This window comes from Macaca fascicularis, chromosome 20 (assembly GCF_037993035.2).
Source record: "Macaca fascicularis isolate 582-1 chromosome 20, T2T-MFA8v1.1".
Lineage (NCBI taxonomy): Eukaryota > Metazoa > Chordata > Mammalia > Primates > Cercopithecidae > Macaca > Macaca fascicularis.
Window position 1 is genome coordinate 34,351,700 of NC_088394.1, and position 72,089 is coordinate 34,423,788.

A 72,089-nucleotide genomic window follows, 5' to 3' on the forward strand; every position below is an offset into this window, starting at 1 on the left:
GCCTTATTTCTGTGGAATCTGAGAACAGATATTTCGGATCCCTTTGAAGACTATAGGGCAAAAGGAAATATCCTTCGATAACCAAGAGATAGAAGCTTTCTGAGAAACTTCTTTGTGTTCTTTGAAATCATCTCACAGAGTTACAACTTTCCCCTCAAGAAACCTTTCGCTAAGACAGTTCTTGTGGAATTGGCAAAGTGATATTTGGAAGCCCATAGATGGCTGTGGTGAAAAAGGAAATACCCTCAGATGAAATCTGGAAAGAAGCTTTCTGAGAAACTGATCTGTGATGTGTGACTTCCACTCACAGAGTTACATCTCTAATTCGTGGATCTCTTTGCTATCCTCATTTTTGTGGAATCTAAGAACAGATATTTCGGATCCCTTTGAAGACTATAGGGCAAAAGGAAATATCCTCCGATAACAAAGAGAAAGAAGCTTTCTGAGAAACTTCTTTGTGTTCTGTGAAATCATCTCACAGAGTTACAGCTTTCCCCTCAAGAAGCCTTTCGCTAAGACAGTTCTTGTGGAATTGGCAAAGTGATATTTGGAAGCCCATAGAGGGCTCTGGTGAAAAAGGAAATATCCTCAGATGAAATCTGGAAAGAAGCTTTCTGAGAAACTGCTTAGTGTTCTGTTAATTCATCTCACAGAGTTACATCTGTATTTGGTGGATCTCTTTGCTAGCCTTATTTCTGTGGAATCTGAGAACAGATATTTCGGATCCCTTTGAAGACTATAGGGCGAAAGCAAATATCCTCCGATAGCAAAGAGTAAGAAGCTTTCTGAGAAACTTCTTTGTGTTCTGTGAAATCATCTCACAGAGGTACAGCTTTCCCCTCAAGAAGCCTTTCCCTAAGACAGTTCTTGCGGAATTTGCAAAGTGATACTTGGAAGCCCATAGAGGGCTGTGGTGAAAAAGGAAATATCCTCAGATGAAATCTGGAAAGAAGTTTTCTGAGAAACTGCTTAGTGTTCTGTTAATTCATCCCCCGAGTTATATCTGTATTCCGTGGATCTCTTTGCTAGCCTTATTTCTGTGGAATCTGAGAACAGATATTTCGGAACCCTTTGAAGACTATAGGGCCAAAGGAAATATCCTCCGATAACAAAGAGAAAGAAGCTTTCTGAGAAACTTCTTTGTGTTCTGTGAAATCATCTCACAGAGTTACAGCTTTCCCCTCAAGAAGCCTTTCGCTAAGACAGTTCTTGTGTAATTGGCAAAGTGATATTTGGAAGCCCATAGAGGGCTATGGTGAAAAAGGAAATATCCTCAGATGAAATCCGGAAAGAAGCTTTCTCAGAAACTGCTCTGTACGTGTGACTTCCACTCACAGAGTTATATCTGTATTTCGTGGATCTCTTTGCTAGCCTTATTTCTGTGGAATCTAAGAACAGATATTTCGGATCCCTTTGAAGACTATAGGGCCAAAGGAAATATCCTCCAATAACAAAGAGAAAGAAGCTTTCTGAGAAACTCCTCTGTGTTCTGTGAAATCATCTCACAGAGTTACAGCTTTCCCCTCAAGAAGCCTTTCGCTAGGACAGTTCTTGTGGAATTGGCAAAGTGATATTTGGAAGCCCATAGAGGGCTATGGAGAAAAAGGAAATATCCTCAGATGAAATCTGGAAAGAAGGTTTCTGAGAAACTGCTTAGTATTCTGTTAATTCATCTCACAGAGTTACATCTGTATTCCGTGGATCTCTTTGCTAGCCTTATTTCTGTGGAATCTGAGAACAGATATTTCGGATCCCTTTGAAGACTATAGGGCCAAAGGAAATATCCTCCGATAACAAAGAGAAAGAAGCTTTCTGAGAAACTTCTTTGTGTTCTGTGAAATCATCTCACAGCGTTACAGCTTTCCCCTCAAGAAGCCTTCCGCTAAGACAGTTCTTGTGGAATTGGCAAAGTGATATTTGGAAGCCCATAGTGGGCTTTGGTGAAAAAGGAAATATCCTCAGATGAAATCTGGAAAGAAGCTTTCTGAGAAACTGCTCTGTGATGTGTGACTTCCACTCACAGAGTTACATCTGTATTTCGTGGATCTCTTTGCTAGCCTTAATTTTGTGGAATCTGAAAACAGATATTTCGGATCCCTTTGAAGACTATAGGGCCTAAGGAAATATCCTCCGATAACAAAGAGAAAGAAGCTTTCTGAGAAACTTCTTTGTATTCTCTGAAATAATCTCTCAGAGTCACAGCTTTCCCCTCAAGAAGCCTTTCGCTAAGACAGTTCTTGCGGAATTGGCAACGTGATATTTGGAAGCCCATAGAGGGCTATGGTGAAAAAGGTAATATCCTCAGATGAAATCTGGAAAGAAGCTTTCTGAGAAACTGCTTAGTGTTCCGTTAATTCATCTCACAGAGTTACATCTGTATTTCGTGGATCTCTTTGCTAGCCTTATTTCTGTGGAATCTGAGAACAGATATTGCGGATCCTTTTGAAGACTGTAGCGCCAAAGGAAATATCCTCCGATAAAAAAGAGAAAGAAGCTTTCTGAGAAGCTTCTTTGTGTTCTGTGAAATCATCTCACAGAGTTTCAGCTTTCCCCTCAAGAAGCCTTTCGCTAAGACAGTTCTTGTGGAATTGGCAAAGTGATATTTGGAAGCCCATAGATGGCTGTGGTGAAAAAGGAAATATCCTCAGATGAAATCTGGAAAGAATCTTTCTGAGAAACTGCTCTGTGATGTGTGAATTCCACTCACAGAGTTACATCTGTATTTCGTTAATCTCTTTGCTAGCCTTATTTCTGTATAATCTGTGAACAGATATTTCGGATCCCTTTGAAGACTATAGGGCCAAAGGAAATATCCTCCGATAACAAAGAGAAAGAAGCTTTCTGAGAAACTTCTTTGTATTCTGTGAAATCATCTCACAGAGTTACAGCTTTCACCTAAATAAGCCTTTCGCTAAGACAGTTCTTGTGGAATTGGAAAAGCCATATTTGGAAGCCCATAGAGGGCAATGGTGAAAAAGGAAATATCCTCAGATGAAATCTGGAAAGAAGCTTTCTCAGAAACTGCTCTGTGATGTATGACTTCCACTCACAGAGTTACATCTGTATTTCGTGGATCTCTTTGCTAGCCTTATTTCTGTGGAATCTGAGAACAGATATTTCGGATCCCTTAGAAGACTATAGGGCCAAAGGAAATATCCTCCGATAACAAAGAGAAAGAAACTTTCTGAGAAACTTCTTTGTGTTCTGTGAAATCATCTCACAGAGTTACAGCTTTCCAGTCAAGAAGCCTTTCGCTAAGACAGTTCTTGTGGAATTGGCAAAGTGATATTAGGAAGCCCATAGAGGGCTATGGTGAAAAGGGAAATATCCTCAGATGAAATCTGGAAAGAAGCTTTCTGAGAAACTGCTTAGTATTCTGTTAATTCATCTCACAGAGTTACATCTGTATTTCGTGGATCTCTCTGCTAGCCTTATTTCTGTGGAAACTGAGAGCAGATATTTCGGATCCCTTTGAAGACTACAGGGCCAAAGGAAATATCCTCCGATAACAAAGAGAAAGAAGCTTTCTGTGAAACTTCTTTGTGTTCTGTGAAATCATCTCACAGCGTTACAGCTTTCCCCTCAAGAAGCCGTTCGCTATGACAGTTCTTGTGGAATTGGCAAAGTGATATTTGGAAGCCCATAGAGGGCTACGGTGAAAAAGGAAATATCCTCAGATGAAATCTGGAAAGAAGCTTTCTGAGAAACTGCTCTGTGATGTGTGACTTCCACTCACAGAGTTACATCTGTATTTCGTGGATCTCTTTGCTAGCTTTATTTCTCTGGAATCTGAGAACAGATAGTTCGGATCCCTTTGAAGACTATAGGGCAAAAGGAAATATCCTCCGATAACAAAGAGAAAGAAGCTTTTTGAGAAACTTCTTTGTGTTCTGTGAAATCATCGCACAGAGTTACAGCTTTCTCCTCAAGAAGCCTTTCGCTAAGACAGTTCTTGTGGAATTGGCAAAGTGATATTTGGAAGCCCATCGAGGGCTTTGGTGAAAAAGGAAATATCCTCAGATGAAATCTGGAAAGAAGCTTTCTGAGAAACTGCTCTGTGATTTGTGACTTCCACTCACAGAGTTACATCTGTATTTCGTGGATCTCTTTGAAAGCCTTATTTTTGTGGAATCTGAGAACAGATATTTCGGATCCCTTTGAAGACTATAGGGCGAAAGCAAATATCCTCCGATAGCAAAGAGAAAGAAGCTTTCTGAGAAACTTCTTTGTGTTCTGTGAAATCATCTCACAGAGTTACAGCTATCCCCTCAAGAAGCCTTTCGCTAAGACAGTTCTTGTGGAATTGGCAAAGTGATATTTGGAAGCCCAAAGAGGGCTCTGGTGAAAAAGGAAATATCCTCAGATGAAATCTGGAAAGAAGCTTTCTGAGAAACTGCTTAGTGTTCTGTTAATTCATCTCACAGAGTTACATCTGTATTTGGTGGATCTCTTTGCTAGCCTTATTTCTGTGGAATCTGAGAACAGATATTTCGGATCCCTTTGAAGACTATAGGGCGAAAGCAAATATCCTCCGATAGCAAAGAGAAAGAAGCTTTCTGAGAAACTTCTTTGTGTTCTGTGAAATCATCTCACAGAGTTACAGCTTTCCCCTCAAGAAGCCTTTCCCTAAGACAGTTCTTGCGGAATTTGCAAAGTGATACTTGGAAGCCCATAGAGGGCTGTGGTGAAAAAGGAAATATCCTCAGATGAAATCTGGAAAGAAGTTTTCTGAGAAACTGCTTAGTGTTCTGTTAATTCATCCCCCGAGTTATATCTGTATTCCGTGGATCTCTTTGCTAGCCTTATTTCTGTGGAATCTGAGAACAGATATTTCGGAACCCTTTGAAGACTATAGGGCCAAAGGAAATATCCTCCGATAACAAAGAGAAAGAAGCTTTCTGAGAAACTTCTTTGTGTTCTGTGAAATCATCTCACAGAGTTACAGCTTTCCCCTCAAGAAGCCTTTCGCTAAGACAGTTCTTGTGGAATTGGCAAAGTGATATTTGGAAGCCCATAGAGGGCTATGGTGAAAAAGGAAATATCCTCAGATGAAATCCGGAAAGAAGCTTTCTCAGAAACTGCTCTGTACGTGTGACTTCCACTCACAGAGTTACATCTGTATTTCGTGGATCTCTTTGCTAGCCTTATTTCTGTGGAATCTAAGAACAGATATTTCGGATCCCTTTGAAGACTATAGGGCCAAAGGAAATATCCTCCAATAACAAAGAGAAAGAAGCTTTCTGAGAAACTCCTCTGTGTTCTGTGAAATCATCTCACAGAGTTACAGCTTTCCCCTCAAGAAGCCTTTCGCTAAGACAGTTCTTGTGGAATTGGCAAAGTGATATTTGGAAGCCCATAGAGGGCTATGGAGAAAAAGGAAATATCCTCAGATGAAATCTGGAAAGAAGGTTTCTGAGAAACTGCTTAGTATTCTGTTAATTCATCTCACAGAGTTACATCTGTATTCCGTGGATCTCTTTGCTAGCCTTATTTCTGTGGAATCTGAGAACAGATATTTCGGATCCCTTTGAAGACTATAGGGCCAAAGGAAATATCCTCCGATAACAAAGAGAAAGAAGCTTTCTGAGAAACTTCTTTGTGTTCTGTGAAATCATCTCACAGCGTTACAGCTTTCCCCTCAAGAAGCCTTCCGCTAAGACAGTTCTTGTGGAATTGGCAAAGTGATATTTGGAAGCCCATAGTGGGCTTTGGTGAAAAAGGAAATATCCTCAGATGAAATCTGGAAAGAAGCTTTCTGAGAAACTGCTCTGTGATGTGTGACTTCCACTCACAGAGTTACATCTGTATTTCGTGGATCTCTTTGCTAGCCTTAATTTTGTGGAATCTGAAAACAGATATTTCGGATCCCTTTGAAGACTATAGGGCCAAAGGAAATATCCTCCGATAACAAAGAGAAAGAAGCTTTCTGAGAAACTTCTTTGTATTCTCTGAAATAATCTCTCAGAGTCACAGCTTTCCCCTCAAGAAGCCTTTCGCTAAGACAGTTCTTGCGGAATTGGCAACGTGATATTTGGAAGCCCATAGAGGGCTATGGTGAAAAAGGTAATATCCTCAGATGAAATCTGGAAAGAAGCTTTCTGAGAAACTGCTTAGTGTTCCGTTAATTCATCTCACAGAGTTACATCTGTATTTCGTGGATCTCTTTGCTAGCCTTATTTCTGTGGAATCTGAGAACAGATATTGCGGATCCTTTTGAAGACTGTAGCGCCAAAGGAAATATCCTCCGATAAAAAAGAGAAAGAAGCTTTCTGAGAAGCTTCTTTGTGTTCTGTGAAATCATCTCACAGAGTTTCAGCTTTCCCCTCAAGAAGCCTTTCGCTAAGACAGTTCTTGTGGAATTGGCAAAGTGATATTTGGAAGCCCATAGATGGCTGTGGTGAAAAAGGAAATATCCTCAGATGAAATCTGGAAAGAATCTTTCTGAGAAACTGCTCTGTGATGTGTGAATTCCACTCACAGAGTTACATCTGTATTTCGTTGATCTCTTTGCTAGCCTTATTTCTGTATAATCTGTGAACAGATATTTCGGATCCCTTTGAAGACTATAGGGCCAAAGGAAATATCCTCCGATAACAAAGAGAAAGAAGCTTTCTGAGAAACTTCTTTGTATTCTGTGAAATCATCTCACAGAGTTACAGCTTTCACCTAAATAAGCCTTTCGCTAAGACAGTTCTTGTGGAATTGGAAAAGCCATATTTGGAAGCCCATAGAGGGCAATGGTGAAAAAGGAAATATCCTCAGATGAAATCTGGAAAGAAGCTTTCTCAGAAACTGCTCTGTGATGTATGACTTCCACTCACAGAGTTACATCTGTATTTCGTGGATCTCTTTGCTAGCCTTATTTCTGTGGAATCTGAGAACAGATATTTCGGATCCCTTAGAAGACTATAGGGCCAAAGGAAATATCCTCCGGTAACAAAGAGAAAGAAACTTTCTGAGAAACTTCTTTGTGTTCTGTGAAATCATCTCACAGAGTTACAGCTTTCCAGTCAAGAAGCCTTTCGCTAAGACAGTTCTTGTGGAATTGGCAAAGTGATATTAGGAAGCCCATAGAGGGCTATGGTGAAAAGGGAAATATCCTCAGATGAAATCTGGAAAGAAGCTTTCTGAGAAACTGCTTAGTATTCTGTTAATTCATCTCACAGAGTTACATCTGTATTTCGTGGATCTCTCTGCTAGCCTTATTTCTGTGGAAACTGAGAGCAGATATTTCGGATCCCTTTGAAGACTACAGGGCCAAAGGAAATATCCTCCGATAACAAAGAGAAAGAAGCTTTCTGTGAAACTTCTTTGTGTTCTGTGAAATCATCTCACAGCGTTACAGCTTTCCCCTCAAGAAGCCGTTCGCTATGACAGTTCTTGTGGAATTGGCAAAGTGATATTTGGAAGCCCATAGAGGGCTACGGTGAAAAAGGAAATATCCTCAGATGAAATCTGGAAAGAAGCTTTCTGAGAAACTGCTCTGTGATGTGTGACTTCCACTCACAGAGTTACATCTGTATTTCGTGGATCTCTTTGCTAGCTTTATTTCTCTGGAATCTGAGAACAGATAGTTCGGATCCCTTTGAAGACTATAGGGCAAAAGGAAATATCCTCCGATAACAAAGAGAAAGAAGCTTTTTGAGAAACTTCTTTGTGTTCTGTGAAATCATCGCACAGAGTTACAGCTTTCTCCTCAAGAAGCCTTTCGCTAAGACAGTTCTTGTGGAATTGGCAAAGTGATATTTGGAAGCCCATCGAGGGCTTTGGTGAAAAAGGAAATATCCTCAGATGAAATCTGGAAAGAAGCTTTCTGAGAAACTGCTCTGTGATTTGTGACTTCCACTCACAGAGTTACATCTGTATTTCGTGGATCTCTTTGAAAGCCTTATTTTTGTGGAATCTGAGAATAGATATTTCGGATCCCTTTGAAGATTATAGGGCCAAAGGAAATATCCTCCGATAACAAAGAGAAAGAAGCTTTATGAGAAACTTCTTTGCGTTCTGTGAAATCATCTCACAGAGTTACAGCTTTCCCCTCAAGAAGCCTTTCGCTAAGACAGTTCTTGTGGAATTGGCAAAGTGATATTTGGAAGGCCATAGAGGGCTATGGTGAAAAAGGAAATATCCTCAGATGAAATCTGGAAAGAAGCTTTCTGAGAAACTGCTTAGTGTTCTCTTAATTCATCTCACAGAGTTACATCTGTATTTCGTGGATCTCTTTGCTAGCCTTATTTCTGTGGAATCTGAGAGCAGATATTTCGGATCCCTTTGAAGAATATAGGGCCAAAGGAAATATTCTCCGATAACAAAGAGAAAGAAGCTTTCTGAGAAACTTCTTTGTGTTCTGTGAAATCATCTCAGAGAGTTACAGCTTTCCCCTCAAGAAGCCTTAGGTAAGACAGTTCTTGTGGAATTGGCAAAGTGATATTTGGAAGCCCATAGAGGGCTATGGTGAAAAAGGAAATATACTCAGATGAAATCTGGAAAGAAGCTTTCTGAGAAACTGCTTAGTGTTCTGTTAATTCATCTCACAGAGTTACATCTGTATTTCGTTTATCTCTTTGCTAGCCTTATTTCTGTGGAATCTGAGAACAGATATTTCGGATCCCATTGAAGACTATAGGGCCAAAGGAAATATCCTCCGATAACAAAGAGAAAGAAGCTTTCTGAGAAACTTCTTCGTGTTCTGTGAAATCATCTCACAGAATTACAGCTTTCCACTAAAGAAGCCTTTCGCTAAGACAGTTCTTGTGGAATTGACAAACTGATATTTGGAAGCCCTTAGAGGGCTAAGGTGAAAAAGGAAATATCCTCAGATGAAATCTGGAAAGAAGCTTTCTGAGAAACTGCTCTGTGATGTGTTACTTCCACTCACAGAGTTACATCTGTATTTCGTGGATCTCTTTGCTTGCCTTATTTCTGTGGAATCTGAGAACAGATATTTCGGATCCCATTGAAGACTATAGGGCCAAAGGAAATATCCTGCGATAACAAAGAGAAAAAAGCTTTCTGAGAAACTTCTTTGTGTTCTGTGAAATCATCTCACAGAGGTACAGCTTTCCCCTCAAAAGCGTTTCGCTAAAACAGTTCTTGTGAAATTGGCAAAGTGATATTTGGTAGCCCATAGAGGGCTACGGTGAAAAAGGAAATATCCTCAGATGAAATCTGGAAAGAAGCTTTCTGAGAAACTGCTTAGTGTTCTGTTAATTCATCTCACAGAGTTACATCTGTGTTTCGTGGATCTCTTTGCTAGTCTTATTTCTGTGGAATCTGAGAACAGATATTTCGGATCCCTTTGAAGGCTATAGGGCCAAAGGTAATATCCTCCGATAACAAAGAGAAGGAAACTTTCTGAGAAACTTCTTTGTGTTCTGTGAAATCATCTCACAGAGTTACAGCTTTCCCCTAAAGAAGCCTTTGGCTAAGACAGTTCTTGTGGAATTGGCAAAGTGATATTTGGAATCCCTTAGAGGGCTTTGGTGAAAAAGGAAATATCCTCAGATGAAATCTGGAAAGAAACTTTCTCAGAAACTGCTCTGTGATGTGTGACTTCCACTCACAGAGTTACATCTGTAGTTCGTGGATCTCTTTGCTAGCCTTATTTCTGTATAATCTGAGAACAGATATTTCGGATCCCATTGAAGACTATAGGGCCAAGGAAATATCCTCCGATAACAAAGAGAAAGAAACTTTCTGAGAAACTTCTTTGTGTTCTGTGAAATCATCTCACAGAGTTACAGCTTTCACCTAAAGAAGCCTTTCGATAAGACAGTTCTTTTGGAATTGGCAAAGTGATATTTGGAAGCCCATAGAGGGCTACGGTCAAAATGGAAATATCCTCAGATGAAATCTGGAAAGAAGCTTTCTCAGAAACTGCTCTGTATGTGTGACTTCCACCCACAGAGTTACATCTGTATTTCGTGGATCTCTTTGCTAGCTTTATTTCTGTGGAATCTGAGAACAGATATTTCGGATCCCTTTGAAGACTATAGCGCCAAAGGAAATATCCTCCTATAACAAAGAGAAAGAAGCTTTCTGAGAAACTTCTTTGTGTTCTGTGAAATAATCCCACAGAGTTACAGCTTTCCCCTCAAGAAGCCTTTCGCTAAGACAGTTCTTGTGGAATTGGCAAAGTGATATTAGAATCCCTAAGAGGGCTTTGGTAAAAAAGGAAATATCCTCAGATGAAATCTGGAAAGAAGCTTTCTGAGAAACTGCTTAGTGTTCTCTTAATTCATCTCACAGAGTTACATCTGTATTTCGTGGATCTCTTTGCTAGCCTTATTTCTGTGGAATCTGAGAGCAGATATTTCGGATCCCTTTGAAGAATATAGGGCCAAAGGAAATATCCACCGATAACAAAGAGAAAGAAGCTTTCTGAGAAACTTCTTTGTCTTCTGTGAAATCATCTCAGAGAGTTACAGCTTTCCCCTCAAGAAGCCTTAGCTAAGACAGTTCTTGTGGAATTGGCAAAGTGATATTTGGAAGCCCATAGAGGGCTATGGTGAAAAAGGAAATATACTCAGATGAAATCTGGAAAGAAGCTTTCTGAGAAACTGCTTAGTGTTCTGTTAATTCATCTCACAGAGTTACATCTGTATTTCGTTTATCTCTTTGCTAGCCTTATTTCTGTGGAATCTGAGAACAGATATTTCGGATCCCATTGAAGACTATAGGGCCAAAGGAAATATCCTCCGATAAAAAAGAGAAAGAAGCTTTCTGAGAAACTTCTTCGTGTTCTGTGAAATCATCTCACAGAATTACAGCTTTCCACTAAAGAAGCCTTTCGCTAAGACAGTTCTTGTGGAATTGACAAACTGATATTTGGAAGCCCTTAGAGGGCTAAGGTGAAAAAGGAAATATCCTCAGATGAAATATGGAAAGAAGCTTTCTGAGAAACTGCTCTGTGATGTGTTACTTCCACTCACAGAGTTACATCTGTATTTCGTGGATCTCTTTGCTTGCCTTATTTCTGTGGAATCTGAGAACAGATATTTCGGATCCCATTGAAGACTATAGGGCCAAAGGAAATATCCTCCGATAACAAAGAGAAAAAAGCTTTCTGAGAAACTTCTTTGTGTTCTGTGAAATCATCTCACAGAGGTACAGCTTTCCCCTCAAGAAGCGTTTCGCTAAAATAGTTCTTGTGAAATTGGCAAAGTGATATTTGGTAGCCCATAGAGGGCTACGGTGAAAAAGGAAATATCCTCAGATGAAATCTGGAAAGAAGCTTTCTGAGAAACTGCTTAGTGTTCTGTTAATTCATCTCACAGAGTTACATCTGTGTTTCGTGGATCTCTTTGCTTGTCTTATTTCTGTGGAATCTGAGAACAGATATTTCGGATCCCTTTGAAGGCTATAGGGCCAAAGGTAATATCCTCCGATAACAAAGAGAAGGAAGCTTTCTGAGAAACTTCTTTGTGTTCTGTGAAATCATCTCACAGAGTTACAGCTTTCCCCTAAAGAAGCCTTTGGCTAAGACAGTTCTTGTGGAATTGGCAAAGTGATATTTGGAATCCCTTAGAGGGCTTTGGTGAAAAAGGAAATATCCTCAGATGAAATCTGGAAAGAAACTTTCTCAGAAACTGCTCTGTGATGTGTGACTTCCACTCACAGAGTTACATCTGTATTTCGTGGATTTCTTTGCTAGCCTTATTTCTGTATAATCTGAGAACAGATATTTCGGATCCCATTGAAGACTATAGGGCCAAAGGAAATATCCTCCGATAACAAAGAGAAAGAAACTTTCTGAGAAACTTCTTTGTGTTCTGTAAAATCATCTCACAGAGTTACAGCTTTCACCTAAAGAAGCCTTTCGATACGACAGTTCTTTTGGAATTGGCAAAGTGATATTTGGAAGCCCATAGAGGGCTACGGTCAAAAAGGAAATATCCTCAGATGAAATATGGAAAGAAGCTTTCTCAGAAACTGCTCTGTATGTGTGACTTCCACCCACAGAGTTACATCTGTATTTCGTGGATCTCTTTGCTAGCCTTATTTCTGTGGAATCTGAGAACAGATATTTCGGATCCCTTTGAAGACTATAGGGCCAAAGGAAATATCCTCCGATAACAAAGAGAAAGAAGCTTTCTGAGAAACTTCTTTGTGTTCTGTGAAACCATCTCACAGAGTTACAGCTTTCCCCTCAAGAAGCTTTTCGCTAAGACACTTCTTGTGGAATTGGTAAAGTGATATTTGTAAGCCCATAGAGGGCTATGGTGAAAAAGGAAATATCCTCAGATGAAATCTGTAAAGAAGCTTTCTGAGAAACTGCTTAGTGTTCTGTGAATTCATCTCACAGAGTTACATCTGTATTTCGTGGATCTCTTTGCTAGCCTTATTTCTGTGGAATCTGAGAACAGATATTTCGGATCTCTTTGAAGACTATGGTGCCAAAGGAAATATCCTGCGATAACAAACAGAAAGAAGCTTTCTGAGAAACTTCTTTGTGTTCTGTGAAATCATCTCACAGAGTTACAGCTTTCCCCTCAAGAAGACTTTCGCTAAGACAGTTCTTGTGGAATTGGCAAAGTGATATGTGGAATCCCATAGAGGGCTTTGGTGAAAAAGGAAATATCCTCAGATGAAATCTGGAAAGAAGCTTTCTCAGAAACTGCTCTGTGATGTGTGACTTTCACTCACAGAGTTACATCTGTATTTCGTGGATCTCTTTGCTAGCCTTATTTCTGTATAATCTGAGAACAGACATTTCGGATCCCATTGAAGACTATAGGGCCAAAGGAAATATCCTCCGATAACAAAGAGAAAGAAACTTTCTGAGAAACTTCTTTGTGTTCTGTAAAATCATCTCACAGAGTTACAGCTTTCACCTAAAGAAGCCTTTCGCTAAGACAGTTCTTGTGGAATTGTCAAAGTGATATTTGGAAGCCCATAGAGGGCTATGGTGAAAAAAGAAATATCCTCAGATGAAATCTGGAAAGAAGCTTTCTCAGAAACTGCTCTGTATGTGTGACTTCCACTCACACAGTTACATCTGTATTTCGTGGATCTCTTTGCTAGCCTTATTTCTGTGGAATCTGAGAACAGATATTTCGGATTCCTTTGAAGACTATAGGGCCAAAGGAAATATCCTCCGATAACAAAGAGAAAGAAGCTTTCTGAGAAACTTCTTTGTGTTCTGTGAAATCATCTCACAGAGTTACAGCTTTCCCCTCAAGAAGCCTTTCGCTAAGAAAGTTCTTGTGGAGTTGGCAAAGTGATATTTGGAAGCCCATAGAGGGCTATGGTGAAAAAGGAAATATCCTCAGATGAAATCTGGAAAGAAGCTTTCTGAGAAACTGCTCTGTGATGTGTGACTTCCACTCACAGAGGTACATCTGTATTTCGTGGATCTCTTTTTTGGCCTTATTTCTGTGGAATCTGAGAGCAGATATTTCGGATGCCTTTGAAGACTATAGGGCCAAAGGAAATATCCTCCGATAACAAAGAGAAAGAAGCTTTCTGAGAAACTTCTTTGTGTTCTGTGAAATCATCCCACAGAGTTACAGCTTTCCCATCAAGAAGCCTTTCGCTAAACAGTTCTTGTGGAATTGGCAAAGTGATATTTGGAAGCCCATACAGGGCTATGGTGAAAAAAGAAATATCCTCAGATGAAATCAGGATAGAAGATTTCTGCGAAACTGCTTAGTGTTCTGTAAATTCACCTCACAGAGTTACATCTGTATTTGGTGGAGCTTTTGGTAGCCTTATTTCTGGGGAATCTGAGAACAGATAATTCGGATCCCTTTGAAGACTATAGGGCAAAAGGAAATATCCTCCGATAACAAAGAGAAAGAAGCTTTCTGAGAAACTTCTTTGTGTTCTGAGAAATCATCTCATAGAGTTACAGCTTTCCCCTCAAGAAGCCTTTCGCTAAGACAGTTCTTGTGGAATTGGCAAAGTGATATTTTAAGTCCATAGAGGGCTATGGTGAAAAAGGAAATATCCTCAGATGAAATCTGGAAAGAAGCTTTCTGAGAAACGGCTCTGTGATGTGTTACTTCCACTCACAGAGTTACATCTGTATTTCGTGGATCTCTTTGCTCGCCTCATTTTTGTGGAATCTGAGAACAGATATTTCGGATCCCATTGAAGACTATAGGGCAAAAGGAAATATCCTCCGATAACAAAGAGAAGGAAGCTTTCTGAGAAACTTCTTTGTGTTCTGTGAAATCATCTCTCAGCGTTACAGCTTTCTCCTCAAGAAGCCTTTCGCTAAGACAGTTCTTGTGGAATTTGCAATGTGATATTTGGAAGCCCATACAGGGCTATGGTGAAAAAGGAAATATCCTCAGATGAAATCTGGAAAGAAGCTTTCTGAGAAACTGCTCTGTGATGTGTGACTTCCACTCACAGAGGTACATCTGTATTTCGTGGATCTCTTTGCTGGCCTTATTTCTGTGGAATCTCAGAGCAGATATTTCGGATCCCTTTGATGACTATAGGGCCAAAGGAAATATCCTCCGATAACAAAGAGAAAGAAGCTTTCTGAGAAACTTCTTTGTGTTCTGTGAAATCATCTCACAGAGTTACAGCTTTCCCCTCAAGAAGCCTTTCGCTAAGACAATTCTTGTGGAATTGGCAAAGTGATATTTGGAAGCCCATAGAGGGCTATGGTGAAAAAGGAAATATCCTCAGATGAAATCTGGAAAGAAGCTTTCTGAGAAACTGCTTAGTGTTCTGTTAATTCATCTCAGAGAGTTACATCTGTATTTCGTGGATCTCTTTGCTAGCCTTATTTCTGTGGAATCTGAGAACAGATATTTAGGATCCCTTTGAAGACTATAAGGCCAAAGGAAATATCCTCCAATAACAAAGAGAAAGAAGCTTTCTGAGAAACTTCTTTGTGTTCTGTGAAATCATCTCACAGAGTTACAGCTTTGCCCTCAGAAAGCCTTTCGCTAAGACAGTTCTTTTGGAATTGGGAAAGTGATATTTGGAAGCCCATAGAGGGCTACGGTGAAAAAGGAAATATCCTCAGATGAAATCTGGAAAGAAGCTTTCTGAGAAACTGCTCTGTGATGTGTGAATTCCACTCTCAGAGTTACATCTGTATTTCGTGGAACTCTTTGCTAGCCTTATTTCTGTATAATCTGAGAACAGATATTTCGGATCCCTTTGAAGACTATAGGGCCAAAGGAAACATCCTCCGATAACAAAGAGAAAGAAGCTTTCTGAGAAACTTCTTTGTGTTCTGTGAAATCATCTCACAGCGTTACAGCTTTCCCCTCAAGAAGCCTTTCGCTAAGACAGTTCTTGTGGTATTGGCAAAGTGATATTTGGAAGCCCATAGAGGGCAATGGTGAAAAAGGAAATATCCTCAGATGAAATCTGGAAAGAAGCTTTCTCAGAAACTGCTCTGTGATGTGTGACTTCCACTCAGAGAGTTACATCTGTATTTCGTGGATCAATTTGCTAGCCTTATTTCTGTGGAATCTGAGAAAACATATTTCCGATCCCTTTGAAGACTAGAGGGCCAAAGGAAATATCCTCCGATAACAAAGAGAAAGAAGCTTTCTGAGAAACTTCTTTGTGTTCTGTGAAATCATCTCACAGAGTTACAGCTTTCGCCTCAAGAAGCCTTTCGCTAAGACAGTTCTTGTGTAATTGGCAAAGTGATATTTGGAAGCCCATAGAGGGCTTTGGTGAAAAAGGAAATATCCTCAGATGAAATCTGGAAAGAAGCTTTCTGAGAAACTGCTCTGAGATGTGTGACTTCCACTCACAGAGTTACATCTGTATTTCGTGGATCTCTTTGCTAGCCTTATTTTTGTGGAATCTGAGAACAGATATTTCGGATCCCTTTGAAGACTAGAGGGCCAAAGGAAATATCCTCCGATAACAGAGAGAAAGAAGCTTTCTGAGAAACTTCTCTGTGTTCTGGGAAATCATCTCACAGAGTTAGAGCTTTCCCCTCAAGAAGCCTTTCTTTAAGACAGTTCTTGTGGAATTGGCAAAGTGATATTTGGAAGCCCATAGAGCGCTATGGTGAAAAAGGAAATATCCTCAGATGAAATCTGTAAAGAAGATTTCTGAGAAACTGCTTAGTGTTCTGTTAATTCATCTCACAGAGTTACATCTGTATTTGGTGGATGTCTTTGCTAGCCTTATTTCTGTGGAATCTGAGAACAGATATTTCGGATCCCTTTGAAGACTATAGGGCAAAAGGAAATATCCTCCGATAACAAAGAGAAAGAAGCTTTTTGAGAAACTTCTTTGTGTTCTGTGAAATCATCGCACAGAGTTACAGCTTTCTCCTCAAGAAGCCTTTCGCTAAGACAGTTCTTGTGGAATTGGCAAAGTGATATTTGGAAGCCCATAGAGGGCTTTGGTGAAAAAGGAAATATCCTCAGATGAAATCTGGAAAGAAGCATTCTGAGAAACTGCTCTGTGATTTGTGACTTCCACTCACAGAGTTACAACTGTATTTCGTGGATCTCTTTGCTAGCCTTATTTTTGTGGAATCTGAGAATAGATATTTCGGATCCCTTTGAAGACTACAGGACCAAAGGAAATATCCTCCGATAAAAAAGAGAAAGAAGCTTTCTGAGAAACTTCTTTGTATTCTGTGAAATCATCTCACAGAGTTACAGCTTTCCACTCAAGAAGCCTTTCGCTATGACAGTTCTTGTGAAATTGGCAAAGTGATATTTGGAAGCCCATAGAGGGCTATGGTGAAAAAGGAAATATCATCAGATGAAATCGGGAAAGAAGCTTTTTGAGAAACTGCTTAGTGTTCTGTTAATTCATCTCACAGAGTTACATCTGTATTTCGTGGATCTCTTTGCTAGCCTTATTTCTGTGGAATCTGAGAACAGATATTTCCGATCCCTTTGATGACTATAGGGCAAAAGGAAATATCCTTCGATAAGCAAGAGATAGAAGCTTTCTGAGAAACTTCTTTTTGTTCTTTGAAAACATCTCACAGAGTTACAGCTTTTCCCTCAAGAAGCCTTTCGCAAAGACAGTTCTTGTGGAATTGGCAAAGTGATATTTGGAAGCCCATAGATGGCTGTGGTGAAAAAGGAAATATCCTCAGATGAAATCTGTAAAGAAGCATTCTGAGAAACTGCTCTGTGATGTGTGACTTCCACTCACAGAGTTACATCTGTATTTCGTGGATCTCTTTGCTAGCCTTATTTCTGTGGAATCTGAGAACAGATATTTCCAATTCCTTTGAAGGCTATAGGGCCAAAGGAAATATCCTCCGATAACAAAGAGAAAGAAGCTTTCTGAGAAACTTCTTTGTGTTCTGTGAAATCATCCCACTGAGTTACAGCTTTCCCCTCAAGAAGCCTTTCGCTAAGACAGTTCTTGTGGAATTGGCAAAGTGATATTTGGAAGCCCATAGAGGGCAATGGTGAAAAAGGAAATATCCTCAGATGAAATCTGGAAAGAAGCTTTCTCAGAAACTGCTTAGTGTTCTGTTAATTCATCTCACAGGGTTACATCTGTATATCGTGGATCTCTTTGCTAGCCTTATTTCTGTGGAATCTGAGAACATATATTTCGGATCCCTTTGAAGACTATATGGCCAAAGGAAATATCCTCCGATAACAAAGAGAAAGAAGCTTTCTGAGAAACTTTTTCGTGTTCTGTGAAATCATCTCACAGAATTACAGCTTTCCACTAAAGAAGCCTTTCGCTAAGACAGTTCTTGTGGAATTGACAAAGTGATGTTTGGAAGCCCTTAGAGGGCTATGGTGAAAAAGGAAATATCCTCAGATGAAATCTGGAAAGAAGCTTTCTGAGAAACTGCTCAGTGATGTGTGACTTCCACTCACTGAGTTACATCTGTATTTCGTGGATCTCTTTGCTAGCCTTATTTCTGTGGAATCTGAGAACACATATTTCGGATCCCTTTGAAGACTATACGGCAAAAGGAAATATCCTCCGATAACAAAGAGAAAGAAGCTTTCTGAGAAACTTCTTTGTATTCTGTGAAATCATCTCACAGAGTTACAGCTTTCCCCTCAAGAAGCCTTTCGCTAAGACATTTCTTGTTTAATTGGCAAAGTGATATTTGGAAGCCCATAGAGGGCTTTGGTGAAAAAGGAAATATCCTCAGATGAAATCTGGAAAGAAGCTTTCTGAGAAACTGCTCTGTGATGTGTGACATCCACTCACAGAGTTACATCTCTATTTCGTGGATCTCTTTGCTCGCTTTATTTTTGTGGAATCTGAGAACCGATATTTCGGATCCCTTTCAAGACTATAGGGCCAAAGGAAATATCCTCCGATAACAAAGAGAAAGAAGCTTTCTGAGAAACTTCTTTGTATTCTGTGAAATCATCTCACAGAGTTACAGCTTTCCACTCAAGAAGCCTTTCGCTATGAGAGTTCTTGTGGAATTGGCAAAGTGATATTTGGAAGCCCATAGAGGGCTATGGTGAAAAAGGAAATATCCTCAGATGAAATCGGGAAAGAAGCTTTCTGAGAAACTACTTAGTGTTCTGTTAATTCATCTCACAGAGTTACATCTGTATTTCGTGGATCTCTTTGCTAGCCTTATTTCTGTGGAATCTGAGAACAGATATTTCGGATCCCTTTGATGACTATAGGGCAAAAGGAAATATCCTTCGAAAACCAAGAGATAGAAGCTTTCTGAGAAACTTCTTTTTATTCTTTGAAATCATCTCACAGAGTTACAGCTTTCCCCTCAAGAAGCCTTTCGCTAAGACAGTTCTTGTGGAATTGGCAAAGTGATATTTGGAAGCCCATAGATGGCTGTGGTGAAAAAGGAAATATCCTCAGATGAAATCTGGAAAGAAGCATTCTGAGAAACTGCTCTGTGATGTGTGACTTCCACTCACAGAGTTACATCTGTATTTCGTGGAACTCTTTGCTAGCCTTATTTCTGTGGAATCTGAGAACAGATATTTCAGATCCCTTTGAAGATTATAGGGCCAAAGGAAATATCCTCCGATAACAAAGAGAAAGAAGCTTTCTGAGAAACTTCTTTGTGTTCTGTGAAATCATCCCACAGAGTTACAGCTTTCCCCTCAAGAAGCCTTTCGCTAAGACAGTTGTTGTGGAATTGGCAAAGTGATATTTGGAAGGCCATAGAGGACAATGGCGAAAAAGGAAATATCCTCAGATGAAATCTAGAAAGAAGCTTTCAGAGAAACTGCTTAGTGTTCTGTTAATTCATCTCACAGAGTTACATCTGTATTTCGTGGATCTCTTTGCTAGCCTTATTTATGTGGAATCTGACAACAGATATTTCGGATCCCTTTGAAGACTATAGGGCAAAAGGAAATATCCTCCGATAACAAAGAGAAAGAAGCTTTCTGAGAAACTTCTTCGTGTTCTGTGAAATCATCTCACAGAATTACAGCTTTCCACTAAAGAAGCCTTTCGCTAAGACAGTTCTTGTGGAATTGACAAAGTGATATTTGGAAGCCTTAGAGGGCTATGTTGAAAAAGGAAATATCCTCAGATGAAATCTGGAAAGAAGCTTTCTGAGAAACTGCTCTGTGATGTGTTACTTCCACTCACAGAGTTACATCTGTATTTCGTGGATCTCTTTGCTTGCCTTATTTCTGTGGAATCTGAGAACAGATATTTCGGATCCCTTTGAAGACTATAGGGCCAAAGGAACTATCGTCCGTTAACAAAGAGAAAGAAGCTTTCTGAGAAACTTCTTTGTGTTCTATGAAATCATCTCACAGAGTTACAGCTTTCCCCTCAAGAAGCCTTTCGCTAAGACAGTTCTTGTGGAGTTGGCTAAGTGATATTTGGAAGCCCATAGAAGGCTATGGTGAAAAAGGAAATATCATCAGATGAAATCTGGAAAGAAGCATTCTGAGAAACTGCTTAGTGTCCTGTTAATTCATCTCACAGAGTTATATCTGTATTTCGTGGTCTCTTTGCTAGCCTTATTACTGTGGAATCTGAGAACAGATATTTCGGATCCCTTTGAAGACTATAGGGCCAAAGGAAATATCCTCCGATAACAAAGAGAAAGAAGCTTTCTGAGTAACTTCATTGTGTTCTGTGAAATCATCTCACAGAGGTACAGCTTCCCCTCAAGAAGCGTTTCGCTAAGATGGTTCTTGTGTAATTGGCAAAGTGATATTTGGAAGCCCATAGAGGGATATGGTGAAAAAGGAAATATCCTCCGATGAAATCTGGAAAGAAGCTTTCTGAGAAACTGCTCTGTGATGTGTGACTTCCACTCACAGAGTTACATCTGTATTTCGTGGATCTCTTTGCTAGCCTTATTTCTGTGTATTCTGAGAACAGATATTTCGGATCCCTTTGAAGACTATATGGCCAAAGGAAATATCCTCCGATAACAAAGAGAAAGAAGCTTTCTGAGAAACTTCTTTGTGTTCTGTGAAATCACCGCACAGAGTTACAGCTTTCCTCTCAAGAAGCCTTTCGCTGAGACAGTTCTTGTGGAATTGGCAAAGTGATATTTGGAAGCCCATAGAGGGCTATGGTAAAAAATGAAATATCCTCAGATGAAATCTGGAAGGAAGCTTTCTGAGAAACTGCTTAGTGTTCTGTTAATTCATCTCACAGAGTTACATCTGTATTTCGTGGATCTCTTTGCTAGCCTTATTTCTGTGGTATCTGAGAACATATATTTCGGATCCCTTTGAAGACTATATGGCCAAAGGAAATATCCTCCGATAACAAAGAGGAAGAAGCTTTCTGGGAAACTTCTTTGTGTTCTGTGAAATCATCTCTCAGAATTACAGCTTTCCACTAAAGAAGCCTTTCGCTAAGACAGTTCTTGTGGAATTGACAAAGTGATATTTGGAAGCCCTTAGAGGGCTATGGTGAAAAAGGAAATATCCTCAGATGAAATCTGGAAAGAAGCTTTCTGAGGAACTGCTCTGTGATGTGTGACTTCCACTCACAGAGTTACATCTGTATTTCGTGGATCTCTTTGCAAGCCTTATTTCTGTGGAATCTGAGAACAGATATTTCGGATCCCTTTGAAGACTATAGGGCCAAAGGAAATATCCTCCGATAACAAAGAGCAAGAAGCTTTCTAGAAACTTCTTTGTGTTCTGTGAAATCATCTCACAGAGTTACAGCTTTCCCCTCAAGACGCCTTTCGCTAAGACAGTTCTTGTGGAATTGGCAAAGTGATATTTGGAAGGCCGTAGAGGGCAATGGCGAAAAAGGAAATATCCTCAGATGAAATCTGGAAAGAAGCTTTCTGAGAAACTGCTTAGTGTTCTGTTAATTCATCTCACAGAGTTACATCTGTATTTCGTGGATCTCTTTGCTAGCCTTATTTCTGTGGAATCTGAGAACAGATATTTCGGATCCCTTTGAAGACTATAGGGCCAAAGGAAATATCCTCCGATAACAAAGACAAAGAAGCTTTCTGAGAAAATTCTTTGTGTTCGGTGAAATCATCTCACAGAGTTACAGCTTTCCCCTCAAGAAGCCTTAGCTAAGACAGTTCTTGTGGAATTGGCAAAATGATATTTGGAAGCCCATAGAGGTCTACGGTGAAAAAGGAAATATACTCAGATGAAATCTGGAAAGAAGCTTTCTGAGAAACTACTCAATGATGTGTGAATTCCACTCACAGAGTTACATCTGTATTTCGAGGAACTCTTTGCTAGCCTTGTTTCTGTGGAATCTGAGAACAGATATTTCGGATCTCTTTGAAGACTATAGGGACAAAGGAAATACCCTCCGATAACAAAGAGAAAGAAGCTTTCTGAGAAACTTCTTTGTGTTCTGTGAAATCATCTCACAGAGTTACAGCTTTCCCATCAAGAAGCCTTTCTCTAAGACACTTCTTGTGGAATTGGCAACGTGATATTTGGAAGCCCATAGAGCGCCCTGGTGAAAAAGGAAATATCCTCAGATGAAATCTGGAAAGAAGATTTCTGAGAAACTGCTTAGTGTTCTGTTAATTCATCTCACAGAGTTACATCTGTATTTCGTGGATCTCTTTGCTAGCCTTATTTCTGTGGAATCTGAGAACAGATATTTCGGATCCCTTTGAAGACTATAGGGCCAAAGGAAATATCCTCCGACAACAAAGAGAAAGAAGCTTTCTGAGTAACTTCTTTGTGTTCTGTGAAATCATCTCACAGAGTTACAGCTTTCCACTCAAGAAGCCTTTCGCTAAGACAGTTCTTGTGGAATTGGCAAAGTGATATTTGGAAGCCCATAGAGGGCTATGGTGAAAAAGAAAATATCCTCAGATGAAATCTGGAAAGAAGCTTTCCGAGAAACGGCGCTGTGATGTGTTACTTCCACTCACAGAGTTACATCTGTATTTCGTGGAACTCTTTGCTCGCCTCATTTTTGTGGAATCTGAGAACAGATATTTCGGATCCCATTGAAGACTATAGGGCAAAAGGAAATATCCTCCGATAACAAAGAGAAGGAAGCTTTCTGAGAAACTTCTTTGTGTTCTGTGAAATCATCTCTCAGCGTTACAGCTTTCTCCTCAAGAAGCCTTTCGCTAAGACAGTTCTTGTGGAATTTGCAATGTGATATTTGGAAGCCCATACAGGGCTATGGTGAAAAAGGAAATATCCTCAGATGAAATCTGGAAAGAAGTTTTCTGAGAAACTGCTCTGTGATGTGTGACTTCGACTCACAGAGTTACATCTGTATTTCGTGGATCTCTTTGCTAGCCTTATTTCTGTGGAAACTGAGAACAGATATTTCGGATCCCTTTGAAGACTATAGGGCCAAAGGAAATATCCTCCGATAACAAAGAGAAAGAAGCTTTCTGAGAAACTTCTTTGTGTTCTGTGAAATCATCTCACAGAGTTACAGCTTTCGCCTCAAGAAGCCTTTCGCTAAGACAGTTCTTGTGTAATTGGCAAAGTGATATTTGGAAGCCCATAGAGGGCTTTGGTGAAAAAGGAAATATCCTCAGATGAAATCTGGAAAGAAGCTTTCTGAGAAACTGCTCTGAGATGTGTGACTTCCACTCACAGAGTTACATCTGTATTTCGTGGATCTCTTTGCTAGCCTTATTTTTGTGGAATCTGAGAACAGATATTTCGGATCCCTTTGAAGACTAGAGGGCCAAAGGAAATATCCTCCGATAACAAAGAGAAAGAAGCTTTCTGAGAAACTTCTCTGTGTTCTGGGAAATCATCTCACAGAGTTAGAGCTTTCCCCTCAAGAAGCCTTTCTTTAAGACAGTTCTTGTGGAATTGGCAAAGTGATATTTGGAAGCCCATAGAGCGCTATGGTGAAAAAGGAAATATCCTCAGATGAAATCTGTAAAGAAGATTTCTGAGAAACTGCTTAGTGTTCTGTTAATTCATCTCACAGAGTTACATCTGTATTTGGTGGATGTCTTTGCTAGCCTTATTTCTGTGGAATCTGAGAACAGATATTTCGGATCCCTTTGAAGACTATAGGGCCTAAGGAAATATCCTCCAATAACAAAGAAAAAGAAGCTTTCTGAGAAACTTCTTTGTGTTCTGTGAAATCATCTCACAGAGTTACAGCTTTCCCCTCAAGAAGCCGTTCGCTATGACAGTTCTTGGGGAATTGGCAAAGTGATATTTGGAAGCCCATAGAGGGCTTTGGTGAAAAAGGAAATATCCTCAGATGAAATCTGGAAAGAAGCTTTCTGAGAAACTGCTCTGAGATGTGTGACTTCCACTCACAGAGTTACATCTGTATTTCGTGGATCTCTTTGCTAGCCTTATTTTTGTGGAATCTGAGAACAGATATTTCGGATCCCTTTGAAGACTAGAGGGCCAAAGGAAATATCCTCCGATAACAAAGAGAAAGAAGCTTTCTGAGAAACTTCTCTGTGTTCTGGGAAATCATCTCACAGAGTTAGAGCTTTCCCCTCAAGAAGCCTTTCTTTAAGACAGTTCTTGTGGAATTGGCAAAGTGATATTTGGAAGCCCATAGAGCGCTATGGTGAAAAAGGAAATATCCTCAGATGAAATCTGTAAAGAAGATTTCTGAGAAACTGCTTAGTGTTCTGTTAATTCATCTCACAGAGTTACATCTGTATTTGGTGGATGTCTTTGCTAGCCTTATTTCTGTGGAATCTGAGAACAGATATTTCGGATCCCTTTGAAGACTATAGGGCCTAAGGAAATATCCTCCAATAACAAAGAAAAAGAAGCTTTCTGAGAAACTTCTTTGTGTTCTGTGAAATCATCTCACAGAGTTACAGCTTTCCCCTCAAGAAGCCGTTCGCTATGACAGTTCTTGTGGAATTGGCAAAGTGATATTTGGAAGCCCATAGAGGGCTACGGTGAAAAAGGAAATATCCTCAGATGAAATCTGGAAAGAAGCTTTCTGAGAAACTGCTCTGTGATGTGTGACTTCCACTCACAGAGTTACATCTGTATTTCGTGGATCTCTTTGCTAGCTTTATTTCTCTGGAATCTGAGAACAGATGTTTCGGATCCCTTTGAAGACTACAGGGCCAAAGGAAATATCCTCCGATAACAAAGAGAAAGAAGCTTTCTGAGAAACTTCTTTGTATTCTGTGAAATCATCTCACAGAGTTACAGCTTTCCACTCAAGAAGCCTTTCGCTATGACAGTTCTTGTGAAATTGGCAAAGTGATATTTGGAAGCCCATAGAGGGCTATGGTGCAAAAGGAAATATCATCAGATGAAATCGGGAAAGAAGCTTTCTGAGAAACTGCTTAGTGTTCTGTTAATTCATCTCACAGAGTTACATCTGTATTTCGTGGATCTCTTTGCTAGCCTTATTTCTGTGGAATCTGAGAACAGATATTTCCGATCCCTTTGATGACTATAGGGCAAAAGGAAATATCCTTCGATAAGCAAGAGATAGAAGCTTTCTGAGAAACTTCTTTTTGTTCTTTGAAAACATCTCACAGAGTTACAGCTTTTCCCTCAAGAAGCCTTTCGCAAAGACAGTTCTTGTGGAATTGGCAAAGTGATATTTGGAAGCCCATAGATGGCTGTGGTGAAAAAGGAAATATCCTCAGATGAAATCTGTAAAGAAGCATTCTGAGAAACTGCTCTGTGATGTGTGACTTCCACTCACAGAGTTACATCTGTATTTCGTGGATCTCTTTGCTAGCCTTATTTCTGTGGAATCTGAGAACAGATATTTCCAATCCCTTTGAAGGCTATAGGGCCAAAGGAAATATCCTCCGATAACAAAGAGAAAGAAGCTTTCTGAGAAACTTCTTTGTGTTCTGTGAAATCATCCCACAGAGTTACAGCTTTCCCCTCAAGAAGCCTTTCGCTAAGACAGTTCTTGTGGAATTGGCAAAGTGATATTTGGAAGCCCATAGAGGGCAATGGTGAAAAAGGAAATATCCTCAGATGAAATCTGGAAAGAAGCTTTCTCAGAAACTGCTTAGTGTTCTGTTAATTCATCTCACACGGTTACATCTGTATATCGTGGATCTCTTTGCTAGCCTTATTTCTGTGGAATCTGAGAACATATATTTCGGATCCCTTTGAAGACTATATGGCCAAAGGAAATATCCTCCGATAACAAAGAGAAAGAAGCTTTCTGAGAAACTTTTTCGTGTTCTGTGAAATCATCTCACAGAATTACAGCTTTCCACTAAAGAAGCCTTTCGCTAAGACAGTTCTTGTGGAATTGACAAAGTGATGTTTGGAAGCCCTTAGAGGGCTATGGTGAAAAAGGAAATATCCTCAGATGAAATCTGGAAAGAAGCTTTCTGAGAAACTGCTCAGTGATGTGTGACTTCCACTCACTGAGTTACATCTGTATTTCGTGGATCTCTTTGCTAGCCTTATTTCTGTGGAATCTGAGAACACATATTTCGGATCCCTTTGAAGACTATACGGCAAAAGGAAATATCCTCCGATAACAAAGAGAAAGAAGCTTTCTGAGAAACTTCTTTGTATTCTGTGAAATCATCTCACAGAGTTACAGCTTTCCCCTCAAGAAGCCTTTCGCTAAGACAGTTCTTGTTTAATTGGCAAAGTGATATTTGGAAGCCCATAGAGGGCTTTGGTGAAAAAGGAAATATCCTCAGATGAAATCTGGAAAGAAGCTTTCTGAGAAACTGCTCTGTGATGTGTGACATCCACTCACAGAGTTACATCACTATTTCGTGGATCTCTTTGCTCGCTTTATTTTTGTGGAATCTGAGAACCGATATTTCGGATCCCTTTCAAGACTATAGGGCCAAAGGAAATATCCTCCGATAACAAAGAGAAAGAAGCTTTCTGAGAAACTTCTTTGTATTCTGTGAAATCATCTCACAGAGTTACAGCTTTCCACTCAAGAAGCCTTTCGCTATGAGAGTTCTTGTGGAATTGGCAAAGTGATATTTGGAAGCCCAGAGGGCTATGGTGAAAAAGGAAATATCCTCAGATGAAATCGGGAAAGAAGCTTTCTGAGAAACTGCTTAGTGTTCTGTTAATTCATCTCACAGAGTTACATCTGTATTTCGTGGATCTCTTTGCTAGCCTTATTTCTGTGGAATCTGAGAACAGATATTTCGGATCCCTTTGAAGACTATAGGGCAAAAGGAAATATCCTCCGATAACAAAGAGAAAGAAGCTTTCTGAGAAACTTCTTTGTGTTCTGTGAAATCACCGCACAGAGTTACAGCTTTCCTCTCAAGAAGCCTTTCGCTGAGACAGTTCTTGTGGAACTGGCAAAGTGATATTTGGAAGCCCATAGAGGGCTATGGTGAAAAATGAAATATCCTCAGATGAAATCTGGAAGGAAGCTTTCTGAGAAACTGCTTAGTGTTCTGTTAATTCATCTCACAGAGTTACATCTGTATTTCGTGGATCTCTTTGCTAGACTTATTTCTGTGGTATCTGAGAACATATATTTCGGATCCCTTTGAAGACTATATGGCCAAAGGAAATATCCTCCGATAACAAAGAGGAAGAAGCTTTCTGGGAAACTTCTTTGTGTTCTGTGAAATCATCTCACAGCGTTACAGCTTTCCCCTCAAGAAGCCGTTCGCTATGACAGTTCTTGTGGAATTGGCAAAGTGATATTTGGAAGCCCATAGAGGGCTACGGTGAAAAAGGAAATATCCTCAGATGAAATCTGGAAAGAAGCTTTCTGAGAAACTGCTCTGTGATGTGTGACTTCCACTCACAGAGTTACATCTGTATTTCGTGGATCTCTTTGCTAGCTTTATTTCTCTGGAATCTGAGAACAGATAGTTCGGATCCCTTTGAAGACTATAGGGCAAAAGGAAATATCCTCCGATAACAAAGAGAAAGAAGCTTTTTGAGAAACTTCTTTGTGTTCTGTGAAATCATCGCACAGAGTTACAGCTTTCTCCTCAAGAAGCCTTTCGCTAAGACAGTTCTTGTGGAATTGGCAAAGTGATATTTGGAAGCCCATAGAGGGCTTTGGTGAAAAAGGAAATATCCTCAGATGAAATCTGGAAAGAAGCTTTCTGAGAAACTGCTCTGTGATTTGTGACTTCCACTCACAGAGTTACATCTGTATTTCGTGGATCTCTTTGCTAGCCTTATTTTTGTGGAATCTGAGAATAGATATTTCGGATCCCTTTGAAGACTACAGGGCCAAAGGAAATATCCTCCGATAACAAAGAGAAAGAAGCTTTCTGAGTAACTTCTTTGTATTCTGTGAAATCATCTCACAGAGTTACAGCTTTCCACTCAAGAAGCCTTTCGCTATGACAGTTCTTGTGAAATTGGCAAAGTGATATTTGGAAGCCCATAGAGGGCTATGGTGAAAAAGGAAATATCATCAGATGAAATCGGGAAAGAAGCTTTCTGAGAAACTGCTTAGTGTTCTGTTAATTCATCTCACAGAGTTACATCTGTATTTCGTGGATCTCTTTGCTAGCCTTATTTCTGTGGAATCTGAGAACAGATATTTCCGATCCCTTTGATGACTATAGGGCAAAAGGAAATATCCTTCGATAACCAAGAGATAGAAGCTTTCTGAGAAACTTCTTTTTGTTCTTTGAAAACATCTCACAGAGTTACAGCTTTTCCCTCAAGAAGCCTTTCGCAAAGACAGTTCTTGTGGAATTGCAAAGTGATATTTGGAAGCCCATAGATGGCTGTGGTGAAAAAGGAAATATCCTCAGATGAAATCTGTAAAGAAGCATTCTGAGAAACTGCTCTGTGATGTGTGACTTCCACTCACAGAGTTACATCTGTATTTCGTGGATCTCTTTGCTAGCCTTATTTCTGTGGAATCTGAGAACAGATATTTCCGATCCCTTTGAAGGCTATAGGGCCAAAGGAAATATCCTCCGATAACAAAGAGAAAGAAGCTTTCTGAGAAACTTCTTTGTGTTCTGTGAAATCATCCCACAGAGTTACAGCTTTCCCCTCAAGAAGCCTTTCGCTAAGACAGTTCTTGTGGAATTGGCAAAGTGATATTTGGAAGCCCATAGAGGGCAATGGTGAAAAAGGAAATATCCTCAGATGAAATCTGGAAAGAAGCTTTCTGAGAAACTGCTCAGTGATGTGTTACTTCCACTCACTGAGTTACATCTGTATTTCGTGGATCTCTTTGCTAGCCTTATTTCTGTGGAATCTGAGAACACATATTTCGGATCCCTTTGAAGACTATACGGCAAAAGGAAATGTCCTCCGATAACAAAGAGAAAGAAGCTTTCTGAGAAACTTCTTTGTATTCTGTGAAATCATCTCACAGAGTTACAGCTTTCCCCTCAAGAAGCCTTTCGCTAAGACAGTTCTTGTTTAATTGGCAAAGTGATATTTGGAAGCCCATAGAGGGCTTTGGTGAAAAAGGAAATATCCTCAGATGAAATCTGGAAAGAAGCTTTCTGAGAAACTGCTCTGTGATGTGTGACATCCACTCACAGAGTTACATCTGTATTTCGTGGATCTCTTTGCTAGCTTTATTTTTGTGGAATCTGAGAACCGATATTTCGGATCCCTTTGAAGACTATAGGGCCAAAGGAAATATCCTCCGATAACAAAGAGAAAGAAGCTTTCTGAGAAACTTCTTTGTATTCTGTGAAATCATCTCACAGAGTTACAGCTTTCCACTCAAGAAGCCTTTCGCTATGACAGTTCTTGTGGAATTGGCAAAGTGATATTTGGAAGCCCATAGAGGGCTATGGTGAAAAAGGAAATATCCTCAGATGAAATCGGGAAAGAAGCTTTCTGAGAAACTGCTTAGTGTTCTGTTAATTCATCTCACAGAGTTACATCTGTATTTCGTGGATCTCTTTGCTAGCCTTATTTCTGTGGAATCTGAGAACAGATATTTCGGATCCCTTTGATGACTATAGGGCAAAAGGAAATATCCTTCGAAAACCAAGAGATAGAAGCTTTCTGAGAAACTTCTTTTTATTCTTTGAAATCATCTCACAGAGTTACAGCTTTCCCCTCAAGAAGCCTTTCGCAAAGACAGTTCTTGTGGAATTGGCAAAGTGATATTTGGAAGCCCATAGATGGCTGTGGTGAAAAAGGAAATATCCTCAGATGAAATCTGGAAAGAAGCATTCTGAGAAACTGCTCTGTGATGTGTGACTTCCAATCACAGAGTTACATCTGTATTTCGTGGAACTCTTTGCTAGCCTTATTTCTGTGGAATCTGAGAACAGATATTTCAGATCCCTTTGAAGATTATAGGGCCAAAGGAAATATCCTCCGATAACAAAGAGAAAGAAGCTTTCTGAGAAACTTCTTTGTGTTCTGTGAAATCACCGCACAGAGTTACAGCTTTCCTCTCAAGAAGCCTTTCGCTGAGACAGTTCTTGTGGAATTGGCAAAGTGATATTTGGAAGCCCATAGAGGGCTATGGTGAAAAATGAAATATCCTCAGATGAAATCTGGAAGGAAGCTTCCTGAGAAACTGCTTAGTGTTCTGTTAATTCATCTCACAGAGTTACATCTGTATTTCGTGGATCTCTTTGCTAGCCTTATTTCTGTGGTATCTGAGAACATATATTTCGGATCCCTTTGAAGACTATATGGCCAAAGGAAATATCCTCCGATAACAAAGAGGAAGAAGCTTTCTGGGAAACTTCTTTGTGTTCTGTGAAATCATCTCACAGAATTACAGCTTTCCACTAAAGAAGCCTTTCGCTAAGACAGTTCTTGTGGAATTGACAAAGTGATATTTGGAAGCCCTTAGAGGGCTATGGTGAAAAAGGAAATATCCTCAGATGAAATCTGGAAAGAAGCTTTCTGAGGAACTGCTCTGTGATGTGTGACTTCCACTCACAGAGTTACATCTGTATTTCGTGGATCTCTTTGCAAGCCTTATTTCTGTGGAATCTGAGAACAGATATTTCGGATCCCTTTGAAGACTATAGGGCCAAAGGAAATATCCTCCGATAACAAAGAGCAAGAAGCTTTCTAGAAACTTCTTTGTGTTCTGTGAAATCATCTCACAGAGTTACAGCTTTCCCCTCAAGACGCCTTTCGCTAAGACAGTTCTTGTGGAATTGGCAAAGTGATATTTGGAAGGCCGTAGAGGGCAATGGCGAAAAAGGAAATATCCTCAGATGAAATCTGGAAAGAAGCTTTCTGAGAAACTGCTTAGTGTTCTGTTAATTCATCTCACAGAGTTACATCTGTATTTCGTGGATCTCTTTGCTAGCCCTATTTCTGTGGAATCTGAGAACAGATATTTCGGATCCCTTTGAAGACTATATGGCCAAAGGAAATATCCTCCGATAAAAAAGAGAAAGAAGCTTTCTGAGAAACTTCTTCGTGTTCTGTGAAATCATCTCACAGAATTACAGCTTTCCACTAAAGAAGCCTTTCGCTAAGACAGTTCTTGTGGAATTGACAAAGTGATATTTGGAAGCCCTTAGAGGGCTATGGTGAAAAAGGAAATATCCTCAGATGAAATCTGGAAAGAAGCTTTCTGAGGAACTGCTCTGTGATGTGTGACTTCCACTCACAGAGTTACATCTGTATTTCGTCGATCTCTTTGCAAGCCTTATTTCTGTGGAATCTGAGGACAGATATTTCGGATCCCTTTGAAGACTATAGGGCCAAAGGAAATATCCTCCGATAACAAGGAGCAAGAAGCTTTCTAGAAACTTCTTTGTGTTCTGTGAAATCATCTCACAGAGTTACAGCTTTCCCCTCAAGACGCCTTTCGCTAAGACAGTTCTTGTGGAATTGGCAAAGTGATATTTGGAAGGCCGTAGAGGGCAATGGCGAAAAAGGAAATATCCTCAGATGAAATCTGGAAAGAAGCTTTCTGAGAAACAGCTTAGTGTTCTGTTAATTCATCTCACAGAGTTACATCTGTATTTCGTGGATCTCTTTGCTAGCCTTATTTCTGTGGAATCTGAGAACAGATATTTCGGATCCCTTTGAAGACTATAGGGCCAAAGGAAGTATCCTCCGATAACAAAGACAAAGAAGCTTTCTGAGAAAATTCTTTGTGTTCGGTGAAATCATCTCACAGAGTTACAGCTTTCCCCTCAAGAAGCCTTAGCTAAGACAGTTCTTGTGGAATTGGCAAAGTGATATTTGGAAGCCTATAGAGGGCTATGGTGAAAAAGGAAATATACTCAGATGAAATCTGGAAAGAAGTTTTCTGAGAAACTGCTTAGTGTTCTGTTAATTCATCTCACAGATTTACATCTGTATTTCGTGGATCTCTTTGCTAGCCTTATTTCTGTGGAATCTGACAACAGATATTTCGGATCCCATTGAAGACTATAGGGCCAAAGGAAATATCCTCCGATAACAAAGAGAAAGAAGCTTTCTGAGAAACTTCTTTGTGTTCTGTGAAATCATCGCACAGAGTTACAGCTTTCCTCTCAAGAAGCCTTTCGCTAAGACAGTTCTTGTGGAATTGGCAAAGTGGTATTTGGAAGCCCATAGAGGGATATGGTGAAAAAGGAAATATCCTCAGATGAAACCTGGAAAGAAGCTTTCTGAGAAACTGCTTAGTGTTCTGTTAATTCATCTCACAGAGTTACATCTGTATTTCGTGGATCTCTTTGCTAGCCTTATTTCTGTGGAATCTGACAACAGATATTTCGGATCCCTTTGAAGACTATAGGGCCAAAGGAAATATCCTCCTATAACAAAGAGAAAGAAGCTTTCTGAGAAACTTTTTCGTGTTCTGTGAAATCATCTCTCAGAATTACAGCTTTCCACAAAAGAAGCCTTTCGCTAAGACAGTTCTTGTGGAATTGACAAAGTGATATTTGGAAGCCCTGAGAGGGGAATGGTGAAAAAGGAAATATCCTCAGATGAAATCTGGAAAGAAGCTTTCTGAGAAACTGTTCTGTGATGTGTTACTTCCACTCACAGAGTTACATCTGTATTTCGTGGATCTCTTTGGTTGCCTTATTTCTGTGGAATCTGAGAACAGATATTTCGGATCCCTTTGAAGACTATAGGGCCAAAGGAACTATCGTCCGTTAACAAAGAGAAAGAAGCTTTCTGAGAAACTTCTTTGTGTTCTGTGAAATCATCTCACAGAGTTACAGCTTTACACTCAAGAAGCCTTTCGCTATGACAGTTCTTGTGTAATTGGCAAAGTGATATTTGGAAGCCCATAGAGGGCTACGGTGAAAAAGGAAATATCCTCAGATGAAATCTGGAAGGAAGCTTTGTGAGAAACTGCTCTGTGATGTTTGACTTCCACTCACTGAGTTACATCTGTATTTCGTGGATCTCTTTGCTAGCCTTATTTCTGTGGAATCTGAGAACAGATATTTCAGATTCCTTTGAAGATTATAGGGCCAAAGGAAATATCCTCCGATAACAAAGAGAAAGAAGCTTTCTGAGAAACTTCTTTGTGTTCTGTGAAATCATCCCACAGAGTTACAGCTTTCCCCTCAAGAAGCCTTTCGCTAAGACAGTTCTTGTGTAGTTGGCAAAGTGATATTTGGAAGCCCATAGAGGGCTATGGTGAAAAAGGAAATATCATCAGATGAAATCTGGAAAGAAGCTTTCTGAGAAACTGCTTAGTGTCCTGTTAATTCATCTCACAGAGTTATATCTATATTTCGTGGTCTCTTTGCTAGCCTTATTTCTGTGGAATCTGAGAACAGATATTTCGGATCCCTTTGAAGACTATAGGGCCAAAGGAAATATCCTCCGATAACAAAGAGAAAGAAGCTTTCTGAGTAACTTCATTGTGTTCTGTGAAATCATCTCACAGAGTTACAGCTTTCCCTCAAGAAGCGTTTCGCTAAGATAGTTCTTGTGGAATTGGCAAAGTGATATTTGGAAGCCCATAGAGGGCTATGGTGAAAAAGGAAATATCCTCAGATGAAATCGGGAAAGAAGCTTTCTGAGAAACTGCTTAGTGTTCTGTTAATTCCTCTCACAGAGCTACATCTGTATTTCGTGGATCTCTTTGCTAGCCTTATTTCTGTGGAATCTGAGAACAGATATTTTGGATCCCTTTGAAGACTATATGGCCAAAGTAAATATCCTCCGATAACAAAGAGAAAGAAGCTTTCTGAGAAACTTCTTTGTGTTCTGTGAAATCATCTCACAGAGTTACAGCTTTCCCCGCAAGAAGCCTTCCCCTTAGACAGTTCTTGTGGAATTGGCAAAGTGATATTTGGAAGCCCTTAGAGGGCTATGGTGAAAAAGGAAATATCCTCAGATGAAATCTGGAAAGAAGCTTTCTGAGAAACTGCTTAGTGCTCTGTTAATTCATCTCAAAGAGTTACATCTGTATTTCGTGGATCTCTTTGCTTGCCTTATTTCTGTGGAATCTGAGAACAGATATTTCGGATCCCATTGAAGACTATAGGGCCAAAGGAAATATCCTCCGATAACAAAGAGAAAGAAGGTTTCTGAGAAACTTCTTTGTGTTCTGTGAAATCATCGCACAGAGTTACAGCTTTCCTCTCAAGAAGCCTTTCGCTAAGACAGTTCTTGTGGAATTGGCAAAGTGATATTTGGATGCCCATAGAGGGCTATGGTGAAAAAGGAAATATCCTCAGATGAAATCTGTAAAGAAGCTTTCTGAGAAACTGCTTAGTGTTCTGTTAATTCGTCTCACAGAGTTACATCTGTATTTCGTGGATCTCTTTGCTAGCTTAATTCTGTGGAATCTGAGAACAGATATTTCGGATCCCTTTGAAGACTATATGGCCAAAGGAAATATCCTCCGATAACAAAGAGAAAGAAGCTGTCTGAGAAACTTCATCGTGTTCTGTGAAATCATCTCACAGAATTACAGCTTTCCACTAAAGAAGCCTTTCGCTAAGACAGTTCTTGTGGAATTGACAAAGTGATATTTGGCAGCCCTTAGAGGGCTATGGTGAAAAAGGAAATATCCTCAGATGAAATCTGGAAAGAAGCTTTCTGAGAAACTGCTGTGTGATGTGTTACTTCCACTCACAGAGTTACATATGTATTTCGTGGATCTCTTTGCTTGCCTTATTTCTGTGGAATCTGAGAACAGATATTTCGGATCCCTTTGAAGACTATAGGGCCAAAGGAACTATCGTCCGTTAACAAAGAGAAAGAAGCTTTCTGAGAAACTTCTTTGTGTTCTGTGAAATCATCTCACAGAGTTACAGCTTTCCCCTCAAGATGCCTTTCGCTAAGAGAGTTCTTGTGGAGTTGGCAAAGTGATATTTGGAAGCCCATAGATGTTTATGATGAAAAAGGAAATATCCTCAGATGAAATCAGGAAAGAAGCTTTCTGAGAAACTGCTCTGTGATGTGTGACTTCCACTCACAGAGTTACATCTGTATTTCGTGGATCTCTTTGCTAGCCTTATTTCTGTGGAATCTGAGAACAGATATTTCGGATCCCTTTGAAGTCTATAGGGCCAAAAGGAAATATCTTCCGATAACAAAGAGAAAGAAACTTTCTGAGAAAGTTCTTTGTGTTCTGTGAAATCATCTCACAGAGTTACAGGTTTCCCCTCAAGAAGCCATTCGCTAAGACAGTTCTTGTGGAATTGGCAAAGTGATATTTGGAAGCCCATAGAGGGCTATGGTGAAAAAGGAAATATCCTCAGATGAAATCTGGAAAGAAGCTTTCTCAGAAACTGCTTAGTGTTCTGTTAATTCATCTCACACAGCTACATCTGTATTTCGTGGATCTCTTTTCTAGCCTTATTTCTGTGGAATCTGAGAACAGATATTTCAGATCCCTTTGAAGACTATAGGGCCAAAGGAAATATCCTCCGATAACAAAGAGAAAGAAGCTTTTTAAGAAACTTCTTTGTGTTCTGTGAAATCATCTCACAGAGTTACAGCTTTCCCCTCAAGAAGCCTTTCGCTAAGACAGTTCTTGTAGAATTGGTAAAGTGATATTTGGAAGCCCATAGAGTGCTATGGTAAAAAAGGAAATATCATCAGATGAAATCTGGAAAGAAGCTTTCTCAGAAACTGCTCTGTGATGTGTGACTTCCACTCACAGAGTTACATCTGTATCTCGTGGGTCTCTTTTTTCTAGCCTTATTTCTGTGGAATCTGAGAACAGATATTTCGGATCCCTTTGAAGACTATAGGGCCAAAGGAAGTATCCTCCGATAACAAAGAGAAAGAAGCTTTCTGAGAAACTTCTTTGTGTTCCGTGAAATCATCTCACAGAGTTACAGCTTTCCCCTCAAGAAGCCGTTCGCTAAGACAGTTCTTGTGGAATTGGCAAAGTGATATTTGGAACCCCATAGAGGGCTATGGTGAAAAAGGAAATATCGTCAGATGAAATCTGGAAAGAAGCTTTCTGAGAAACTGCTTAGTGTTCTGTTAATTCAACTCACAGAGTTACATCTGTATTTCGTGGATCTCTTTGCTAGCCTTATTTCTGTGTATTCTGAGAACAGATATTTCGGATTCCTTTGAAGACTATAGGGCCAAAGGAAATATCCTCCGATAACAAAGAGAAAGAAGCTTTCTGAGAAACTTCTTTGTGTTCTGTGAAATCATCTCACAGAGTTACAGCTTTCCCCTCAAGAAGCCTTTCGCTAAGACAGTTCTTGTGGAATTGGCAAAGTGATATTTGGAAGCCCTTAGAGGGCTATGGAGAAAAAGGAAATATCCTCAGATGAAATCTGGAAAGAAGCTTTCTGAGAAACTGCTTAGTGTTTTGTTAATTCATCTCACAGTGTTACATCTGCATTTCGTGGATCTCTTTGCTAGCCTTATTTCTGTGGAATCTGAGAACAGATATTTCGGTTCCCTTTGAAGACTATATGGCCAAAGGAAATATCCTCCGATAACAAAGAGGAAGAAGCTTTCTGAGAAACTTCTTTGTGTTCTGTGAAATCATCTCACAGAATTACAGCTTTCCCCTCAAGAAGCCTTTCGCTAAGACAGTTCTTTTGGAATTGGTAAAGTGATATTTGGAAGCCCGTAGTGTGCTATGGTGAAAAAGGAAATATCCTCAGATGAAATCTGGAAAGAAGCTTTGTGAGAAACTGCTCTGTGATGTGGGACTTCCACTCACAGAGTTACATCTGCATTTCGTGGATCTCTTTGCTAGCCTTATTTCTGTGGAATCTGAGAAGAGATATTTCGGATCCCTTTGAAGACTATAGGGCCAAAGGAAATATCCTCCGATAACAAAGAGAAAGAAGCTTTCTGAGAAACTTCTTTGTGTTCTGTGAAATCATCTCACAGAGTTACAGCTTTCCCCTCAGGAAGCCGTTCGCTAAGACAGTTCTTGTGGAATTGGCAAAGTGATATTTGGAACCCCATAGAGGGCTATGGTGAAAAAGGAAATATCCTCAGATGAAATCTGGAAAGAAGCTTTCTGAGAAACTGCTTAGTGTTCTGTTAATTCAACTCACACAGCTACATCTGTATTTCGTGGATCTCTTTTCTAGCCTTATTTCTGTGGAATCTGAGAACAGATATTTCGGATCCCTTTGAAGACTATAGGGCCAAAGGAAATATCCTCCGATAACAAAGAGAAAGAAGCTTTTTGAGAAACTTCTTTGTGTTCTGTGAAATCATCTCACAGAGTTACAGCTTTCCCCTCAAGAAGCCTTTTGCTAAAACAGTTCTTGTAGAATTGGCAAAGTGATATTTGGAAGCCCCTAGAGGGCTAAGGTGAAAAAGGAAATATCCTCAGATGAAATCTGGAAAGAAGCTTTCTGAGAAACTGCTTAGTGTTCTGTTAATTCATTTCACAGAGTTACATCTGTATTTCGTGGATCTCTTTGCTAGCCTTATTTCTGTGGAATCTGACAACAGTTATTTCGGATCCCTTTGAAGACTATAGGGCCAAAGGAAATATCCTCCGATAACAAAGAGAAAGAAGCTTTCTGAGAAACTTTTTTGTGTTCTGTGAAATCAACTCACAGAGTTACAGCTTTCCCCTCAAGAAGCCTTTCGCTTAGACAGTTCTTGTGGAATTGGCAAAGTGATATTTGTAAGCCCATAGAGGGCAATGGTGAAAAAGGAAATATCGTCGGATGAAATCTGGAAAGAAGCTTTCTGAGAAACTGCTTAGTGTTGTGTTAATTCAACTCACAGAGTTACATCTGTATTTCGTGGATCTCTTTGCTAGCCTTATTTCTGTGTATTCTGAGAACAGATATTTCGGATCCCTTTGAAGACTATAGGGCCAAAGGAAATATCCTCCGATAACAAAGAGAAAGAAGCTTTCTGAGTAACTTCTTTGTGTTCTGTGAAATCATCTCACAGAGTTACAGCTTTCCCCGAAGAAGCCTTTCGCTAAGACAGTTCTTGTGGAATTTGCAAAGTGATATTTGGAAGCCCATAGAGGGCTATGGTGAAAAAGGAAATATCCTCAGATGAAATCTGGAAAGAAGCTTTCTGAGAAACTGCTTAGTGTTCTGTTAATTCATCTCACAGAGTTACATCTCTATTTCGTGGATCTCTTTGCTAGCCTTATTTCTGTGGAATCTGAGAACAGATATTTCGGATCCCTTTGAAGACTATATGGCCAAAGGAAATATCCTCCGATAACAAAGAGAAAGAAGGTTTCTGAGAAACTTCTTTGTGTTCGGTGAAATCATCTCACAGAGTTACAGTTTTCCCCTCAAGAAGCCTTTCGCTAAGACAGTTCTTTTAGAATTGGTAAAGTGATATTTGGAAGCCCATAGAGTGCTATGGTAAAAAAGGAAATATCATCAGATGAAATCTGGAAAGAAGCTTTCTCAGAAACTGCTCTGTGATGTGTGACTTCCACTCACAGAGTTACATCTGTATTTCGTGGATCTCTTTGCTAGCCTTATTTCTGTGGTATCTGAGAACAGATATTTTGGATCCCTTTGAAGACTATAGGGCCACAGGAAATATCCACCCATAACAAAGAGAAAGAGGCTTTCTGAGAAACTTCTTTGTGTTCTGTGAAATCATCTCACAGAGTTACAGCTTTCCACTGAAGAAGCCTTTCGCTGACACAGTTCTTGTGGAATTGGCAAAGTGATATTTGGAAGCCCATAGAGGGCTATGGTGAAAAAGGAAATATCCTCAGATGAAATCTGGAAAGAAGCTTTCTGAGAAACTGCTTAGTGCTCTGTTAATTCATCTCACAGAGTTACATCTGTATTTCGTGGATCTCTTTGCTAGCCTTATTTCTGTGGAATCTGAGAAGAGATATTTCGGATCCCTTTGAAGACTATAGGGCCAAAGGAAATATCCTCCGATAACAAAGAGAAAGAAGCTTTCTGAGAAACTTCTTTGTGTTCTGTGAAATCATCTCGCAGAGTTACAGCTTTCCCCTTAAGAAGCCATTAGCTGAAACAGTTCTTGTGGAATTGGCAAAGTGATATTTGGAAGCCCCTAAAGGGCTAAGGTGAAAAAGGAAATATCTTCAGATGAAATCTGGAAAGAAGCATTCTGAGAAACTTCTTAGTGTTCTCTTAATTCATCTCACAGAGTTACATCTGTATTTCGTGGTCTCTTTGCTAGCCTTATTTCTGTGGAATCTGAGAACAGATATTTCGGATCCCTTTGAAGACTATAGGGCCAAAGGAAAGATCCTCCGATAACAAAGAGAAAGAAGCTTTCTGAGACACTTTTGTGTTCTGTGAAATCAACTCACAGAGTTACAGCTTTCCCTTCAAGAAGCCTTTTGCTAAAACACTTCTTGTGGAATTGGCAAAGTGATATTTGGAAGCCCATAGAGGGCTATGGTGAAAAAGGAAATATCCTCAGATGAAATCTGGAAAGAAGCTTTCTGAGAAACTGCTTAGTGTTCTGTTAATTCGTCTCTCAGAGTTACATCTGTATTTCGTGGATCTCTTTGCGAGCCTTATTTCTGTGTATTCTGAGAACAGATATTTCGGATCCCTTTGAAGACTATAGGGCCAAAGGAAATATCCTCCGATAACAAAGAGAAAGAAGCTTTCTGAGAAACTTCTTTGTGTTCTGTGAAATCATCTCACAGAGTTACAGCTTTCCCCTCAAGAAGCCTTTCGCTAAGACAGTTCTTGTAGAATTGGCAAAGTGATATTTGGAAGCCCATAGAGGGCTATGGAGAAAAAGGAAATATCCTCAGATGAAATCTGGAAAGAAGCTTTCTGAGAAACTGCTTAGTGTTCTGTTAATTCATCTCACAGTGTTACATCTGTATTTCGTGGATCTCTTTGCTAGCCTTATTTCTGTGGAATCTGAGAACAGATATTTCGGTTCCCTTTGAAGACTATATGGCCAAAGGAAATATCCTCCGATAACAAAGAGAAAGAAGCTTTCTGAGAAACTTCTTTGTGTTCTGTGACATCATCTCACAGAATTACAGCTTTCCCCTTAAGAAGCCTTTCGCTAAGACATTTCTTGTGGAATTGGTAAAGTGATATTTGGAAGCCCATAGTGTGCTATGGTGAAAAAGGAAATATCCTCAGATGAAATCTGGAAAGAAGCTTTCTGAGAAACTGCTCTGTGATGTGTGACTTCCACTCACAGAGATACATCTGTATCTCGTGGATCTCTTTGCTAGCCTTATTTCTGTGGAATCTGAGAACAGATATTTCGGATCCCTTTGAAGACTATAGGGCCAAAGGAAATATCCTCCGATAACAAAGAGGAAGAAGCTTTCTGAGAAACTTCTTTGTGTTCTGTGAAATCATCTCACAGAGTTACAGCTTTCCCCTCAAGAAGCCTTTCGCTAACATAGTTCTTGTGGAATTGGCAAAGTGATATTTGGAAGCCCATAGAGGGCTATGGTGAAAAAGGAAATATCCTCAGATGAAATCTGGAAAGAAGCTTTCTGAGAAACTGCTTAGTGTTCTGTTAATTCATCTCACAGAGCTACATCTGTATTTCGTGGATCCCTTAGGTAGCCTTATTTCTGTGGAATCTGAGAACAGTTATTTCGGATCCCTTTGAAGACTATAGGGCCAAAGGAAATATCCTCCGATAACAAAGAGAAAGAAGCTTTCTGAGAAACTTCTTTGTGTTCTGTGAAATCATCTCACAGAGTTACAGCGTTCCCCTGAAGAAGCGTTTCGCTGAGACAGTTCTTGTGGAATTGGCAAAGTGATATTTGGAAGCACATAGAGGGCTATGGTGGAAAAGGAAATATCCTCAGATGAAATCTGGAAAGAAGCTTTCTGAGAAACTGCTTAGTGTTCTGTTAATTCATCTCACAGAGTTACATCTGTATTTCGTGGATCTCTTTGCTAGCCTTATTTCTGTGGAATCTGAGAACAGATATTTCGGATCCCTTTGAAGACTATATGGCCAAAGGAAATATCCTCCGATAACAAAGAGAAAGAAGCTTTCTGAGAAACTTCTTTGTGTTCTGTGAAATCATCTCACAGAGTTACAGGTTTCCCCTCAAGAAGCCTTTCGCTAAGACAGTTCTTGTGGAATTGGCAAAGTGATATTTGGAAGCCCTTAGAGGGCTATGGTGAAAAAGGAAATATCCTCAGATGAAATATGGAAAGAAGCTTTCTGAGAAACTGCTTAGTGTTCTGTTAATTCATCTCACAGAGTTACATCTGTATTTCGTGGATCTCTTTGCTAGCCTTATTTCTGTGGAATCTGAGAAGAGATATTTCGGATCCCTTTGAAGACTATAGGGCCAAAGGAAATATCCTCCGATAACAAAGAGAAAGAAGCTTTCTGAGAAACTTCTTTGTGTTCTGTGAAATCATCTCACAGAGTTACAGCTTTCCCCTCAAGAAGCCTTTCGCTAAGAAATTTCTTGTGAAATTTGCAAAGTGATATTTGGAAGCCCTTAGTGGGCTTCGGTGAAAAAGGAAATATCCTCAGATGAAATCTGGAAAGAAGCTTTCTGAGAAATTGTTTAGTGTTCTGTTAATTCATCTCACAGAGTTACATCTGTATTTCGTGGATCTCTTTGCTAGCCTTATTTCTGTGGAATCTGAGAACAGATATTTCGGATCCCTTTGAAGACTATAGGGCCAAAGGAAATATCCTCCGATAACAAAGAGAAAGAAGCTTTCTGAGAAACTTCTTTGTGTTCTGTGAAATCATCTCACAGAATTACAGCTTTCCCCTCAAGAAGCCTTTCGCTAAGAAAGTTCGTGTGGAATTGGTAAAGTGATATTTGGAAGCCCATAGTGTGCTATGGTGAAAAAGGAAATATCCTCAGATGAAATCTGGAAAGAAACTTTGTGAGAAACTGCTCTGTGATGTGTGACTTCCACTCACAGAGATACATCTGTATCTCGTGGATCTCTTTGCTAGCCTTATTTCTGTGGAATCTGAGAACAGATATTTCGGATCCCTTTGAAGACTATAGGGCCAAAGGAAATATCCTCCGATAACAAAGAGGAAGAAGCTTTCTGAGAAAGTTCTTTGTGTTCTGTGAAATCATCTCACAGAGTTACAGCTTTCCCCTCAAGAAGCCTTTCGCTAAGATAGTACTTGTGGAATTGGCAAAGTGATATTTGGAAGCCCATAGAGGGCTATGGTGAAAAAGGAAATATCCTCAGATGAAATCTGGAAAGAAGCTTTCTGAGAAACTGCTTAGTGTTCTGTTAATTCATCTCACAGAGCTACATCTGTATTTCGTGGATCTCTTTGCTAGCCTTATTTCTGTGGTATCTGAGAACAGATATTTTGGATCCCTTTGAAGACTATAGGGCCACAGGAAATATCCTCCCATAACAAAGAGAAAGAGGCTTTCTGAGAAACTTCTTTGTGTTCTGTGAAATCATCTCACAGAGTTACAGCTTTCCACTGAAGAAGCCTTTCGCTGAGACAGTTCTTGTGGAATTGGCAAAGTGATATTTGGAAGCCCATAGAGGGCTATGGTGAAAGAGGAAATATCCTCAGATGAAATCTGGAAAGAAGCTTTCTGAGAAACTGCTTAGTGCTCTGTTAATTCATCTCACAGAGTTACATCTGTATTTCGTGGATCTCTTTGCTAGCCTTATTTCTGTGGAATCTGAGAAGAGATATTTCGGATCCCTTTGAAGACTATAGGGCCAAAGGAAATATCCTCCGATAACAAAGAGAAAGAAGCTTTCTGAGAAACTTCTTTGTGTTCTGTGAAATCATCTCGCAGAGTTACAGCTTTCCCCTTAAGAAGCCATTAGCTGAAACAGTTTTTGTGGAATTGGCAAAGTGATGTTTGGAAGCCCCTAAAGGGCTAAGGTGAAAAAGGAAATATCTTCAGATGAAATCTGGAAAGAAGCATTCTGAGAAACTTCTTAGTGTTCTCTTAATTCATCTCACAGAGTTACATCTGTATTTCGTGGTCTCTTTGCTAGCCTTATTTCTGTGGAATCTGAGAACAGATATTTCGGATCCCTTTGAAGACTATAGGGCCAAAGGAAAGATCCTCCGATAACAAAGAGAAAGAAGCTTTCTGAGACACTTTTGTGTTCTGTGAAATCAACTCACAGAGTTACAGCTTTCCCTTCAAGAAGCCTTTTGCTAAAACACTTCTTGTGGAATTGGCAAAGTGATATTTGGAAGCCCATAGAGGGCTATGGTGAAAAAGGAAATATCCTCAGATGAAATCTGGAAAGAAGCTTTCTGAGAAACTGCTTAGTGTTCTGTTAAATCGTCTCACAGAGTTACATCTGTATTTCGTGGATCTCTTTGCGAGCCTTATTTCTGTGTATTCTGAGAACAGATATTTCGGATCCCTTTGAAGACTATAGGGCCAAAGGAAATATCCTCCGATAACAAAGAGAAAGAAGCTTTCTGAGAAACTTCTTTGTGTTCTGTGAAATCATCTCACAGAGTTACAGCTTTCCCCTCAAGAAGCCTTTCGCTAAGACAGTTCTTGTAGAATTGGCAAAGTGATATTTGGAAGCCCATAGAGGGCTATGGAGAAAAAGGAAATATCCTCAGATGAAATCTGTAAAGAAGCTTTCTGAGAAACTGCTTAGTGTTCTGTTAATTCATCTCACAGTGTTACATCTGTATTTCGTGGATCTCTTTGCTAGCCTTATTTCTGTGGAATCTGAGAACAGATATTTCGGTTCCCTTTGAAGACTTATGGCCAAAGGAAATATCCTCCGATAACAAAGAGAAAGAAGCTTTCTGAGAAACTTCTTTGTGTTCTGTGACATCATCTCACAGAATTACAGCTTTCCCCTTAAGAAGCCTTTCGCTAAGACATTTCTTGTGGAATTGGTAAAGTGATATTTGGAAGCCCATAGTGTGCTATGGTGAAAAAGGAAATATCCTCAGATGAAATCTGGAAAGAAGCTTTCTGAGAAACTGCTCTGTGATGTGTGACTTTCACTCACAGAGATACATCTGGATCTCGTGGATCTCTTTGCGAGCCTTATTTCTGTGGAATCTGAGAACAGATATTTCGGATCCCTTTGAAGACTATAGGGCCAAAGGAAATATCCTCCGATAACAAAGAGGAAGAAGCTTTCTGAGAAACTTCTTTGTGTTCTGTGAAATCATCTCACAGAGTTACAGCTTTCCCCTCAAGAAGCCTTTCGCTAACATAGTTCTTGTGGAATTGGCAAAGTGATATTTGGAAGCCCATAGAGGGCTATGGTGAAAAAGGAAATATCCTCAGATGAAATCTGGAAAGAAGCTTTCTGAGAAACTGCTTAGTATTCTGTTAATTCATCTCACAGAGCTACATCTGTATTTCGTGGATCTCTTTGGTAGCCTTATTTCTGTGGAATCTGAAAACAGTTATTTCGGATCCCTTTGAAGACTATAGGGCCAAAGGAAATATCCTCCGATAACAAAGAGAAAGAAGCTTTCTGAGAAACTTCTTTGTGTTCTGTGAAATCATCTCACAGAGTTACAGCGTTCCCCTGAAGAAGCGTTTCACTGAGACAGTTCTTGTGGAATTGGCAAAGTGATATTTGGAAGCCCATAGAGGGCTATGGTGGAAAAGGAAATATCCTCAGATGAAATCTGGAAAGAAGCTTTCTGAGAAACTGCTTAGTGTTCTGTTAATTCATCTCACAGAGTTACATCTGTATTTCGTGGATCTCTTTGCTAGCCTTATTTCTGTGGAATCTGAGAAGAGATATTTCGGATCCCTTTGAAGACTATAGGGCCAAAGGAAATATCCTCCGATAACAAAGAGAAAGAAGCTTTCTGAGAAACTTCTTTGTGTTCTGTGAAATCATCTCACAGAGTTACAGCTTTCCCCTCAAGAAGCCTTTCGCTAAGAAATTTCTTGTGAAATTTGCAAAGTGATATTTGGAAGCCCTTAGAGGGCTTCGGTGAAAAAGGAAATATCCTCAGATGAAATCTGGAAAGAAGCTTTCTGAGAAATTGTTTAGTGTTCTGTTAATTCATCTCACAGAGTTACATCTGTATTTCGTGGATCTCTTTGCTAGCCTTATTTCTGTGGAATCTGAGAACAGATATTTCGGATCCCTTTGAAGACTATAGGGCCAAAGGAAATATCCTCCGATAACAAAGAGAAAGAAGCTTTCTGAGTAACTTCTTTGTGTTCTGAGAAATCATCTCACAGAGATACAGCTTTCCCTTCAAGAAGCCTTTCGCTAAGACAGTTCTTGTGGAATTGGCAAAGTAATATTTGGAAGCCCATAGAGGGCTATGGTGAAAAAGGAAATATCCTCAGACGAAATCTGGAAAGAAGCTTTCTGAGAAACTGCTTAGTGTTCTGTTAATTCATCTCACAGAGTTACATCTGCATTTCGTGGATCTCTTTGCTAGCCTTATTTCTGTGGAATCTGAGAAGAGATATTTCGGATCCCTTTGAAGACTATAGGGCCAAAGGAAATATCCTCCGATAAAAAAGAGAAAGAAGCTTTCTGAGAAACTTCTTTGTGTTCTGTGAAATCATCTCACAGAGTTACAGCTTTCCCCTTAAGAAGCCTTTCGGTAAGAAAGTTCTTGTGAAATTGGCAAAGTGATATTTGGAAGCCCTTAGAGGGCTATGGTGAAAAAGGAAATATCCTCAGATGAAATCTGGAAGGAAGCTTTCTGAGAAATTGTTTAGTGTTCTGTTAATTCATCTCACAGAGTTACATCTGTGTTTCGTGGATCTCTTTGCTAGCCTTATTTCTGTGGAATCTGAGAACAGATATTTCGGATCCCTTTGAAGACTATAGGGCAAAAGGAAATATCCTCCTTTAACAAAGAGAACGAAGCTTTCTGAGTAACTTCTTTGTGTTCTGAGAAATCATCTCACAGAGTTACAGCTTTCCCCGAAGAAGCCTTTCGCTGAGACAGTTCTTGTGGAATTTGCAAAGTGATATTTGGAACCCCTAGAGGGCTATGGTGAAAAAGGAAATATCCTCAGATGAAATCTGGAAAGAAGCTTTCTGAGAAACTGCTTAGTGTTCTGTTAATTCATCTAACAGAGTTACATCTCTATTTCGTGGATCTCTTTGCTAGCCTTATTTCTGTGGAATCTGAGAACAGATATTTCGGATCCCTTTGAAGCCTATATGGCCAAAGGAAATATCCTCCGATAACAAAGAGAAAGAAGGTTTCTGAGAAACTTCTTTGTGTTCGGTGAAATCATCTCACAGAGTTACAGCTTTCCCCTCAAGAAGCCTTTCGCTAAGACAGTTCTTGTGGAATTGGTAAAGTGATATTTGGAAGCCCATAGAGTGCTATGGTAAAAAAGGAAATATCATCAGATGAAATCTGGAAAGAAGCTTTCTCAGAAACTGCTCTGTGATGTGTGACTTCCACTCACAGAGTTATATCTGTATCTCGTGGATCTCTTTTTTCTAGCCTTATTTCTGTGGAATCTGAGAACCGATATTTCGGATCCCTTTGAAGACTATAGGGCCAAACGAAGTATCCTCCGATAACAAAGAGAAAGAAGCTTTCTGAGAAACTTCTTTGTGTTCCGTGAAATCATCTCACAGAGTTACAGCTTTCCCCTCAAGAAGCCTTTCGATAAGACAGTTCTTGTGGAGTTGGCAAAGTGATATTTGGAAGCCCATAGAGGGCTATGGTGAAAAAGGAAATGTCCTCAGATGAAATCTGGAAAGAAGCTTTCTGAGAAACTGCTTAGTGTCCTGTTAATTCATCTCACAGAGTTATATCAGTATTTCGTGGTCTCTTTGCTAGCCTTATTTCAGTGGAATCTGAGAACAGATATTTCGGATCCCTTTGAAGACTATAGGGCCAAAGGAAATATCCTCCGATAACAAAGAGAAAGAAGCTTTCTGAGAAACTTCTTTGTGTTCTGTGAAATCATCTCTCAGAGTTACAGCTTTCCCTTCAAGAAGCCTTTTGCTAAAACAGTTCTTGTGGAATTGGCAAAGTGATATTTGGAAGCCCATAGAGGGCTATGGTGAAAAAGGAAATATCCTCAGATGAAATCTGGAAAGAAGCTTTCTGAGAAACTGCTTGGTGTTCTGTTAATTCATCTCACAGAGTTACATCTGTATTTCGTGGATCTCTTTGCGAGCCTTGTTTCTGTGTATTCTGAGAACAGATATTTCGGATCCCTTTGAAGACTATAGGGCCAAAGGAAATATCCTCCGATAACAAAGAGAAAGAAGCTTTCTGAGAAACTTCTTTGTGTTCTGTGAAATCATCTCACAGAGTTACAGCTTTCCCCTCAAGAAGCCTTTCGCTAATACAGTTCTTGTAGAATTGGCAAAGTGATATTTGGAAGCCCATAGAGGGCTATGGAGAAAAAGGAAATATCCTCAGATGAAATCTGGAAAGAAGCTTTCTGAGAAACTGCTTAGTGTTCTGTTAATTCATCTCACAGTGTTACATCTGTATTTCGTGGATCTCTTTGCTAGCCTTATTTCTGTGGAATCTGAGAACAGATATTTCGGTTCCCTTTGAAGACTATATGGCCAAAGGAAATATCCTCCGATAACAAAGGGAAAGAAGCTTTCTGAGAAACTTCTTTGTGTTCTGTGAAATCATCTCACAGGATTACAGCTTTCCCCTCAAGAAGCCTTTCGCTAAGAAAGTTCTTGTGGAATTGGTAAAGTGATATTTGGAAGCCCATAGTGTGCTATGGTGAAAAAGGAAATATCCTCAGATGAAATCTGGAAAGAAGCTTTGTGAGATACTGCTCTGTGATGTGTGACTTCCACTCACAGAGATACATCTGTATCTCGTGGATCTCTTTGCTAGCCTTATTTCTGTGGAATCTGAGAACAGATATTTCGGATCCCTTTGAAGACTATAGGGCCAAAGGAAATATCCTCCGATAACAAAGAGAAAGAAGCTTTCTGAGAAACTTCTTTGTGTTCTGTGAAATCATCTCACAGAGTTACAGGTTTCCCCTCAAGAAGCCTTTCGCTAAGACAGTTCTTGTGTAATTGGCAAAGTGATATTTGGAAGCCCTTAGAGGGCTATGGTGAAAAAGGAAATATCCTCAGATGAAATCTGGAAAGAAGCTTTCTGAGAAACTGCTTAGTGTTCTGTTAATTCATCTCACAGAGTTACATCTGTATTTCGTGGATCTCTTTGCTAGCCTTATTTCTGTGGAATCTGAGAAGAGATACTTCGGATCCCTTTGAAGACTATAGGGCCAAAGGAAATATCCTCCGATAACAAAGAGAAAGAAGCTTTCTGAGAAACTTCTTTGTGTTCTGTGAAATCATCTCACAGAGTTACAGGTTTCCCCTCAAGAAGCCTTTCGCTAAGACAGTTCTTGTGGAAATGGAAAAGTGATATTTGGAAGCCCATAGAGGGCTGTGGTGAAAAAGGAAATATCCTCAGATGAAATCTGGAAGAAGCTTTCTGAGAAACTGCTCTGTGATGTGTGACTTCCACTCACAGAGTTACATCTGTATTTCGTGGATCTCTTTGTTAGCCTTATTTCTGTGGAATCTGAGAACAGATATTTCGGATCCCTTTGAAGACTACAGGGCCAAAGGAAATATCCTCCGATAACAAAGAGAAAGAAGCTTTCTGAGAAACTTCTTTGTGTTCTGTGAAATCATCGCACAGAAAAAGGAAATATCCTCAGATGAAATCTGGAAAGAAGCTTTCTGATTAACTGCTTAGTGTTCTGTAAATTCATCTCACAGAGTTACATCTGTATTTCGTGGATCTCTTTGCTAGCCTTATTTCTGTGGAATCTGAGAACAGATATTTCGGATCACTTTGAAGACTATAGGGCCAAAGGAAATATCCTCCGATAACAAAGAGAAAGAAGCTTTCTGAGGAACTTCTTTGTGTTCTGTTAAATCATCTCACCGAGTTGCAGCTTTCTCCTCAAGAAGCCTTTCGCTAAGACAGCTCTTGTGAAATTCGCAAAGTGATATTTGGAAGCCCATAGAGGGCTATGTTGAAAAAGGAAATATCCTCAGATGAAATCTGGAAAGAAGCTTTCTGAGAAAATGCTTAGAGTTCTGTTAATTCATCTCACAGAGTTATATATGTATTTCGTGGTTCTCTTTGTTAGCCTTATTTCTGAGGATTCTGAGAACAGATATTTCGGATCCCTTTGAAGACTATAGGGCCAGAGGAAATATCCTCCGATAACAAAGAGAAAGAAGCTTTCTAGAAACTTCTTTGTGTTCTTTGAAATCATCTCACAGAGTTACAGCTTTCCCCTCAAGAAGCCTTTCGCTAAAACAGTTCTTGTTGGATTGGCAAAGTGATATTTGGAAGCCTATAGAGGGCTATGGTGAAAAAGGAAATATCCTCAGATGAAATCTGGAAAGAAGCTTTCTGAGAAACTTCTTTGGGTTCTGTGAAATCATCTCACAGAGTTACAGCTTTCCCCTCAAGAAGCCTTTCGCTAAGACAGTTCTTGTGGAATTGGTAAAGTGATATTTGGAAGACCATAGAGTGCTATGGTGAAAAAGGAAATATCCTCAGATGAAATCTGGAAAGAAGCTTTCTGAGAAACTGCTCTGTGATGTGTTACTTCCACTCACAGAGTTACATCTGTATCTCGTGGATCTCTTTGCTAGCCTTATTTCTGTGGAATCTGAGAACAGATATTTCGGATCCCTTTGAAGACTATAGGGCCAAAGGAAATATCCTCCGATAACAAAGAGGAAGAAGCTTTCTGAGAAACTTCTTTGTGTTCTTTGAAATCATCTCACAGAGTTACAGCTTTCCCCTCAAGAAGCCTTTCGCTAAGATAGTTCTTGTGGAATTGGCAAAGTGATATTTGGAAGCCCATAGAGCGCTATGGTGAAAAAGGAAATATCCTCAGATGAAATCTGGAAAGAAGCTTTCTGAGAAACTGCTTAGTGTTCTGTAAATTCACCTCACAGAGCTACATCTGTATTTCGTGGATCTCTTTGCTAGCCTCATTTCTGTGGTATCTGAGAACAGATATTTCGGATCCCTTTGAAGACTATAGGGCCCAGGAAATATCCTCCCATAACAAAGAGAAAGAGGCTTTCTGAGAAACTTCTTTGTGTTCTGTGAAATCATCTCACAGAGTTACAGCTTTCCCCTCATGAAGCCTTTCGCTTAGACAGTTCTTGTGGAATTGGCAAAGTGATATTTGGAAGCCCATAGAGGGCTATGGTGAAAAAGGAAATATCCTCAGATGAAATCTGGAAAGAAGCTTTCTGAGAAACTGCTTAGTGCTCTGTTTATTCATCTCACAGAGTTACATCTGTATTTCGTGGATCTCTTTGCTAGCCATATTTCTGTGGAATCTGAGAACAGATATTTCGGATCCCTTTGAGGACTATAGGGCCAAAGGAAATATCCTCCGATAACAAAGAGAAAGAAGCTTTCTGAGAAACTTCTTTGTGTTCTGTGAAATCATCTCACAGAGTTACAGCTTTCCCCTAAAGGAGCCTTTTCCTAAAACAGTTCTTGTGGAATTGGCAAAGTGATATTTGGAAGCCCCTAGAGGGCTAAGGTGAAAAAGGATATATCCTCAGATGAAGTCTGGAAAGAAGCTTTCTGAGAAACTGCTTAGTGTTCTGTTAATTCATCTCGCAAAGTTATATCTGTATTTCGTGGTCTCTTTGCTAGCCTTATTTCTGTGGAATCTGAAAACAGATATTTCTGATCCCTTTGAAGACTGTAGGGCCAAAGGAAATATCCTCCGATAACAAAGAGAAAGAAGTTTCTAGAAACTTCTTTGTGTTCTTTGAAATCATCTCACAGAGTTACAGCTTTCCCCTCAAGAAGCCTTTCGCTAAAACAGTTCTTGTGGAATTGGCAAAGTGATATTTGGAAGCCTATAGTGGGCTATGGTGAAAAAGGAAATATCCTCAGATGAAATCTGGAAAGAAGCTTTCTGAGAAACTTCTTTGGGTTCTGTGAAATCATCTCACAGAGTTACAGCTTTCCCCTCAAGAAGCCTTTCGCTAAGACAGTTCTTGTGGAATTGGTAAAGTGATATTTGGAAGACCATAGAGTGCTATGGTGAAAAAGGAAATATCCTCAGATGAAATCTGGAAAGAAGCTTTCTGAGAAACTGCTCTGTGATGTGTTACTTCCACTCACAGAGTTACATCTGTATCTCGTTGATCTCTTTGCTAGCCTTATTTCTGTGGAATCTGAGAACAGATATTTCGGATCCCTTTGAAGACTATAGGGCCAAAGGAAATATCCTCCGATAACAAAGAGAAAGAAGCTTTCTGAGAAACTTCTTTGTGTTCTGTGAAATCACCTCACAGAGTTACAGCTTTCCCCTCAAGAAGCCTTTCGCTAAGACAGTTCTTGTGGAATTGGCAAAGTGATATTTGGAATCCCATAGAGCGCTATGGTGAAAATGGAAATATCCTCAGATGAAATCTGGAAAGAAGCTTTTTGAGAAACTGCTTAGTGTTCTGTTAATTCACCTCACAGAGCTACATCTGTATTTCGTGGATCTCTTTGCTAGCCTTATTTCTGTGGTATCTGAGAACAGATATTTCGGATCCCTTTGAAGACTATAGGGCCACAGGAAATATCCTCCCATAACAAAGAGAAAGAGCCTTTCTGAGAAACTTCTTTGTGTTCGGTGAAATCATCTCAGAGAGTTACAGCTTTCCCCTCAAGGAGCCTTTTCCTAAAACATTTCTTGTGGAATCGGCAAAGTGATATTTGGAAGCCCCTAGAGGGCTAAGGTGAAAAAGGAAATATCCTCAGATGAAATCTGGAAAGAAGCTTTCTGAGAAACTGCTTAGTGTTCTGTTAATTCATCTCACAAAGTTATATCTGTATTTCGTGGTCTCTTTGCTAGCCTTATTTCTGTGGAATCTGAGAACAGATATTTCGGATCCCTTTGAAGACTATAGGGCCAAAGGAAATATCCTCCGATAACAAAGAGAAAGAAGCTTTCTGAGAAACTTCTTTGTGTTCTGTGAAATCATCTCACAGAGTTACAGCTTTCCCCTCAAGAAGCCTTTCGCTAAGACAGTTCTTGTGGAATTGTCAAAGTAATATTTTGAAGCCCATAGAGGGCTATGGTGAAAAAGGAAATATCCTCAGATGAAATCTGGAAAGAAGCTCTCTGAGCAACTGCTCTGTGATGTGTTACTTCCACTCACAGAGTTACATCTGTATCTCGTGGATCTCTTTGCTATCCTTATTTCTGTGGAATCTGAGAACAGATATTTCGGATCCCTTTGAAGACTATAGGGCCAAAGGAAATATCCTCCGATAACAAAGAGGAAGAAGCTTTCTGAGAAACTTCTTTGTGTTCTGTGAAATCATCTCACAGAGTTACAGCTTTCCCCTCAAGAAGCCTTTCGCTAAGATAGTTTTTGTGGAATTGGCAAAGTGATATTTGGAAGCCCATAGAGCGCTATGGTGAAAAAGGAAATATCCTCAGATGAAATCTGGAAAGAAGCTTTCTGAGAAACTGCTTAGTGTTCTGTAAATTCACCTCAGAGAGCTACATCTGTATTTCGTGGATCTCTTTGCTAGCCTCATTTCTGTGGTATCTGAGGACAGATATTTCGGATCCCTTTGAAGACTATAGGGCCGCAGGAAATATCCTCCCATAACAAAGAGAAAGAGGCTTTCTGAGAAACTTCTTTGTGTTCTGTGAAATCATCTCACAGAGTTACAGCTTTCCCCTCATGAAGCCTTTCGCTAAGACAGTTCTTGTGGAATTGGCAAAGTGATATTTGGAAGCCCATAGAGGGCTATGGTGAAAAAGGAAATATCCTCAGATGAAATCTGGAAAGAAGCTTTCTGAGAAACTGCTTAGTGCTCTGTTAATTCATCTCACAGAGTTACATCTGTATTTCGTTGATCTCTTTGCTAGCCTTATTTCTGTGGAATCTGAGAACAGATATTTCGGATCCCTTTGAAGACTATAGGGCCAAAGGAAATATCCTCCGATAACAAAGAGAAAGAAGCTTTCTGAGAAACTTCTTTGTGTTCTGTGAAATCACCTCACAGAGTTACAGCTTTCCCCTCAAGAAGCCTTTCGCTAAGATAGTTCTTGTGGAATTGGCAAAGTGATATTTGGAATCCCATAGAGCGCTATGGTGAAAAAGGAAATACCCTCAGATGAAATCTGGAAAGAAGCTTTCTGAGAAACTGCTTAGTGTTCTGTAAATTCACCTCACAGAGCTACATCTGTATTTCGTGGATCTCTTTGCTAGCCTTATTTCTGTGGTATCTGAGAACAGATATTTCGGATCCCTTTGAAGACTATAGGGCCACAGGAAATATCCTCCCATAACAAAGAGAAAGAGGCTTTCTGAGAAACTTCTTTGTGTTTTGTGAAATCATTTCACAGAGTTACAGCTTTCCCCTCATGAAGCCTTTCGCTAAGACAGTTCTTGTGGAATTGGCAAAGTGATATTTGGAAGCCCATAGAGGGCTATGGTGAAAAAGGAAATATCCTCAGATGAAATCTGGAAAGAAGCTTTCTGAGAAACTGCTTAGTGCTCTGTTAATTCATCTCACAGAGTTACATCTGTATTTCGTGGATCTCTTTGCTAGCCTTATTTCTGTGGAATCTGAGAAGAGATATTTCGGATCCCTTTGAAGACTATAGGGCCAAAGGAAATATCCTCCGATAACAAAGAGAAAGAAGCTTTCTGAGAAACTTCTTTGTGTTCTGTGAAATCATCTCAGAGAGTTACAGCTTTCCCCTCAAGGAGCCTTTTCCTAAAACAGTTCTTGTGGAATCGGCAAAGAGATATTTGGAAGCCCCTAGAGGGCTAAGGTGAAAAAGGAAATATCCTCAGATGAAATCTGGAAAGAAGCTTTCTGAGAAACTGCTTAGTGTTCTGTTAATTCATCTCACAAAGTTATATCTGTATTTCGTGGTCTCTTTGCTAGCCTTATTTTTGTGGAATCTGAGAACAGATATTTCGGATCCCTTTGAAGACTATAGGGCCAAAGGAAATATCCTCCGATAACAAAGAGAAAGAAGCTTTCTGAGAAACTTCTTTGTGTTCTGTGAAATCATCTCACAGAGTTACAGCTTTCCCCTCAAGAAGCCTTTCGCTAAGACAGTTCTTGTGGAATTGTCAAAGTAATATTTTGAAGCCCATAGAGGGCTATGGTGAAAAAGGAAATATCCTCAGATGAAATCTGCAAAGAAGCTTTTTGAGAAACTGCTTAGTGTTCTGTTAATTCATCTCACAGAGCTACATCCGTATTTCGTGGTTCTCTTTGCTAGCCTTATTTCTGTGGAATCTGAGAACAGATATTTCGGATCCCTTTGAAGACTATAGGGCAAAAGGAAGTATCCTCCGATAACAAAGGGAAAGAAGCTTTCTGAGAAACTTCTCTGTGTTCTGTGAAATCATCTCACAGAGTTACAGCTTTCCCCTCAAGAAGCCTTTCGCTAAGACAGTTCTTGTGGAATTGGCAAAGTGATACTTGGAAGCCCATAGAGGGCTATGGTGAAAAAGGAAATATCCTCAGATGAAATCTGGAAAGAAGCTTTCTGAGAAACTGCTCTGTGATGTGTGACTTCCACTCACAGAGTTACATCTGTATTTCGTGGATCTCTTTGCTAGCCTTATTTCTGTGGAATCTGAGAACAGATATTTCGGATCCCTTTGAAGACTATAGGGCCAAAGGAAATATCCTCCGATAACAAGGAGAAAGAAGCTTTCTGAGAAACTTCTTTGTGTTCTGTGAAATCATCGCACAGAGTTACAGCTTTCCCCTCAAGAAGGCTTTCGTAAAGACAGTTCTTGTGGAATTGGCAAAGTGATATTTGGAAGCCCATACAGGGCTATGATGAAAAAGGAAATATCCTCAGACGAAATCTGGAAAGAAGCTCTCTGATTAACTGGTTAGTGTTCTGTTAATTCGTCTGAAAGAGTTACATCTGTATTTCGTGGATCTCTTTGCTAGCCTTATCTGTGGAATCTGAGAGAGATATTTCGGATCCCTTTGAAGAGTATAGGGCCAAAGGAAATATCCTCCGATAACAAAGAGAAAGAAGCTTTCTGAGAAACTTCTCTGTGTTCTGTGAAATCATCTCACAGAGTTACAGCTTTCCCCTCAAGAAGTCTTTCGCTAAGACAGTTCTTGTGGAAATGGCAAAGTGATATTTGGAAGCCCATAGAGGGCTGTAGTGAAAAAGGAAATATCCTCAGATGAAATCTGGAAGAAGCTTTCTGAGAAACTGCTCTGTGATGTGTGACTTCCACTCACAGAGTTACATCTGTATTTCGTGGATCTCTTTGTTAGCCTTATTTCTGTGGAATCTGAGAACAGATGTTTCGGATCCCTTTGAAGACTACAGGGCCAAAGGAAATATCCTCCGATAACAAAGAGAAAGAAGCTTTCTGAGAAACTTCTTTGTGTTCTGTGAAATCATCGCACAGAGTTACCGCTTTCCCCTCAAGAAGCCTTTCGCTAAGACAGTTCTTGTGGAATTGGCGAAGTGATATTTGGAAGCCCATAGAGGGCTGTGGTGAAAAAGGAAATATCCTCATATGAAATCTGGAAAGAAGCTTTCTGATTAACTGCTTAGTGTTCTGTAAATTCATCTCACAGAGTTACATCTGTATTTCGTGGAACTCTTTGCTAGCCTTATTTCTGTGGAATCTGAGAACAGATATTTCGGATCACTTTGAAGACTATAGGGCCAAAGTAAATATCCTCCGATAACAAACAGAAAGAAGCTTTCTGAGGAACTTCTTTGTGTTCTGTGAAATCATCTCACCGAGTTACAGCTTTCTCCTCAAGAAGCCTTTCGATAAGACAGCTCTTGTGAAATTGGCAAAGTGATATTTGGAAGCCCATAGAGGGCTATGTTGAAAAAGGAAATATCCTCAGATGAAATCTGGAAAGAAGCTTTCTGAGAAAATGCTTAGTGTTCTGTTAATTCATCTCACAGAGTTATATCTGTATTTCGTGGTTCTCTTTGTTAGCCTTATTTCTGTGGAATCTGAGAACAGATATTTCGGATCCCTTTGAAGACTATAGGGCCAAAGGAAATATCCTCCGATAACAAAGAGAAAGAAGCTTTCTAGAAACTTCTTTGTGTTCTTTGAAATCATCTCACAGAGTTACAGCTTTCCCCTCAAGAAGCCTTTCGCTAAAACAGTTCTTGTGGAATTGGCAAAGTGATATTTGGAAGTCTATAGAGGGCTATGGTGAAAAAGGAAATATCCTCAGATGAAATCTGGAAAGAAGCTTTCTGAGAAACTGCTTAGTGCTCCGTTAATTCATCTCACAGAGTTACATCTGTATTTCGTGGATCTCTTTGCTAGCCTTATTTCTGTGAAATCTGAGAACAGATATTTCGGATCCCTTTGAAGACTATAGGGCCAAAGGAAATATCCTCCGATAACAAAGAGAAAGAAGCTTTCTGAGAAACTTCTTTGTGTTCTGTGAAATCATCTCACAGAGTTACAGCTTTCCCCTCATGAAGCCTTTTCCTAAAACAGTTCTTGTGGAGTTGGCAAAGTGATATTTGGAAGCCCCTAGAGGGCTAAGGTGAAAAAGGAAATATCCTCAGATGAAGTCTGGAAAGAAGCTTTCTGAGAAACTGCTTAGTGTTCTGTTAATTCATTTCACAAAGTTATATCTGTATTTCGTGGTCTCTTTGCTAGCCTTATTTCTGTGGAATCTGAGAACAGATATTTCTGATCCCTTTGAAGACTATAGGGCCAAAGGAAATATCCTCCGATAACAAAGAGAAAGAAGCTTTCTAGAAACTTCTTTGTGTTCTTTGAAATCATCTCACAGAGTTACAGCTTTCCCCTCAAGAAGCCTTTCGCTAAAACAGTTCTTGTGGAATTGGCAAAGTGATATTTGGAAGCCTATAGAGGGCTATGGTGAAAAAGGAAATATCCTCAGATGAAATCTGGAAAGAAGCTTTCTGAGAAACTTCTTTGGGTTCTGTGAAATCATCTCACAGAGTTACAGCTTTCCCCTCAAGAAGCCTTTCGCTAAGACAGTTCTTGTGGAATTGGTAAAGTGATATTTGGAAGACCATAGAGTGCTATGGTGAAGGAGGAAATATCCTCAGATGAAATCTGGAAAGAAGCTTTCTGAGAAACTGCTCTGTGATGTGTTACTTCCACTCACAGAGTTACATCTGTATCTCGTGGATCTCTTTGCTAGCCTTATTTCTGTGGAATCTGAGAACAGATATTTCGGATCCCTTTGAAGACTATAGGTCCAAAGGAAATATCCTCCGATAACAAAGAGAAAGAAGCTTTCTGAGAAACTTCTTTGTGTTCTGTGAAATCATCTCACCGAGTTACAGTTTCCCCTCAAGAAGCCTTTCGCTAAGATAGTTCTTGTGGAATTGGCAAAGTGATATTTGGAAGCCCATAGAGCGCTATGGTGAAAAAGGAAATATTTTCAGATGAAATCTGGAAAGAAGCTTTCTGAGAAACTTCTTTGGGTTCTGTGAAATCATCTCACAGAGTTACAGCTTTCCCCTCAGAAGCCTTTCGCTAAGACAGTTCTTGTGGAATTGGTAAAGTGATATTTGGAAGACCATAGAGTGCTACGGTGAAGTAGGAAATATCCTCAGATGAAATCTGGAAAGAAGCTTTCTGAGAAACTGCTCTGTGATGTGTTACTTCCACTCACAGAGTTACATCTGTATCTCGTGGATCTCTTTGCTAGCCTTATTTCTGTGGAATCTGAGAACAGATATTTCGGATCCCTTTGAAGACTATAGGTCAAAAGGAAATATCCTCCGATAACAAAGAGAAAGAAGCTTTCTGAGAAACTTCTTTGTGTTCTGTGAAATCATCTCACAGAGTTACAGCTTTCCCCTCAAGAAGCCTTTCGCTAAGATAGTTCTTGTGGAATTGGCAAAGTGATATTTGGAAGCCCATAGAGCGCTATGGTGAAAAAGGAAATATCCTCAGATGAAATCTGGAAAGAAGCTTTCTGAGAAACTGCTTAGTGTTCTGTTAATTCACCTCACAGAGCTACATCTGTATTTCGTGGATCTCTTTGCTAGCCTTATTTCTGTGGTATCTGAGAACAGATATTTCGGATCCCTTTGAAGACTATAGGGCCACAGGAAATATCCTCCCATAACAAAGAGAAAGAGGCTTTCTGAGAAACTTCTTTGTGTTCTGTGAAATCATCTCACAGAGTTACAGCTTTCCCCTCATGAAGCCTTTCGCTAAGACAGTTCTTGTGGAATTGGCAAAGTGATATTTGGAAGCCCATAGAGGGCTATGGTGAAAAAGGAAATATCCTCAGATGAAATCTGGAAAGAAGCTTTCTGAGAAACTGCTTAGTGCTCTGTTAATTCATCTCACAGAGTTACATCTGTATTTCGTGGATCTCTTTGCTAGCCTTATTTCTGTGGAATCTGAGAAGAGATATTTCGGATCCCTTTGAAGACTATAGGGCCAAAGGAAATATCCTTCGATAACAAAGAGAAAGAAGCTTTCTGAGAAACTTCTTTGTGTTCTGTGAAATCATCTCAGAGAGTTATAGCTTTCCCCTCAAGGAGCCTTTTCCTAAAACAGTTCTTGTGGAATCGGCAAAGTGATATTTGTAAGCCCCTAGAGGGTTAAGGTGAAAAAGGAAATATCCTCAGATGAAATCTGGAAAGAAGCTTTCTGAGAAACTGCTTAGTGTTCTGTTAATTCATCTCACAAAGTTATATCTGTATTTCGTGGTCTCTTTGCCAGCCTTATTTCTGTGGAATCTGAGAACAGATATTTCGGATCCCTTTGAAGACTATAGGGCCAAAGGAAATATCCTCCGATAACAAAGAGAAAGAAGCTTTCTGAGAAACTTCTTTGTGTTCTGTGAAATCATCTCACAGAGTTACAGCTTTCCCCTCAAGAAGCCTTTCGCTAAGACAGTTCTTGTGGAATTGGCAAAGTGATATTTGGAAGCCCATAGAGGGCTATGGTGAAAAAGGAAATATCCTCAGATGAAATCTGGAAAGAAGCTTTCTGAGAAACTGCTCTGTGATGTGTGACTTCCACTCATAGAGTTACATCTGTATTTCGTGGATCTCTTTGCTAGCCTTATTTCTGTGGAATCTGAGAACAGATATTTCGGATCCCTTTGAAGACTATAGCGCCAAAGGAAATATCCTCCGATAACAAGGAGAAAGAAGCTTTCTGAGAAACTTCTTTGTGTTCTGTGAAATCATCGCACAGAGTTACAGCTTTCCCCTCAAGAAGCCTTTCGCAAAGACAGTTCTTGTGGAATTGGCAAAGTGATATTTGGAAGCCCATACAGGGCTACGGTGCAAAAGGAAATATCCTCAGACGAAATCTGGAAAGAAGCTCTCTGATTAACTGCTTAGTGTTCTGTTAATTCGTCTGACAGAGTTACATCTGTATTTTGTGGATCTCTTTGCTAGCCTTATCTGTGGAATCTGAGAGAGATATTTCGGATCCCTTTGAAGACTATAGGGCCAAAGGAAATATCCTCCAATAACAAAGAGAAAGAAGCTTTCTGAGGAACTTCTTTGTGTTCTGTGAAATCATCTCACCGAGTTACAGCTTTCTCCTCAAGAAGCCTTTCGCTAAGACAGCTCTTGTGAAATTGGCAAAGTGATATTTGGAAGCCCATAGAGGGCTATGGTGAAAAAGGAAATATCCTCAGATGAAATCTGGAAAGAAGCTTTCTGAGAAAATGCTTAGTGTTCTGTTAATTCATCTCACAGAGTTATATCTGTATTTCGTGGTCTCTTTGCTAGCCTTATTTCTGTGGAATCTGAGAACAGATATTTCGGATCCCTTTGAAGACTATAGGGCCAAAGGAAATATCCTCCGAAAACAAAGAGAAAGAAGCTTTCTGAGAAACTTCTTTGGGTTCTGTGAAATCATCTCACAGAGTTACAGCTTTCCCCACAAGAAGCCTTTCGCTAAGATAGTTCTTGTGGAATCGGCAAAGTGATATTTGGAAGCCGTTAGAGGGCTATGGTGAAAAAGGAAATATCCTCAGCTGAAATCTGGAAAGAAGCTGTTTGAGAAACTCTTTAGTGTTCTCTTAATTCATCTCACAGAGCTACATCCGTATTTCGTGGATCTCTTTGCTAGCCTTATTTCTGTGGAATCTGAGAACAGATATTTCGGATCCCTTTGAAGACTATAGGGCCAAAGGAAATATCCTCCAATAACAAAGAGAAAGAAGCTTTCTAGAAACTTCTTTGTGTTCTTTGAAATCATCTCACAGAGTTACAGCTTTCCCCTCAAGAAGCCCTTCGCTAAAACAGTTCTTGTGGAATTGGCAGAGTGATATTTGGAAGCCTATAGAGGGCTATGGTGAAAAAGGAAATATCCTCAGATGAAATCTGGAAAGAAGCTTTCTGAGAATCTTCTTTGGGTTCTGTGAAATCATCTCACAGAGTTACAGCTTTCCCCTCCAGAAGCCTTTCGCTAAGACAGTTCTTGTGGAATTGGTAAAGTGATATTTGGAAGACCATGGAGTGCTATGGAGAAAAAGGAAATATCCTCAGATGAAATCTGGAAAGAAGCCTTCTGAAAAACTGCTTAGTGTTCTGTTAATTCATCTCACAGAGTTACATCTGTATTTCGTGGATCTCTTTGCTAGTCTTATTTCTGTGTATTCTGAGAACAGATATTTCGGATCCCTTTGAAGACTATAGGGCCAAAGAAATATCCTCCGATAACAAAGAGAAAGAAGCTTTCTGAGAAACTTCTTTGTGTTCTGTGAAATCATCTCACAGATTTACAGCTTTCCCCTCAAGAAGCCTTTCGCTAAGACAGTTCTTGTGGAATTGGCAAAGTGATATTTGGAAGCCCATAAAGGGCTATGGTGAAAAAGGAAATATCCTCAGATGAAATCTGGAAAAAAGCTTTCTGAGAAACTGCTCTGTGATGTGTGACTTCCACTCACAGAGTTACATCTGTATTTCGTGGATCTCTTTGCTAGCCTTATTTCTGTGGAATCTGAGAACAGATATTTCGGATCCCTTTGAAGACTATATGGCCAAAGGAAATATCCTCCGATAACAAAGAGAAAGAAGCTTTCTGAGAAACTTCTTTGTGTTCGGTGAAATCATCTCACAGAGTTACAGCTTTCCCCTCAAGAAGCCTTTCGCTAAGACAGTTCTTGTGGAATTTGAAAAGTGATATTTGGAAGCCCATAGAGTGCTATGGTGAAAAAGGAAATATCCACAGATGAAATCTGAAAAGAAGCTTTCTGAGAAACTGATCTGTGATGTGTGACTTCCACTCACAGAGTTACATCTGTATCTCGTGGATCTCTTTGCTAGCCTTATTTCTGTGGAATCTGAGAACAGATATTTCGGATCCCTTTGAAGACTATAGGGCCAAAGGAAATATCCTCCGATAACAAAGAGGAAGAAGCTTTCTGAGAAACTTCTTTGTGTTTTGTTATATCATCCAACAGACTTACAGCTTTCCCCTCAAGAAGCCTTTCGCTAAAACAGTTCTTGTGGAATTGGCAAAGTGATATTTGGAAGCCTATAGAGGGCTAGGGTGAAAAAGGAAATATCCTCAGATGAAATCTGGAAAGAAGCTTTCTGAGAAACTTCTTTGGGTTCTGTGAAATCATCTCACAGGGTTATAGCTTTCCCCTCAAGAAGCCTTTCGCTAAGACAGTTCTTGTGGAATTGGTAAAGTGATATTTGGAAGACCATAGAGTGCTATGGTGAAGGAGGAAATATCCTCAGATGAAATCTGGAAAGAAGCTTTCTGAGAAACTGCTCTGTGATGTGTTACTTCCACTCACAGAGTTACATCTGTATTTCGTGGATCTCTTTGCTAGCCTTATTTCTGTGGAATCTGAGAACAGATATTTCGGATCCCTTTGAAGACTATAGGGCCAAAGGAAATATCCTCCGATAACAAAGAGAAAGAAGCTTTCTGAGAAACTTCTTTGTGTTCTGTGAAATCATCTCACAGAGTTACAGCTTTCCCCTCAAGAAGCCTTTCGCTAAGATAGTTCTTGTGGAATTGGCAAAGTGATATTTGGAAGCCCATAGAGCGCTATGGTGAAAAAGGAAATATCCTCAGATGAAATCTGGAAAGAAGCTTTCTGAGAAAATGCTTAGTGTTCTGTTAATTCATCTCACAGAGTTATATCTGTATTTCGTGGTTCTCTTTGTTAGCCTTATTTCTGTGGAATCTGAGAACAGATATTTCGGATCCCTTTGAAGACTATAGGGCCAAAGGAAATATCCTCCGATAACAAAGAGAAAGAAGCTTTCTAGAAACTTCTTTGTGTTCTTTGAAATCATCTCACAGAGTTACAGCTTTCCCCTCAAGAAGCCTTTCGCTAAAACAGTTCTTGTGGAATTGGCAAAGTGATATTTGGAAGTCTATAGAGGGCTATGGTGAAAAAGGAAATATCCTCAGATGAAATCTGGAAAGAAGCTTTCTGAGAAACTGCTTAGTGCTCCGTTAATTCATCTCACAGAGTTACATCTGTATTTCGTGGATCTCTTTGCTAGCCTTATTTCTGTGAAATCTGAGAACAGATATTTCGGATCCCTTTGAAGACTATAGGGCCAAAGGAAATATCCTCCGATAACAAAGAGAAAGAAGCTTTCTGAGAAACTTCTTTGTGTTCTGTGAAATCATCTCACAGAGTTACAGCTTTCCCCTCATGAAGCCTTTTCCTAAAACAGTTCTTGTGGAGTTGGCAAAGTGATATTTGGAAGCCCCTAGAGGGCTAAGGTGAAAAAGGAAATATCCTCAGATGAAGTCTGGAAAGAAGCTTTCTGAGAAACTGCTTAGTGTTCTGTTAATTCATTTCACAAAGTTATATCTGTATTTCGTGGTCTCTTTGCTAGCCTTATTTCTGTGGAATCTGAGAACAGATATTTCTGATCCCTTTGAAGACTATAGGGCCAAAGGAAATATCCTCCGATAACAAAGAGAAAGAAGCTTTCTAGAAACTTCTTTGTGTTCTTTGAAATCATCTCACAGAGTTACAGCTTTCCCCTCAAGAAGCCTTTCGCTAAAACAGTTCTTGTGGAATTGGCAAAGTGATATTTGGAAGCCTATAGAGGGCTATGGTGAAAAAGGAAATATCCTCAGATGAAATCTGGAAAGAAGCTTTCTGAGAAACTTCTTTGGGTTCTGTGAAATCATCTCACAGAGTTACAGCTTTCCCCTCAAGAAGCCTTTCGCTAAGACAGTTCTTGTGGAATTGGTAAAGTGATATTTGGAAGACCATAGAGTGCTATGGTGAAGGAGGAAATATCCTCAGATGAAATCTGGAAAGAAGCTTTCTGAGAAACTGCTCTGTGATGTGTTACTTCCACTCACAGAGTTACATCTGTATCTCGTGGATCTCTTTGCTAGCCTTATTTCTGTGGAATCTGAGAACAGATATTTCGGATCCCTTTGAAGACTATAGGTCCAAAGGAAATATCCTCCGATAACAAAGAGAAAGAAGCTTTCTGAGAAACTTCTTTGTGTTCTGTGAAATCATCTCACCGAGTTACAGTTTCCCCTCAAGAAGCCTTTCGCTAAGATAGTTCTTGTGGAATTGGCAAAGTGATATTTGGAAGCCCATAGAGCGCTATGGTGAAAAAGGAAATATTTTCAGATGAAATCTGGAAAGAAGCTTTCTGAGAAACTTCTTTGGGTTCTGTGAAATCATCTCACAGAGTTACAGCTTTCCCCTCAGAAGCCTTTCGCTAAGACAGTTCTTGTGGAATTGGTAAAGTGATATTTGGAAGACCATAGAGTGCTACGGTGAAGTAGGAAATATCCTCAGATGAAATCTGGAAAGAAGCTTTCTGAGAAACTGCTCTGTGATGTGTTACTTCCACTCACAGAGTTACATCTGTATCTCGTGGATCTCTTTGCTAGCCTTATTTCTGTGGAATCTGAGAACAGATATTTCGGATCCCTTTGAAGACTATAGGTCAAAAGGAAATATCCTCCGATAACAAAGAGAAAGAAGCTTTCTGAGAAACTTCTTTGTGTTCTGTGAAATCATCTCACAGAGTTACAGCTTTCCCCTCAAGAAGCCTTTCGCTAAGATAGTTCTTGTGGAATTGGCAAAGTGATATTTGGAAGCCCATAGAGCGCTATGGTGAAAAAGGAAATATCCTCAGATGAAATCTGGAAAGAAGCTTTCTGAGAAACTGCTTAGTGTTCTGTTAATTCACCTCACAGAGCTACATCTGTATTTCGTGGATCTCTTTGCTAGCCTTATTTCTGTGGTATCTGAGAACAGATATTTCGGATCCCTTTGAAGACTATAGGGCCATAGGAAATATCCTCCCATAACAAAGAGAAAGAGGCTTTCTGAGAAACTTCTTTGTGTTCTGTGAAATCATCTCACAGAGTTACAGCTTTCCCCTCATGAAGCCTTTCGCTAAGACAGTTCTTGTGGAATTGGCAAAGTGATATTTGGAAGCCCATAGAGGGCTATGGTGAAAAAGGAAATATCCTCAGATGAAATCTGGAAAGAAGCTTTCTGAGAAACTGCTTAGTGCTCTGTTAATTCATCTCACAGAGTTACATCTGTATTTCGTGGATCTCTTTGCTAGCCTTATTTCTGTGGAATCTGAGAAGAGATATTTCGGATCCCTTTGAAGACTATAGGGCCAAAGGAAATATCCTTCGATAACAAAGAGAAAGAAGCTTTCTGAGAAACTTCTTTGTGTTCTGTGAAATCATCTCAGAGAGTTATAGCTTTCCCCTCAAGGAGCCTTTTCCTAAAACAGTTCTTGTGGAATCGGCAAAGTGATATTTGTAAGCCCCTAGAGGGTTAAGGTGAAAAAGGAAATATCCTCAGATGAAATCTGGAAAGAAGCTTTCTGAGAAACTGCTTAGTGTTCTGTTAATTCATCTCACAAAGTTATATCTGTATTTCGTGGTCTCTTTGCCAGCCTTATTTCTGTGGAATCTGAGAACAGATATTTCGGATCCCTTTGAAGACTATAGGGCCAAAGGAAATATCCTCCGATAACAAAGAGAAAGAAGCTTTCTGAGAAACTTCTTTGTGTTCTGTGAAATCATCTCACAGAGTTACAGCTTTCCCCTCAAGAAGCCTTTCGCTAAGACAGTTCTTGTGGAATTGGCAAAGTGATATTTGGAAGCCCATAGAGGGCTATGGTGAAAAAGGAAATATCCTCAGATGAAATCTGGAAAGAAGCTTTCTGAGAAACTGCTCTGTGATGTGTGACTTCCACTCATAGAGTTACATCTGTATTTCGTGGATCTCTTTGCTAGCCTTATTTCTGTGGAATCTGAGAACAGATATTTCGGATCCCTTTGAAGACTATAGCGCCAAAGGAAATATCCTCCGATAACAAGGAGAAAGAAGCTTTCTGAGAAACTTCTTTGTGTTCTGTGAAATCATCGCACAGAGTTACAGCTTTCCCCTCAAGAAGCCTTTCGCAAAGACAGTTCTTGTGGAATTGGCAAAGTGATATTTGGAAGCCCATACAGGGCTACGGTGCAAAAGGAAATATCCTCAGACGAAATCTGGAAAGAAGCTCTCTGATTAACTGCTTAGTGTTCTGTTAATTCGTCTGACAGAGTTACATCTGTATTTTGTGGATCTCTTTGCTAGCCTTATCTGTGGAATCTGAGAGAGATATTTCGGATCCCTTTGAAGACTATAGGGCCAAAGGAAATATCCTCCAATAACAAAGAGAAAGAAGCTTTCTGAGGAACTTCTTTGTGTTCTGTGAAATCATCTCACCGAGTTACAGCTTTCTCCTCAAGAAGCCTTTCGCTAAGACAGCTCTTGTGAAATTGGCAAAGTGATATTTGGAAGCCCATAGAGGGCTATGGTGAAAAAGGAAATATCCTCAGATGAAATCTGGAAAGAAGCTTTCTGAGAAAATGCTTAGTGTTCTGTTAATTCATCTCACAGAGTTATATCTGTATTTCGTGGTCTCTTTGCTAGCCTTATTTCTGTGGAATCTGAGAACAGATATTTCGGATCCCTTTGAAGACTATAGGGCCAAAGGAAATATCCTCCGAAAACAAAGAGAAAGAAGCTTTCTGAGAAACTTCTTTGGGTTCTGTGAAATCATCTCACAGAGTTACAGCTTTCCCCACAAGAAGCCTTTCGCTAAGATAGTTCTTGTGGAATCGGCAAAGTGATATTTGGAAGCCGTTAGAGGGCTATGGTGAAAAAGGAAATATCCTCAGCTGAAATCTGGAAAGAAGCTGTTTGAGAAACTCTTTAGTGTTCTCTTAATTCATCTCACAGAGCTACATCCGTATTTCGTGGATCTCTTTGCTAGCCTTATTTCTGTGGAATCTGAGAACAGATATTTCGGATCCCTTTGAAGACTATAGGGCCAAAGGAAATATCCTCCAATAACAAAGAGAAAGAAGCTTTCTAGAAACTTCTTTGTGTTCTTTGAAATCATCTCACAGAGTTACAGCTTTCCCCTCAAGAAGCCTTTCGCTAAAACAGTTCTTGTGGAATTGGCAGAGTGATATTTGGAAGCCTATAGAGGGCTATGGTGAAAAAGGAAATATCCTCAGATGAAATCTGGAAAGAAGCTTTCTGAGAATCTTCTTTGGGTTCTGTGAAATCATCTCACAGAGTTACAGCTTTCCCCTCCAGAAGCCTTTCGCTAAGACAGTTCTTGTGGAATTGGTAAAGTGATATTTGGAAGACCATGGAGTGCTATGGAGAAAAAGGAAATATCCTCAGATGAAATCTGGAAAGAAGCCTTCTGAAAAACTGCTTAGTGTTCTGTTAATTCATCTCACAGAGTTACATCTGTATTTCGTGGATCTCTTTGCTAGTCTTATTTCTGTGTATTCTGAGAACAGATATTTCGGATCCCTTTGAAGACTATAGGGCCAAAGAAATATCCTCCGATAACAAAGAGAAAGAAGCTTTCTGAGAAACTTCTTTGTGTTCTGTGAAATCATCTCACAGATTTACAGCTTTCCCCTCAAGAAGCCTTTCGCTAAGACAGTTCTTGTGGAATTGGCAAAGTGATATTTGGAAGCCCATAAAGGGCTATGGTGAAAAAGGAAATATCCTCAGATGAAATCTGGAAAAAAGCTTTCTGAGAAACTGCTCTGTGATGTGTGACTTCCACTCACAGAGTTACATCTGTATTTCGTGGATCTCTTTGCTAGCCTTATTTCTGTGGAATCTGAGAACAGATATTTCGGATCCCTTTGAAGACTATATGGCCAAAGGAAATATCCTCCGATAACAAAGAGAAAGAAGCTTTCTGAGAAACTTCTTTGTGTTCGGTGAAATCATCTCACAGAGTTACAGCTTTCCCCTCAAGAAGCCTTTCGCTAAGACAGTTCTTGTGGAATTTGAAAAGTGATATTTGGAAGCCCATAGAGTGCTATGGTGAAAAAGGAAATATCCACAGATGAAATCTGAAAAGAAGCTTTCTGAGAAACTGATCTGTGATGTGTGACTTCCACTCACAGAGTTACATCTGTATCTCGTGGATCTCTTTGCTAGCCTTATTTCTGTGGAATCTGAGAACAGATATTTCGGATCCCTTTGAAGACTATAGGGCCAAAGGAAATATCCTCCGATAACAAAGAGGAAGAAGCTTTCTGAGAAACTTCTTTGTGTTTTGTTATATCATCCAACAGACTTACAGCTTTCCCCTCAAGAAGCCTTTCGCTAAAACAGTTCTTGTGGAATTGGCAAAGTGATATTTGGAAGCCTATAGAGGGCTAGGGTGAAAAAGGAAATATCCTCAGATGAAATCTGGAAAGAAGCTTTCTGAGAAACTTCTTTGGGTTCTGTGAAATCATCTCACAGGGTTATAGCTTTCCCCTCAAGAAGCCTTTCGCTAAGACAGTTCTTGTGGAATTGGTAAAGTGATATTTGGAAGACCATAGAGTGCTATGGTGAAGGAGGAAATATCCTCAGATGAAATCTGGAAAGAAGCTTTCTGAGAAACTGCTCTGTGATGTGTTACTTCCACTCACAGAGTTACATCTGTATTTCGTGGATCTCTTTGCTAGCCTTATTTCTGTGGAATCTGAGAACAGATATTTCGGATCCCTTTGAAGACTATAGGGCCAAAGGAAATATCCTCCGATAACAAAGAGAAAGAAGCTTTCTGAGAAACTTCTTTGTGTTCTGTGAAATCATCTCACAGAGTTACAGCTTTCCCCTCAAGAAGCCTTTCGCTAAGATAGTTCTTGTGGAATTGGCAAAGTGATATTTGGAAGCCCATAGAGCGCTATGGTGAAAAAGGAAATATCCTCAGATGAAATCTGGAAAGAAGCTTTCTGAGAAACTGCTTAGTGTTCTGTTAATTCACCTCACAGAGCTACATCTGTATTTCGTGGATCTCTTTGCTAGCCTTATTTCTGTGGTATCTGAGAACAGATATTTCGGATCCCTTTGAAGACTATAGGGCCACAGGAAATATCCTCCCATAACAAAGAGAAAGAGGCTTTCTGAGAAACTTCTTTGTGTTCTGTGAAATCATCTCACAGAGTTACAGCTTTCCCCTCATGAAGCCTTTCGCTAAGACAGTTCTTGTGGAATTGGCAAAGTGATATTTGGAAGCCCATAGAGGGCTATGGTGAAAAAGGAAATATCCTCAGATGAAATCTGGAAAGAAGCTTTCTGAGAAACTGCTTAGTGCTCTGTTAATTCATCTCACAGAGTTACATCTGTATTTCGTGGATCTCTTTGCTAGCCTTATTTCTGTGGAATCTGAGAAGAGATATTTCGGATCCCTTTGAAGACTATAGGGCCAAAGGAAATATCCTTCGATAACAAAGAGAAAGAAGCTTTCTGAGAAACTTCTTTGTGTTCTGTGAAATCATCTCAGAGAGTTACAGCTTTCCCCTCAAGGAGCCTTTTCCTAAAACAGTTCTTGTGGAATCGGCAAAGTGATATTTGTAAGCCCCTAGAGGGTTAAGGTGAAAAAGGAAATATCCTCAGATGAAATCTGGAAAGAAGCTTTCTGAGAAACTGCTTAGTGTTCTGTTAATTCATCTCACAAAGTTATATCTGTATTTCGTGGTCTCTTTGCTAGCCTTATTTCTGTGGAATCTGAGAACAGATATTTCGGATCCCTTTGAAGACTATAGGGCCAAAGGAAATATCCTCCGATAACAAAGAGAAAGAAGCTTTCTGAGAAACTTCTTTGTGTTCTGTGAAATCATCTCACAGAGTTACAGCTTTCCCCTCAAGAAGCCTTTCGCTAAGACAGTTCTTGTGGAATTGTCAAAGTAATATTTTGAAGCCCATAGATGGCTATGGTGAAAAAGGAAATATCCTCACATGAAATCTGGAAAGAAGCTTTTTGAGAAACTGCTTAGTGCTCTGTTAATTCATGTCACAGAGCTACATCCGTATTTCGTGGTTCTCTTTGCTAGCCTTATTTCTGTGGAATCTGAGAACAGATATTTCGGATCCCTTTGAAGACTATAGGGCAAAAGGAAATATCCTCCGATAACAAAGAGAAAGAAGTTTTCTGAGAAACTTCTCTGTGTTCTGTGAAATCATCTCACAGAGTTACAGCTTTCCCCTCAAGAAGTCTTTCGCTAAGACAGTTCTTGTGGAAATGGCAAAGTGATATTTGGAAGCCCATAGAGGGCTGTAGTGAAAAAGGAAATATCCTCAGATGAAATCTGGAAGAAGCTTTCTGAGAAACTGCTCTGTGATGTGTGACTTCCACTCACAGAGTTACATCTTTATTTCGTGGATCTCTTTGTTAGCCTTATTTCTGTGGAATCTGAGAACAGATGTTTCGGATCCCTTTGAAGACTACAGGGCCAAAGGAAATATCCTCCGATAACAAAGAGAAAGAAGCTTTCTGAGAAACTTCTTTGTGTTCTGTGAAATCATCGCACAGAGTTACCGCTTTCCCCTCAAGAAGCCTTTCGATAAGACAGCTCTTGTGAAATTGGCAGAGTGATATTTGGAAGCCCATAGAGGGCTATGTTGAAAAAGGAAATATCCTCAGATGAAACCTGGAAAGAAGCTTTCTGAGAAAATGCTTAGTGTTCTGTTAATTCATCTCACAGAGTTATATCTGTATTTCGTGGTTCTCTTTGTTAGCCTTATTTCTGTGGAATCTGAGAACAGATATTTCGGATCCCTTTGAAGACTATAGGGCCAAAGGAAATATCCTCCGATAACAAAGAGAAAGAAGCTTTCTAGAAACTTCTTTGTGTTCTTTGAAATCATCTCACAGAGTTACAGCTTTCCCCTCAAGAAGCCTTTCGCTAAAACAGATCTTGTGGAATTGGCAAAGTGATATTTGGAAGTCTATAGATGGCTATGGTGAAAAAGGAAATATCCTCAGATGAAATCTGGAAAGAAGCTTTCTGAGGAACTTCTTTGGGTTCTGTGAAATCATCTCACAGAGTTACAGCTTTCCCCTCAAGAAGCCTTTCGCTAAGACAGTTCTTGTGGAATTGGTAAAGTGATATTTGGAAGACCATAGAGTGCTATGGTGAAAAAGGAAATATCCTCAGATGAAATCTGGAAAGAAGCTTTCTGAGAAACTGCTCTGTGATGTGTTACTTCCACTCACAGAGTTACATCTGTATCTCGTGGATCTCTTTGCTAGCCTTATTTCTGTGGAATCTGAGAACAGATGTTTCGGATCCCTTTGAAGACTATAGGGCCAAAGGAAATACCTCCGATAACAAAGAGGAAGAAGCTTTCTGAGAAACTTCTTTGTGTTCTGTGAAATCATCTCACAGAGTTACAGCTTTCCCCTCAAGAAGCCTTTCGCTAAAATAGTTCTTGTGGAATTGGCAAAGTGATATTTGGAAGCCCATAGAGCGCTATGGTGAAAAAGGAAATATCCTCAGATGAAATCTGGAAAGAAGCTTTCTGAGAAACTGCTTAGTGTTCTTTTAATTCACCTCACAGTGCTACATCTGTATTTCGTGGATCTCTTTGCTAGCCTTATTTCTGTGGAATCTGAGAACAGATATTTCGGATCCCTTTGAAGACTATAGGGCCACAGGAAATATCCTCCCATAACAAAGAGAAAGAGGCTTTCTGAGAAACTTCTTTGTGTTCTGTGAAATCATCTCACAGAGTTACAGCTTTCCCCTCATGAAGCCTTTCGCTAAGACAGTTCTTGTGGAATTGGCAAAGTGATATTTGGAAGCCCATAGAGGGCTATGGTGAAAAAGGAAATATCCTCAGATGAAATCTGGAAAGAAGCTTTCTGAGAAACTGCTTAGTGCTCCGTTAATTCATCTCACAGAGTTACATCTGTATTTCGTGGATCTCTTTGCTAGCCTTATTTCTGTGGAATCTGAGAAGAGATATTTCGGATCCCTTTGAAGACTATAGGGCCAAAGGAAATATCCTCCGATAACAAAGAGAAAGAAGCTTTCTGAGAAACTTCTTTGTGTTCTGTGAAATCATCTCACAGAGTTACAGCTTTCCCCTCATGAAGCCTTTTCCTAAAACAGTTCTTGTGGAGTTGGCAAAGTGATATTTGGAAGCCCCTAGAGGGCTAAGGTGAAAAAGGAAATATCCTCAGATGAAGTCTGGAAAGAAGCTTTCTGAGAAACTGCTTAGTGTTCTGTTAATTCATCTCACAAAGTTATATCTGTATTTCGTGGTCTCTTTGCTAGCCTTATTTCTGTGGAATCTGAGAACAGATATTTCTGATCCCTTTGAAGACTATAGGGCCAAAGGAAATATCCTCCGATAACAAAGAGAAAGAAGCTTTCTAGAAACTTCTTTGTGTTCTTTGAAATCATCTCACAGAGTTACAGCTTTCCCCTCAAGAAGCCTTTCGCTAAAACAGTTCTTGTGGAATTGGCAAAGTGATATTTGGAAGCCTATAGAGGGCTATGGTGAAAAAGGAAATATCCTCAGATGAAATCTGGAAAGAAGCTTTCTGAGAAACTTCTTTGGGTTCTGTGAAATCATCTCACAGAGTTACAGCTTTCCCCTCAAGAAGCCTTTCGCTAAGACAGTTCTTGTGGAATTGGTAAAGTGATATTTGGAAGACCATAGAGTGCTATGGTGAAGGAGGAAATATCCTCAGATGAAATCTGGAAAGAAGCTTTCTGAGAAACTGCTCTGTGATGTGTTACTTCCACTCACAGAGTTACATCTGTATCTCGTGGATCTCTTTGCTAGCCTTATTTCTGTGGAATCTGAGAACAGATATTTCGGATCCCTTTGAAGACTATAGGTCCAAAGGAAATATCCTCCGATAACAAAGAGAAAGAAGCTTTCTGAGAAACTTCTTTGTGTTCTGTGAAATCATCTCACAGAGTTACAGCTTTCCCCTCAAGAAGCCTTTCGCTAAGATAGTTCTTGTGGAATTGGCAAAGTGATATTTGGAAGCCCATAGAGCGCTATGGTGAAAAAGGAAATATCCTCAGATGAAATCTGGAAAGAAGCTTTCTGAGAAACTGCTTAGTGTTCTGTTAATTCACCTCACAGAGCTACATCTGTATTTCGTGGATCTCTTTGCTAGCCTTATTTCTGTGGTATCTGAGAACAGATATTTCGGATCCCTTTGAAGACAATAGGGCCACAGGAAATATCCTCCCATAACAAAGAGAAAGAGGCTTTCTGAGAAACTTCTTTGTGTTCTGTGAAATCATCTCACAGAGTTACAGCTTTCCCCTCATGAAGCCTTTCGCTAAGACAGTTCTTGTGGAATTGGCAAAGTGATATTTGGAAGCCCATAGAGGG